Raw genomic sequence first — 72,089 nt, 5'->3', positions numbered from 1 at the left:
ATCAGGGACCCAGGCTGGTGACAAATCATATGCTTATCCCAGCCCTGGATCACATATAAGGCTTCTTTCCCCACCAGGCTCCTGTCTCCCAATAACCCTTCTGCCTTCTCTAGCCCATTACTTTTCTACTGCTCCAAAGATCATTAATAATTCATTATTCATATCCCACTTACTTCCAAAAGGAATTAAAATTGTATACAAGGCATTCACTTGACAAATATTTACCAGACGTCAAAAGTTTCCATGAAGGCCACCTGAGGATATACCTACCTATGCACAAACTTGTTCAAATAAAAGTTTAAGAGGCAACAAAATCCATCCAGAAGTGGAAGATTATTGGATTAGAGACAATGGGTGAGACAGTAATTAGAACTCTTTCTATATTTGCCTTTAAACTTCCTGGCAGTGAAACCAAAAAGTAAATTATAAAGTGTGGAACATTGGTCATGTTGCCAGAGGACATGAAGGACGCTGAGTCCTAGAGAATGCAATCATGTATTCATTAAATATGTACGGAGTACCCACTGTGTCCTAGGGATTGTTCTGTGTATCAGGATATAAAACAGAACAAAGAGACAAAAATCCCCGCCTGCCGGGAGCTTATATTCCTGTAGAGTTAGAAAATAAATAGAGAATGTGCCAGATAGTGGTAGCGCTATGGAGAAAATGAAGCCCAAACTACAGAGGGCTTGGAGAAGGTTTTAATAGGATGGCTAAGACTTTTCAGAAGTGTGAAGAGGGAGTGGTCATGGGGATTTCTTGGGAAGAGTCTTCCAGACAGAAAACAGCAAGAGCATTGACACAGCTGGGTGTGGTGGTGCACACCTGTAATCCCAGCAGCTCGGGAGACTGAGGCAGGAGGATCACGAGTTCAAAGCCAGCCTCAGCAAAAGTGAGGCACTAAGCAACTCAGTGAAGCCCTGTCTCTAAATAAAATCCAAAATAGGGCTGGGGGTGTGGCTCAGTAGTCAAGTGCCCCTGAATTCAATCCCTAGAACCCACTTCCCCCAAAAAAAGCATTGACACATAAGACCAGAATGGTTCCAGAACACAATCAGGAGCAGATTGTGAGGACATCAAGTCAGGAGTGGGGCAGGAAGGGACACAAAGTGGAGGTTTTTCCTTCCTAAAGATGGAAAGCCACAGGAAGATTCTTGTTGGAGAAATATCATGACCTGACATGTTTCACAGGCTCATTCTGGCTGCTCTGTTAAGAGTAGATGCAGAGGAACAAAGGACAGAAGTAGACCAGTTAAGAGGCCAGTTAAGGACTGTGTGAAATTATCCAAGCAAGAGAAATTGATGAGCAATGGTCAGGTCTTGGGTGTGTGTCAAGGTAGAGGCAATAGTATTTGTTAGCAGATTGCATGTGAAGTGAGAGAGAAAGAGAGGATCAAGATGGGCCTGGCACCGTGGGGAAAGAGCCGGAGTGTGGTTCGAGCCATGTTAGATGGGACATACCTAATGGACATACCCAGAAATGTCAAGTCGAGCAGGTGGTCAGATAGGAGTCTGGGGTTCTTGAGAGTCCTTACAAAAGGACATGGAATGGTAAAGTGGACAATGTCTTTAATAGATATTTATGCCAAAATACAGAAACATGTGTTTTATAGCCATTCTCCTATCAGCCTGCAATAAAAATCAAGGTTTATTTTTCAATCATAACTAAGTGAGGTCCTTTCCGGAGGCATTCAGATAGTGTAGCAACTGTCCTAAGATGCTGCCTTCAGGAACATAACTTAAGGAGAGAGTGTACTGAACCCAGAGGAATGGGCAATTCGTGCAGATCTTGGCCTGCCTCTCATCACTATGATTTCGAGCTTGCCTTGGGCAAGAGTGAGTGCTTTGATTGGACTTATTCTCTGGAGCTGATGGTCAGGCAGCAGAGCTGACACTTTGCTATGAAAGGAAGAGAGTCTGATAAATTCTCACCCAGATCAAAGCCTGTCTCACCCTTACTTGAAGGCTGGTCACTGGGATACCCGAAAGACATAGCTGCATTTTCCTTTAAAAAGATCCATGAACTTATAAAAAATTGGCAGATGAATCTAAAACCGAAAACCCAGAATGAAAAGCCAGTGCTCAGCAACAATCTGGAATTATCCAGATTGGGTAAATCTTTTCTGGCAAAAGTTGGGATCTCAGCCAGTGATTAGCATAGACAGATATAAGTTCATTCCTTCTCCAGACAGTAACTGAAGAGTCCAAACCACACCAGTCTAGAGGGAAAAAAGAAGTGTGCAATTGTCAGAAATATAACAGAACTATCAAGAGTACATATCAGTAACATAAACTGGGAAACATATCCATGTTTGGTTTTGCCTCTGAGAGTGTAAAAATCACATTTTTAAAATAACTTGAAACCAGGGATTTAATTTGTCTTGCTAAGTCTGTATCCCCAACATCTCCCAGAAAAAGATTAGCATATAGTAGGTGTTCAATAAAACATTGGCAGAGGTGTTGGAAACAGGGCTCCAACAAACGCACCGGGGAGAGCGCGGCGGAGGAGCGTGCCTGGCTCTGGTAAGGGCTGCGGACCTCGCTCCCTGCGCTCCTGGGGAGACCCGCCCCGGTGCCTCCAATCAACATAAACTTCTAAAAAAACAAAACCTGCGAGCGCCATCTTGTGGAAAGCAACATGACAACATCCCAGATTCCAGTCACCAGGCTGGGAGTGGACACTGGCACTTACTTATGTGACAAAGTGCTAAAAGGCCAGGAACTGCTGGAAGTGGAAGGCTAAGAAACTTGTCTTGAAACTGTATTTGCATACCAAGTACCAAGTTTGTCTTGGATTTGGGTGAAGTCCATGGAGATTGTAGGGGGCAATCTAATCTCCCACAAGTCAGCTCTTGACACTGCCCCCTGAGTATAATTGAGAAGTGTCCATCTCAGAAAATGTCTTTAACCAGTTCTCCATTCTGCTCCCAGCAGTTTGTAATAACCTAACCTTGCATTCTTCCTGGGTGCTTCAAGAGACCCCTTGGATGTGGTCCAAAGAGCTCTCTGGACGCTTCAGAGCATCTTCTGACTTCTGGCTGCTCCTCCACTCAGCCCTGCACCCATAGGCTGGTTTAAATTTACCTCTCTTCTGATTTCCCCCATACAAGTGTGGGGAGGGGCAGGAATAGTCATCTGATCATCATCTACTTGCTGATCTCAGGAGACCCCCAAACACAGCACCCTTGAGTTCTGTGTGTCCTCTCTGTCCCACTGGGCTTCTCTCTTGTGTCATGCCCACCCCATTCCCAGGAGCCAGGCACAGGCCACCAAAGGAGGATGTGAAAAATCCAGTAACACTCATGGTACACCCGAGTTCTTTAGGTTTTGTGGCTAAATTGGAACTTTGGTGGAACCTCTTCAAAAGAGTAAAGAATAGTAATTACAAATTTAGGTTCAAACTTGATTATTTATTTAGACTGGAAAATCACAGCAAATTACAGGCACTTCAAAGATGCAGCTCCTTTTCCTCTGAATTAGTTATTTGACAACTGACCAGAAATGCCTAGGTAGTAATGGATGGCAGGCTGGCACCCTCTTCCGCGGAGGGTCAGTCTGCAATTTCAGCAAGTCCATTCACAGTGGCCAGAGCATGTGAACGTCACTGGATTCCCCCAGCCATGAACCCACATGTGTGAACTCTGTCCCCTTCAGGGCAGTTCCCTGCCCACCTGGAACAGTGCTCAAGAGGATGAAAGGGGAGGTCATCCGGGCAGCTTAGGGGTCTTTGTCCTGGGGAGCAGCATAGATGCTTAGGATGCTTTGGGAGCCACGTGTCCCAACTCTTCAATTTAGCAGCCACCCACAGACTCGGCGCTGGGCCTCGAGATTCTGGAAGGATGTGTACAGTCCCCACAATCCACAGGGCTGCAACTTCCACCTGACACAAGCAATGACGAAATCTTCCTGGCCAGTCCCCTCCGCTAGGAGATGGGCTGGGAAAAGGAGGTCAAGGCAGGTGCAGGGTCTTAGAACCCCGGCGACCGCGCAGGTGGGGTGAGGGGCGGGGCGCTGTCTCCATGGAAACAGGGCTCCAACAAACGCACCGGGGAGAGCGCGGCGGAGGAGCGCGCGCCTGGCTCGGGTAAGGGCTGCGGACCTCTCTCCCTGCGCTGCTGGGGAGACCCGCCCCGGTGCCTCCAGCCTTCCAGGCTTGGCAGATCCCGAAGGAGGAAGGAAGGAGCACTGTGGAGGGTCGGGGTAACAAAGAAGCGTCAACTCGACAGACTCCTTTGTTTCTCTCTCCCCTCTCTGCGCCTCCTCCGCCTTGCCCTCTGTCTTCCTCTCACCCCATCTCTCACCTTTATGAAGGGCAGTGTTCAGTTTTGATACTTGTACAAATAAAGGAAGACCCGGTCCCTTGCACTCCAGAACACTGGCCTTGAGTTGAAAGGAAAAGTGTAGATGCCGGTGGTGGTGCATCTTCCTTACCTGCAAAGCCCTGAGGATCCACCAGGAAAAAATCCCAGACCTGAAATCCCAGGCTTGCCCAGCCCTACTCCTGTCACCCAAGGCAAGTCACTCAGTTTCCCCGTGTTCCTTCCTCCCAACCTCTGTAAACAGGGAGGGAAACAGCGGTCCTAACTAGCCTTCCAGGCACATGGTGAGCATTGGTGTTTTACCAGTATTCTATGCCATGTGTGGGCTCCAAGTCTCTCTGCTTGAAAGTTCAAACTTGAATACATTTATATATATATATATATATATATATATATATATATATATATATATATATATATATAAAATCTCCCTAGGAAGTTACGTTTTAATGAGAGCACTGGGTGTCTATACTACTAACAACTGCAGTGATTGGTCCAAGGGGTTCAACAGAACTTTTTGACTTCCATGTTTGCCCCTCCCCATGTTTTAATGTGGATCCAGATCAGCCCAGGCATGGCACAATGGAACTTTCACAATAGGTCATCCTTGTTCCCCCGCAAGAGGGAAAGCAGCTGCTTTCATAGAGAATCCTGGCAGTAAGTTAAAGGGCTTAGTAACAGCCACAGAAGATAACAGCAACAAGCATGGCTTGCTTTGCAGAGCACTTGTAGGGTTCCCTGGGATCCTTTACAGAAATGAGATTCCTCTCCTTGCTCCAACTAGGATTTCTAAACATTTGCTGGAAGAACCCCAGTGTCACCCAAGAGCCCCATGACCCACCCCGTTCTCTTCTCTAGCTCCTCTTTGCTGTCTGAGTCCACCCAGCACTTGTCCCTTGGGTTTTCCCAATGAAGGAGGGTAGGTTAAACACATGGGAACTGAAATATCCAAGACAGAAATCTGATTTGCAGTTAGTCTCCTGTGGATCATCCATTTGGTCTCCTGAAATCCCCCTATGTGCCAGGCATTGTAGTAGGCTACCATCTTATGGATGAAGCAGACATAGAAGCAAATGAGTGGACCAGTGGCAGCGCAAAGAGAGCTGAGGGAGGAGACAGACTTTTTCTGCAAGATCCTGCATGTCTTCCCAGTAGAAGTGAATTTGACTTGAGTTTTGAAGAATAAATAGAGTTGCTGCTTTAAAGTGATAGGAAATTCAAAAGCAAGGCTGGGACTCCAAAAGAAATCCCACTGTGGAAGAGTCAGCAGAAATAACATTTGCACCCTCCAGAAAACAAGCAAGATGATGAATATTTGGGAGCAGAAAAGTGAGAGCCTGGAAACCCCAGTGTTAAGGATGTGCAGGCAGGGCGACTACTGCACTGGCTCCAGAGACACAGGCGCCCATACCATCCAAGCTAAGGCACCACCAGCCCAAAGGCCTGGCCTCTTTCTAGGCTGACTCTTAATGTTTCAAAATGTAACATTGTTAATAGGTACATCAAGAACTGACAGGAAGTGGGCATGGTGGCATACACACTTAATCCCAGCAGCTGGGGAGGCTGAGACAGGAGGATTGCAAGTTCAAAATTAGCCTCAGCAATTTAGCAAGGCCCTAAGCAATTCAGTGAGAACCTGTATATAAATAAAATATTTTAAAAATGGCTAGGGATGTGGCTCAGTGGTTTAAGCACCCCCTGGTAAAATCCCCAGTACAAACAAACAAACAAACAAAAAAGACTGACATGAAAGATACATGCAGAGTTTTGAATAAACTGATCTGTCCTACAACCAAATCTCTCCAGTCTCCTCTTGGAAGTTCCCCCCACTACTCTCCACCAAAGCCAGAGGCTTGTCTTGCACCATGAGACAGGGTGTGAAGCCCTGCCCTCCCATTTCTCCTGATGGAGACAGAGTCATTGTGTCCTGTTAAGAAGGGAACTCAGCTGAAGATTCCCCACCCTCCCCAGAACTTAGCCAGTGATCTGCATTCATGCATCCTCAGCCCACCCCTGCTGATCTTCTTGATCTTGCTGTTTTATTTGGCCTTTTCACTATCAGGTCATGCAGCTCAGAATCTTTCAGCCTAGAAGCATCTGCCTAGATTCTTTCTGTTACACCAAAAAAAGAGATGCTGGCTTAAGAATGGAGTTTACTCCATTTAATCCCACTGTGGTGGTTAATTTGGGTCATCACCTTGCCTGGATTTGAGGATGCCTAGAAAACTGAACTGGTAAATAGGCTGTGTCTGTGAGGATATTTCCAGAGAAAACTGGCATGGGCGACAGTGAGCTGAGTGGGGAAGACCATCCTATAGATTAGAGGTCCGGAATGAAAAGGCAGAAGAGAGAAGCTAGTCCTGCTCCTGCTCTCCCTTTATGAAAGGTTTGCTTTCCTGCTGCTGATGCCCATGGACATCAGACTCTAGGTTCTTCAGCCTTTGAACAGGATATACAGCCACTCTCCAGGGAGACCTTTGGGACTTTAGCCTCTGACGGAATCAGTCAGGTCTACACCTTCTTCCCCCGCCCCCCCACCACCACCTCTTTCTCATCCTGAGGCTCCACCTTCCTGGACTGAGCAACTACTGGTCTCCTCAGCTCTTCAGCCTACAGATGGCCATTGTGGGACTATTCAGCCTCTAATTGTGTGAGCCAATCTAATAAATCCCCTCTTAGAATTACATATATTCTATTGGTTCTGTTTCTCTGGAGAACACTAATACAGCCTGTACGCTCTAAATGTGGAACCAAGAATCTGGGCCCCACTATGATGCTTTAGCCTTTTGGAGAAAGGGATGCGTAGGCAGCCTAGCCCAAGTCCTGAGCTGTTTCTCAACTCCAGGATGAGCTTTTCAGTCCTGTCCTGATGGGGGTTGTGACACACTTCAGCTTTATGCTGGTTCGCAGCTTCTAGCCATGCTTTCAGAGCTGATGTGTGTGTTCCCATGGCTGGGAACTTATTGCCCCAGGAGCAAAGCCTGAGTGGTTCATGGACACAACCTAAGGAAACAAACACCAGTACTTCCCACCCGGGGCTGAGCTCTCACTTTTCTGAACTCCTGAAAACAGGCAGAGCTCAGCAGCTCTCAGCAAATCAGTCTGTGAAACCAGTTTTCCATAGGGTCTCAGGGATCCTAGGAAGCACTGGGGAGAGATTCAGGGACAGCACCCAGTGATATGAGGCACGCCCAGAAGCCACTAGATCCCAGAACTCTGGAGCCTCTTGGCTGCAGACATTTGTTTCTTTAGAAAGGACTTACTGCCACAAGGCTGTCCCTCAATGAATAAGGATATGGGTCAAATGGGTTAATAGGTCTAGCAAGGTCACCCATTCTCTATTCTCAAAATTCCTAACTTCTGGAAAATTGCAGGCTGCTAACACCATCTTGGGCCCTATGGCATGTGCAAACTAACCATCTCATCTGGACTTCGGAGATTTCCAGTCTTCACAATTTCATAATTGACCTGGGTAATTAGGCTTGGGTATTTACCTGCTCTGGTTTTGGGCAATCATACCCCCCCCCCAAAAAAAGTCCCCTTTTACTTGATCCTACAGCCTTCCCAAAAACCATGGAGGCATTTTCAGGTCGTAAAAGATACCTTCCTCTCCTGATCTCTTGATTCGGTCCTCTCAAGTCCATTGTGTGGAAACCCTCCAGCCAATGCTGCTGCCCTTAATTATTTATGCAGGTGGAGGAACAGCCTATATACCACTATGGGAGGTGGGGGAGAGGCTATGACACTGGGCAGTAACAGCAGAGCCTCTTCCCATAAATAAGCTCCACTGGAACTGCCCCTGGCTAGCTTTTAATTAAGTGGGGACTGTCCAGCCCCTTCACAGGCTCAGTGTTCCAGGAGCACTGAGTTTCCTACACTGGTTTCCTACAGGTCCCCCATTACCTCCTCTTACAGATAATTACTCTTCCAACTCATGTTAAAACTCTCCTCTTTTTTCATTCATTACATAATCACTCTATATTGTATTTTTATTTCTCTCTGCTTAAGCAAGACACTTTCTTGAAACGCTTAGGTATGCTTTCTGTAAACTGCCACCCAGTGCCTGACATAGCATCTGGCACATAAAAATGTCTGCAAGAAATGTTTATGGAAAGAAAGAGAAAGGAAGCAAAGAAAAAAGAATAGAAGGTTTATCATTTTCAGAAGGACTTTCATTGCTGTCTGGTTAATACACTGAATGATAAAAATCAGGATTCACAAATCTTTGAGCAGCCTCGGAGGGTGAGACAAAACTAGCAATGTAATGGCAATCTATGTAAATACCAGTTTTAGGTTCAAAAAAGTAAACGCAAATTTAGCAGAGAAAGAAAACACACATAAAGGACACGAAAGCTGCCTTCAAATGTTTGCAGCTCACTGTGGAGCAAATCTGTTGTGTGTAACTTCAAAGAGCAGACCCAGGAAGGCTGGCTGGAAGCCCAAGGAAAGAAGATAGTAGTAGAAGTTCTTCCCATTTGTTATCATGTGCTAAGTACAGTGCCTGGCACATAGAAATTGCATCTTAGTTATCACTATTATTACCAGCGTCATAGTCATTATTGTTTGTTAGAGCTGCCCAACTGTCTTCCTCAGTTGGAAATCCAAGGTTATCCCCCTGAAGTGACCTCTCTGGGCTATTTGCAGACCTGATCCCTAACCCACTTGTGGCTACCCTTTTTGCATAACCCTGAGATTCTAGGAACAACACCCTCTATGTCCCTGTAGTAAAAACCACAGATGCAAATCCTGCCTGAGGAACCCATTTTCCCACTCCCAGCATTCCTTGCAGTGTCCCTCCTACCAACTCCTCTGCAGCATCTCTTTGAGGTTGGAAAATAAAACTGCTTTGAGTGAAAGCTCTTTCAATCTCATATAGATACAAATGCCTTGTATCTTTGGGGATATGCCAAACTGCTCTTAGTATTTCAGAATTAATCTTATTAGAGAAAGCTCTGTTTAATCCCTACTGCTGTTTACCAGAGAGGTTCAATAATTCTGCACCTGTTCCTACGGCTGCTTTACCACAGACCCTTCTCTGATTCACTACTGGGAGGAAAATGCATCTGCAAACCTGGACAATGGGAATCTCGCCTTTGGTTTAATGACAGTGGTGTATACAGTGGCGTTTAAGTCTTTATCTCAATCTCTTAGAAAAAGAAAGAAAAGTAAAGGGCAAGGGGAGCGTGCCAATTGTGAATCATAACCAACGATATAATGAAGTCGCTTCATGAACTATCCAACTCAATATGATTATTTATGATAACTATCAGTATTGCTCAGAAAAAATGGAGTCCACTAGAGTATCTGCTGTGTCTTCCCAAAGAATACAGGAAACTCCTGTCCTTGACCAGATTACCTAGTTCATAAAATATATTTTGTATATAAATAAATATGTGTGTGTGTGTGTGTGTGTGTTTTCAAATGAAATTGCTGGTTCTCTCACTCCCAATACACTTCTGGACCTTGTCCATTTGGAACCATCCATGAATCATCCAAACAACCAACCATACAAGATACTCGTTCATTCTTTTTGACAAATATTTTTGGAGCTCCTACTAGGCGCCAGGCACTATTCTAGGTAGTATAAACACAACGGTGAACAAGAAAGCAAAGTTTCTATTCCTAAATACACAGAACCATGGACCTGATTCATTAAGGACTGACAAAGTCAGGAGGAAAATGAAACAATGTGAGGAGATTTATGGTGGCCAGCTGGAGAGGGGGCAGATGAGATCAACAGCCCAGGGAGGCCTCAGTGGGCAGGAGACATTTGAGCTGGAACTTGAGGAGCAGGAGTCAAGTGTTTGAAGATATTCAAACGGATGAAGACCTTTCCAGACAATGGGAAAGGCTAATGGAAGATGCCTCAGCTGGGAACAGGCGATATACAGCAAGCGGAGGAAGCAGGGCCAGTGTGGGTGACCTTGGGGGTCTTTCAAGGTGAAGTGCGGAGGTGGGTTTAAACAAAAGAGCAACACAATCTGTTGGATGCTTTCACAAGATCACCTCTGAAGAGTGGATTGTTAGAGCACAAGAGCCAAAGCAGAGGAACCATTATAGAAAAAATGGTGATTTTTACACAAGGATGATCACACAGTGGTGGAAAGAAAAATTAATTCAGGGTACTTTTGTAGGAGATGAACCAAGAGGACTTAAAAATTTAAAATATACTGTGGCATCCCTGTGAGTTCGCCATAGGGATGACTTATTCATGAATGTTTGGGAGGATGAAAGAGAAAAGGCTGCAGGTTTCTTCATTTTAGCATCGGGAGAATTATATAAGAGGTTCCTGAACTTTCTCAGTTCTTGGTATCTTTGGTTTCTGAGTTTTTCATGGTGCCAGAAGTCCAAAGGAAATCCCTAACCATTCCATTCTAAAAAGTTTACCCAAATAAATAAATATTTGTGGCTCATCCATATGTCACATTATTTTTTGGCAGTACCAGGGATGGAACCCAGGGGTGCTCTACCACTGAGCTGCATCCCCAGCTCTTTTTATTTTTTTATTTTGAGGCAAGGCCTCACTAAATCACCCATGCTGGCCTTGAACTTGCAATCCTTCTGCTTCAGTCTTTTGAGTCATGGGGATTATAGGCCTGTGCCACCATACCAACTTTTGGTCACATATTTATGTCCCAACTCAATATGTAGAAGATGAAGGAAGAATTAATGTTTTTATTTCATTCTTAAATAGCCACAATGACCTATAATGGAGAATGTGTACCCACTGAGAGGTGTGCAATCTCAGATCTTGGAATCACATGGGGCATGGCCAACCTCGTTTCCTCTTCCACACCAGTTTTTGCACATACTTGGCTTCTGATCTCAACAATTGCCAAAGACTCAGCTTTGCAAAATATGCCATCATCAAAAAGAATATAGCAAACCCTAAAGTTAGTAGTTCCCATGATGTGCAACAAATGTTGAGTATGTTTCATGTCCTTCAAAGATTTAGAATATCCTGTGGCATCCCTGTGAGTTCTCCACAGGGAAACTGGGTGCATAGATTGGTCATACTATTTAGTAGTGGAGAAGGAGGGCTGGCAAGGCAGAAACCGTAAGAGAGGGCTGCTTAGATCTGATTTGCTTGTTGGACATTCAAGGAGAGTTACTGACCAAGGGGTTAAGGAAGCATAGGCATTACAAAATAAATCTTTTCCAATGGTAGTATAGAAGAAGTATTTATTATCCATTTATTATTAGCAAGTACAATGTTCTCTGCCTAATTTTTTGGACAACTAACCAGAAAACTTTTTTCTTTCAGCTGTTGTTCTTGAGAAATCTCTTGGCTTGGACTCAGCTCATTCCCTGACATTGTAAGTACTGAACCCAAATAACATGATAATGACCTCAAATAATTCTTAAATTGTTCTCACTGTGAGTCACACTATGATCCCAGAGACAGCAGTGTCGGAATGCATCTCCATGAAGTAGATTTTATGTTCCTGCAGAAAAAGCATTTTCAATGCATCACATTTCCTGTTTTTTAATTGATTTAAAAAATAAGTGACAATGGAATGCATTACAATTCTTATTACACATATATACCACAATTTTTCATATCTCTGGTTGTATATAGAGTGTGTTGACACCCAATTCGGGTCTTCATACATGTACTTTGGATAATGATGTCTATCACATTCCACCATCCTTGCTAATCCCCTGCCCCTCCCTTTCCTTCCCACCCCTCTTCCCTATCTAGAATTCATCTATTCCTCCCATGCCCCCGCACCCTACCCCACTGTGAGTCAGCTTCCTTATATCAAAGAAAACATTCGGCATTTGTTTTTTGGGGGGCGGATTGGCTAACTTAGTTTAAATGCATCACATTTCCCATGGAGTCTGCAACACTGGGTAAATCTTGCATGCTCCCACCAACAAGGCATCCAAGGCAATGTTCCTACAGGATTCTAAGCCCTGATCTGCAAATTTTGAAATCCAAAAAGGTCTTAGGGCTGAAAACTTTTTTGATGAATTGGTGGCCAATTTATTTGGCCCTAAATCCTAACTCACCTGTTTCAACACTGACATCTTAGTCCACTGGTATTGTGGATAGGGTGTACCCCCAAAACAACTGACTCAGAGCTCAACTGGAAGGGTAATAGAGGAAAGAGGGCCAGTGTGGATGGTCCCTGGAGGGCTTTCAAAGTGAAGTGGAAACCATCAGGGGACTTTAACCAACTAAACCTATGTGGGACTCTTTGAAGTTTTTCTTTATCCCATTTACTGTGAAATTGTACATATTTGCTGCATAAACACTATGAATATTCATCATGGCATGTTTCTCTGTAGGGTTGTTCTATATCTACAATATATCTGGTGTATTTGAATTCCACAACACAACTGGCCCTGAGGATTTTGAATAAAGTTAGTCTTAGAAACCTAGGGTAGGAAGGGACCTAGAGATCATCTAAGTCAATCTATTAATATTATAAATGAGAAAAGAAACCTATAGACTTATATGTCAAAAGGGAATGTGTTCAAAATCATGTACTGGGTTTGGAACAGAGCCAAGACAGCTGCCCCCAACTCCTTGAGGTGGCCTATACAATTACTTGCACCTGTTCCAACACTGACATCTTAGTCCACTGGTGTTGTGAATGGGGTGCACCCCCCAAAACAACCCTCTAGTGAAATAAGAAATCAAACTGTCTAAAACCAAATATGCCAATTCCCAAAAATCCAAAGTCTGAATGTTCTATGCTGTTCTGATTTAATAGTTATCAGTAATCCTGCCTTGTTGACAATACATTTGAATATTTGAAGGAGGTTAATTAAAAAGCTCTCTGTAGAACCTTGAAAATCAGTGCAGTAAACTTTTAACTAAAGATGTCTTTTCATCTAAATGAATTTCCTTTTAGCAAGTAGGAACTCTGAATATTATTTCTGTGTTCTTTTAAATAATTGCCATGAAAGCCTCTAAATATTTGAAAGAATCTCTAAGATGCTGAATTGTAAAGATTAGAAAAAAGATATAGTTTGCTTATCTCCTCTTGCAGAGTGGTTGATTTAGACTAATCAGACATACCTAGTTTGAAATCCCAGCTATGGTGCTTAGTAGCTATGGCCTAAGGCCAGTTACCTAACATCAGTGAGCCCTGGTTTTCTTAGTTGGCTAATAGGATAATCACACTTTACCAGATTGCTGTGAATCTTTAAATAAAAAGGAACCCCCCCCCCCCAAATCAAAATACTTTATTCTGTCCTAGGCACACAGAAAGTGCTCAGTAAAGGACAGAACCTTAACTGCTCCCTCCTCTCCTCTTCTTATCCTCTGTACTTTCTTCATCAAGGAGGATTACTGTTTAGCTAGAGCATGTAGAATAGGCTTTGGGACAACAAAGTCCAGCAACCAGGAGGGAGCCCTAAAGAGGACCCCTAAGTGCCTTCCCCCACCTCTCTCAGCCTCCATGAGAGCAGACCTGGGTCCACACCCTAATGGGGCCATTTGTGACTTGTCTACCCTTGGAGAAGTCATTTGACTTTTCTGAATCTTACTGCGGTCACTGTAAAATGGAGATGATAGCGTTTCCTGCACAAGGCTACCATGATGACGAGAGGGCAGGTAAAAGCCCGGCAGCTCAGAACACTACACAAATACTTGCAGCATGGCGGAGCACGGCAGCAGCGCCCGGATGGGGAAACATCAGAGCCCAGTCAGTTTGTACTGATGCTGGACAGAATTCAAGGACATTTTAGGGTGGCGGCCTGGGAGCGGTTGAGAAAGGTAGCAGCAGGGATTCCTGAACAGTAAGTCACTTGGGACTGGACATCCCTGACCACCTCTTCAAGAAAGGGGAAACCTTGAAGGGCAGGAGTCTTCAGGAGTAGAAGGGGAGAGGCCTGGGGCACCCAAGAGGAAGGGTTAAAAGGGTGGAGAGAGAGGGGCCTCAGAGATTCTGAGAGGAGTCAAGGCAGTCACCGGAGCCCTAGAGGTTCTAGGGGGAGGGACCTCAGGGGGCCAGGAGGTGGGGTCTCAGGGGTGAGGGGGTCAAGGGTAGGAGCTTACAATTTTGATTCAGCCCCCTGGTTTTAGAACTGTGTTCATCAAGACTTTTTTTTTTTTCCTTTAAGCACAAAGTATTTATAGTAAAATCCTCTTCCTCCCCACTTTGATTCACTTTTGATGCTCAGGATGAAATCAATATTTTTCCTCAGATGACTTTTTTGACATCTGTAAAATCTGGGCTCCATTTCTCATCTGTCAAATGGGAATACATAGCCTACATCAAGACTTGCTGTGAAGGTTAAAGAGCCCATACTGTGGCCCACGCCATGGAAAGGTCAGACCCTTCCCACAGCCTCTCCTGACTGCCGACAGTCAGCAACTTGGGGGTCTAGAGCCAGGGTCTTCAGAGAGCTGACATTTGTGTGGATGAAATAGTTGGATGAGGACACAGATGTGTTGAAGATGGAAGGACAGAAAATGGCTGGCAGACCAACAAAAAGTTCTTTGGACAAGCTGGAGAGAATGAACTGCCTCAATCAGAGGGGAAAGGAACACAGTTGCCCTTTTGGAGTGGGCTCTGTGAGCTCAGTAACTAAGTTGGCAGGGTCCGCTATTCCCGGACCACCACAGGGTATGGAACACAACACAGTGTCATCTCATCTCTGCACAGTTGCCTGGGCCTACGCTTTTGTTCTGGTCCTGGCTGCTTCTATTAGGAAGCCCTTGACCCAGTACAATGCCCCCAGAGGGCAGTCAAAACGTGGGGAAGGCCCTGGAAAGTCCACCATCTACTGAAGAGTAGAGGAACTGCAAAGGGGAGGAATCACAGTCCACACATTCACCCAGTAACTATCACCCGCTTTGTGCTGGGAAGGGTTCCAGGCACTCGGGTCACATCAGTGAATGAAACAAAGACCCCTGCCCTCAGGGAACTTACCTTTTAAAGGAGGAGACAGAAGACACACACCGAAAATGAATAACATCCTTGGTACATTCAAGACATGCTCTGAGAAGAAAGCAGGATGGGTTAAGGAGGATCCGATGTGCACAGCAGAGCAGGTGACAGGGAACAGGGCATCAAGGACACCTTTCATTAAGATGGCAGAGTGAAGGAGGTGTGGAAGTGAGCCAGGCAGAGATCTGGGGGAAGGGGCCCTGGGGACAGTAGAGCAAAGGCAGAGCATGGTAGTGAGAAAGAGCCACCTCTTTATTCCAACAAAACATGGTTCAAATGAAGTCCTTGGGCTGCTTCCCCAGAAGAACATAGGTTCTTGTGATCAGGAAGGTAGAAGAGACCCAGGGGACGCATGAGAGAAAGACAGTTATGTCGACCAGGCCAGCAACCACATCCCTGTCTGTCTCACTGTTCCTCTTAGCCCAGGACAAGCGCCTAAGGACCACCTGAGTTGCTCAGAGGATACCTGCTCATCCTTAGGGTGCAGTCTGCTCTCTTGCCTCTTTCCCTCACCCCAAAGACCTTGTTCTCACCCAGCTTCATTTGGTTTCTGAAGCATGATTCCTTTCAGTAGGGCCATAGCTCCTGGGAGAGATAGAAGAACTGAGGACAGCACTGCCCTCCATTCACAGAAACCAGAGGAGAGAGACAGGCCCTGGTAGCTCCTTTGCCTTGATAACCACAACCAGAACATGGAGTCCTTCTGTAGGCTACTCAGCTGGAACCTATTACCCTTCCTCTTCTCATTTGCAGAGGGAGCGTTCTGTTTTGTTTGTTTACTTGTCATCTACTTCTGTCTTCCTCATTTATTTCAACTAAGCATGTTCACCTTAGAATAAAAAATGAGATCTAGAAATAAACCTCACCTTGTAGAAATCTGTCAGCCTCTCATTTACTATGCAGTGTGGAAGGTTTCTGGAAGTATGTTGACCTTGACATAAAGCTTTACCCACTTCACTAAATAAGCATATACACATCATCAGTAAGTAAGCTTGGCAAAGCCCAAAGCACATGATTAATACTCTCTTTATTTGTTCATTTATTCTTTGGGCAGATTTTAATGAGAACCTGTTACATACCCAGCACTATACTACTGAGAGCAGGAAATAGAAACGCGTTAGGCAGACAGGGTTAAGGGCCCCTCCTTAGGTGGCATTTTGCTTCCGCACTTCTGCCATTGACCACAAATGGAGTAGACAGCTCATGGCCAGTGACTCCATCGGAGCCTGAACATATGTGCCAAAACCCTGAGGTGAAGTGGCATGAAATCAACATCCTGATTGGACAGGAGGTGCATAAACACCGGGTACCCTGGTGTGACTGGACTTAAAGACCCACTTCTTTAAAAATCTCTAAGCCTGTGGTCTTCAAGGTCACCTAACTCCCCTCCAAGGTTATCAATATAAGCCCCTAGATGATAGACACCCAGTCCTCTTGGGACCCCTCCCCCTATGGGAGCCCTGTTTTCTTGCTGTTACTTTGCTCTCACCCTTCATGTCCATGGATTTCATTCTCCAAGTTCACAACAAAGAACCTGCACGTCTTCGTGTCTCACAGTGACCATGGGTAGGTATTTGGTGGTGAGCTCTGTGAACATGGCACTTACCACCACCAAACCAACAGCCTAGAGCAAAGGTCCCACCTCCCGACAGGGGCCAGAAAGAGAAGCCAATGCATGAGTAAGTAAAGGGAAAAAAAGAATCCGACCTCTTCATGTGTCTTTTGTTTCCTCACCTTTGATAGAGATTTGGGAACAGAGAACTATTGCTCTACCATAAGAAACACAACAGGACTGTGTGATAACAAGCCTGCCTGCTAACTGACCAACCAAGACCGTGGCAGGACAGAGGCAGAAATGGAAAGAGCACACACCATTCATTTCATCCCTATGGGAAACTCAGCCCAGAGTTGATGCTGTCTCCAAGAGAAGCCACGACCTCAAGACTTCGTGAATGCTTCCAATTTTTAGAAAAGCATTATTTAAACTGAATAAAAATGTCTGCCAGCCTGATTGGATGGAGGCGGCCGTCTTGGGAAGCTGGTCAAAAAAAAATGAAACATAAAGTTGCTTTTCCGGTTGTAACCACAGAAATTAACCTGCAATCTGTCAGAAACTATGATCAAAATGGATCAAGATCTGAATCACAAGTCAGAGCTAATGTTTGCCTCAGACACTGGGTATCTGGTTGCTCTTACTATTTATTTCTGCCTATAGGCTTTTTGTAGAAATTTCTAGAAGAATTAAAGGGAAGGTGTCTAGAAGGGAGTTTGTTTTCTGATCTTTGATATGAGAATGAAGCTGACTAGATCCTCTTTTACAAGGCCTGAGGAGAATATGGAAAGAAAAGGCTTCTAACCCTGAATGACGGTATGCTGTTGACAGGCAATCTGGGCTGTCTAGAAGAACAGCTGATTCTGATCTCTTAAGCAACTAAAATATCTGAAAAGTGGGAAGCCCTGAAGTGTAAGCCTTTGATGGAATGGAGGTGCCTACGCATGATCCTCTCACATCCCAGAGTGTGGCCTTCAAAGAAAACCAAACTGAACAGCTACTAAAGCAGTAAATATCCACTCAGAACTGCTGCAGTAGGAGAAAGGAGACCTCAGTACAGAACTGGACTCAGCTCTAAATGCAGCAAGAGCGAGTAGGAATTTATAGCCAAGGAGCTGAGTGGGACCCCTAAGTAAAAATGTACATCAAGATGCCAGGAGAATTGGGGCTGGGGCTGGGGCTGGGGCTTAGCAGTAGAGCTCGCCTTGCATGTGTGAGATCCTGGGTTCCATCCTCAGCACCACATAAAAATAAATAAACAAAATAAAGATATTGTGTCCATGTATAACTTAAAAAAATTAAAAAAAAAAAAAGATGCCAGGAGAATGGATGGAAGATTAAGAAGGAGCATCAAGAGAGGGAATTCTGGTTAAACTTATCTGACAGCATTTTTCTTCCTTTCCTTCCTTCCTTCTTTTTTTTTTTTTTTTTTTTAATCATACTAGGGCTTGAACTCATGGCTGTTTTACCACTGAGCTACATCCCAGCCCTTTTTTAATTTTTATTTTGAGAGGGGGTTTCCATATATTACCCAGGCTGGCCTCAAACTTGCCATCCTCCTGCCTCAGCCTCCAGAGTAGCTTGGATTACAGACAGATGCCACTGCATGCAGTTCTGACAGCATTCTCATTAAAGACAAACCAGGGAGGTCAGACGTCACCTGGGGGATAGTGGGAGATGAGGAACCTGATCAGATTATCATCAAGGGTGATTGCATATAGATAAGGAGGGGCGGAGTTCTTGCTAAACTGACTTAGCAGTGTTCTTGGTACAACTGGTTTTTATAAGGAAGTGCACAGATGGGCCTGCCTGGGAGCAGGTTCAAGAGCCTGATAAAAGTGTGGTCAAGCAAAGAATCCTTGTCACCCCTTTCAACTCCTCGCATCATCCCAGCGCTGGCTTGTGGGGAAGGCATGGAGACTGAGGGTAAGTTAGACGTGAATGGCAATAATAGATGGTGTGTTTAAGTTTTAAGTGAAAATAAGACTAGAGCAGCTTCCCTTAAAGTGGAAAAGGTTCTAGAGCCGCTGGTCACAGGGCAGATTCTCTAGAAATAGACTGTAAGGTGCAAATAGGGGAGATACAACCTGTTGAGATGCAAAACATTTCTCAACCCCTGAGAAAGGAAGCAGCAGCAGGACTGGGCCCAGGGATGGTCCCTGTGGTGCAGACTTGATAAGCTTCTGCCAGCCTGCTGGGCAGCTCTAGGTGAGTTCTGCCTCTCAGGCATCCCACCTGGGCTGACTGGGCTTTCATATCCACCTTCCTCAGTCATGACGTGAGACGGGCCATCCAAGAAGGACCAGTCTTCTAGCAAGAGACACGGTAGCCAAGGCACACCCTGCAGGAGCTGTCTGCTGACCATACTCCCCACAGCTGGGCAGCAAATCCTTCTTTGAAAAGAGGTCTGAGTAGAGCACCTTTGTGTTCACCACACCAGCTGATCCCAGCAGAATCTGTCCAAGGGCTCTAACAACACTGTGGGTGGACAGATGTGCCCACTGGCCTATGATAAATGCCCTGGCCCATTGCATCCTCATCTTGAACATCACACTGCTTATGTTAGAAGTGATCCTGGAGATGTCCTCTGAATGATTCCCTAGAACAGAACTTCCCAACTGGCCAGGAAAAGTAGGCCAAGACACCTATCTGTTCAGAACTCTTGCCTCCACAAGGAACAGTCTTGTTAGCTTAATCCCACTGTGAAAAATAAAGGTTATTTTTAAAACTTTGTGATGCACTGCTCTGGACCACATGATGGCCCTTCCTTCAGTCACTGGCCATAGAGTTACTGGACTTCTATTATACACCAGGCTCCAGGCTAACAACCACAGGAAGTAGAGAGGAGAACAAGTTATACAAGTTCACTGTCATTGAGACACAGACACATGCCTAGTGAAAGAGAGGTCGAATAAGTCAACATAGAGATAGATACATAATTAGACAAGTGACAAGTGCTGCAGGTGAGAATTTCGGACAGGGCAGGGAGGAAGGTTTGGAAGACAAGAGGTCAGAGACACAGGAAGGCCCTACAAGGCATGGGATGGCTTTCATTATATTCTAAGCACAACAGAGAGCTGCTGTGTGTGTGTGGTGGGGGGGGGGTCTGGAAGGCTAAGCAAGGGAAGGCCTGGTATGGTTTGTATTTCTACAAGACTTTCCATGGAGAACAACTAGCAAGGTGGTGGCAGTGGTCTCAGGAAGCTCAGTAATCCAGACTAGAAATGCTCTGGTCACTGTGGAGAGTCACAGTAGAGATGGGGAGGCAGAGGGGAATGCAAAATGCATTTTTGAAAAAGAATCAGCCCTTCCTGCTTTTGAGAAGTTCCCACTGCTGGAAAAACAAAATGATTACTTCAATAAAAATAAAGGCCCAGGTGGATGGGCATAGGGTGGATCCTGGAAGGCTTCCTGGAGGAGTCAAGATGTGGGGGACGAAACTTAAGTTTTTGCCCAGTGAGACGGGAGAGGGGACTTCTAGCAGAGATGACAGCATATATAGGAGCTGTGAAAATGAGCCTTGCTGACCTCCAACCACAGAGACCTAAATGACCAGGGGCCCCACCCACAGTGTCTACTCCAGCCTGCTGGTGCTGGTCACTTTGGGTTTAGACGTCTGTTCTCACGACTCTTTTTCCTCTCAAAATTCAAGCTCCTGAGAGTCTGTCTTATCTATTGTGACAATAAATATTTCTTGACTAATAAATATTCATATTCTCTAATAGTCACACTGCCCAACTCTAAAGTGCCCATCACTTCTTCACTTTCTGGTCCTCCTTGTTGACGTCATATGATGCAGTATTTGCAAAGTCTTTGCCTCCACACGTGGCCTCCCCATCAGCTCGTTGAGGGTAAAGGCTCTGGAAGTTCTATTTTTGTCCCTTCTCAAGAGTCACGATATTTAAAGACTCCCAAATGAAATGAGAGAACAAGTGGATTAAATCTCTGTATAGTTAGCTATTACCAACTAATGGGATTCTGTTCCTTTCTTTGTTCCCAGGGTGGTAAAGTGACTTCACCTGCTGCTTCTCCAACATGTCTTCTGAAAACAATTCAGTGTCAGGAGACTTGTCTCCTCCCTCTCCCACAACGTCTGGATTTCCCACACAGAACTTCCCTTCAGCAAAAGAAGATGCCAAGGTAGAGTTAGATAGGGAGAGTTTGAGGGATAAATCTACTCCTGGTAAAACTAAAAAGTCTCTGAAAGGGAAACATTACCCAGGAAAGGAAGAGTATCTGGAGAAGAGAGAGCATTCAAGGCAGGAAGACTATCTGGAGGAGGAAGACGCTCTGGAGGAATATGAGTCCACAGAGGAGGAAGAGTATCTAGAGGAAGACAAGTTTATAAACATAACAGACTACGTGTTTAAAGGAGAGAATCTGAGAAAAGCACATCCATTTCAAAAGCATCTGGGGCAGGGTGAGTATCCAGAGGGGAGGGAATATCTAGAGGAGGAAAAACGTCTAGAAGGGAAACAGTATCTAACAGTATCTTTATAAAGAAGAGCATCTAGAAGTGGGTAAGTATCTGGAGGCAGCCCTCTCAAAAGATGGTCACTCCTGGAAGAAAGAACAAGCCCCAGAGGCAACCAAGCCCAAATTATTAACTCTGTCCATGGTGCTGACAGGTAGGAAGACTCTTATAGGCAAAGTTCTCACAACTCCAACAGCCATGCCCCAAGCACTGTGCCCAAGACGGGGAGACCTCATGAAATAAAGTGCCTGTTTAAAAAAAAAAAAGATAATTTTTATCTTTTCCTTATTGTACCCATTCATTGTGGGTGTTTTAGATACTGAATATAGTATAAATTTTAAAAGAAAGGAAAGAAAGAGAGAAAGAAATTACCATTGATCAGAGATGATAATCACTTTTCACACTTTGGTTCTACCTCCTCAGTATAATTTACTGACTAGTGATATTTTATTCCTTTCTCAGTTACCAGGTTAATAAAGGTGGAGATATATATATAAACATATGTATGTATATGGATCAGAGGGGGGTTTTTTGTACCAGGGATTGAACCCAGGGGCACTCAACCACTGAGCCATATCCTCTGCCCCACTTTTTTAATATTTATTTTGAGACAAGGCCTTGCTAAGTTGCTGAGGCTGGCTTTGAGCTCATAATCTTCCTGCCTCAGCTTCCTGAGCCAATGGGAATACAGGCATGAGCCACCAAGCCCAGCTGCATCAAACTTTATTATAGTGTTTTAACCAGTTTTTAACGTTCCTTTGTTTATATACTAATATGCTGTGGTCATAAATAAATAGTATGTATTTATATGAATATAATTTTATATTTTAAATTTTTAGTATTATTTAGCTTACTTTTCTTTTTTAATCTTTATTTTTAATTAACTCAATAATTGTACATAATTATGGAGTACAACGTGACAGTTCAATGCATGTATTCAATGTGTAGTGATCAGATCGAGGTGATTGGCGAATGTGTCAGCTCTGACATTTGTCCCATCTTTGTGTTGAGAGCCTTCAAAATCCTCTCTATTAATTACTTTTAAATATTCAGTGAATTGTTGTCGAACATAGTTAACCTACTGTGCTATGGAACATTAAAAGTTATTCTTCCTATCCAAAGGACCTCTGTACCCAATAACCATCCTTCTCCACCTCTTCTCCCCCACTTCCTTCCAGACTAAGTCACAATATTTCCAATTGATCCCCTATTATCGACCACTCATTGTTTCTGATCTTATTGTTACTTTTGTAAAACAGCATTTTGGTGAACATATAACTAAGTTTTTTCAATGGTCTCTAATTATTTCCTAGAAGATTTTCCTACCATCTGATAATAGATCAAAAGACCCTGATAAAGACCCTACTATGCTTCTCAGGGTGCCCATTCAAACCCCCAGAAAGAATAGTCTTTCGATGCAGCTGAATATTTGACTTTGGAGTGATGCCTCTTATCCCAGGGCTGTCTCTGCAATTGGCACTACTTCCTTGAGTAGAATTTCACCATTTGGCAACTTCCCCCTTGTGCTGTTCACCAGCAGTGGTTAATGGGATTCACAGAGGTGCATGGGGTGTCTCACCTTGATGTCGTGACTACATGGCCATATCCAACAAGGTACAGAAGCTTTAGTTCCAGGCCATCTGTATCAGCTTAAGTCAAACTAGAAGTAAAACTAAACTATTCTTCTGCATCAGTTCCGCTACCTACTGCAAACATCCCAAGCAGCTTGAATAGTTAGTCCTAAAAATCTGATTCCACACACACAAAAAGCTGGGCGTTCTCAGCAGATATTTTACCTTTATCCTTTTTTGTCTAATCATATGTATCATTCTCCATTCCTACTATCTTCATGAAAGTTGAGTTGTTGTATTGGAGAGGTAATTGCTCTATTGCTGGGAAATTCTTTTCGGTGTGCCTCTACAACTAAGCTCCCTCTTGGGATCCTAATATCCCCACTGTTCAAGTACCAAGTGCAATTCTAATACTGAAAAATAGCATTCAGGGTTTTTCTCTTGCACAGTATGAATCAAGCATTCTTAACATGTCCTTTCTATGTGCTGAATCTTTGTAAATATATTACCCACTAGAGCAGGACAAATACAATGCTGTCAAGTGAATGGAACTGTGTATAAAGCAAAAGCTTTGAAAATAAATGGCCTGCTAGCAAAAATTGGAAAGGCACTGAAAAAAAAAACTGTAGGGGAATGCTAAAATGGATTTAAAGGTACATGGAAGAATGCCTTGGTCTATGCAAACCCAAAGTACCAAGCCAGATTGTACAAAACAGGTTAAGAAGGGGCTTACAAGAGAATTCACTCTTTGAAAGAATTTATAGCAAGGTTTCTTTTTTTAAAAAAAATGTTTTTGTTTTTGTTTTAGTTGTTGATAGACCTTTATTTTATTTATATGCAGTGCTAACAATCGAACCCAATGCCTCACACATGCCAGGCAAGTGTGCTACCGCTGAGCCCCAGTCCCAGCCCCAGCAAGGTTTCTCTCTCTTTTTTTTATTTTTTAGTTTTAGGTGGACACAATATCTTTATTTTACATTTATGTGGTGCTGAGGATCGAACCTATTGCCTCATGCATGCTAGGCCAGCACTCTACCACTAAGCCACAACCCCAGCCCCTCCAGCAAGGTTTCTTTATGTAGAATATTCTTCTAATATCTTTAAGATATAACTTTGTTTTTCCCTTGTTTTGCATCTCAGTGCCCAACAAGAGCACCTTCGTGACCCATAGCAGATGTTCCATACATGCAAATTGAATCAAATTATCAAATTCATTTTATAAGGCCACACATGAGCATACAGAGAGACATTTATTTTAAAAAATATATATGGCTGGGCACAATGGTGCATACCTATAATCCCAGCTACTCAAGTGGCTGATGCAGGTTGATTGCAATTTCAAGGCTGACCTGTGCAACTTAGCAAGACCCTGCCTCAAAATAAAAAGGCTGGGGATGTAGCTCAGTAGTAGAGTACTTATGTAGCATGTGCAAAGCCATGGATTCAATGCTCCATACTGCATGAATTAATTGGCATTTATAGTATGTTCCCTAGAGAAGACAAATAGGCTCCTATCCCTCATTATGATTGGCTGGTTTCCAGATATTAGTGGTGGATCACTATGTTGAGAAGGATTGTGAGGCTCCATCTGGGCTCAGCAGGAAAGAGTGCTGTGCTTGACTAGCAATGTCTGCCACAGGATCAGCCAGTGAAGGGGGAGCATCATTGCCCTTTATTTGCTTACTTAGTGGCAGATGGGAGTCTGCCACATGGGCACATTTTTCTTTCTATCTCTGGAGTTTGACTGCTTAGGTTTGAATGCCTGCTCTCTCCCTCTTTCAAGTTGCATGAAGTTGGACAAGTCACTTACTCTCTCTGTATCTTGGTTTTCTTCACTGAAATTAGCAATAGCAATAGACCTACCTTATTGGATGTATATGAATATTAATGGGGTCAAGTTATCTACAGCATTATGAGCTATGCCAGGTACTTAGCATTTTAAGCCTATGTAAATGTTAGCTATTATTAGTATCATTCCCCTGCTGTTGTCTTTGAATAGCCACACTCCCTGGCAACATTTCCCTACCCTGTGAAATGGACATAACCCAAAGACAAGACAAGAAATAGTGTAGAGGGTATGAGAGGGATCTGCACCCTCCACCCTCTACTCAGTGGCAGGTCAATTCTAGTCATTCCATTACTCTGCACAAATCCAGTTGTCAGACCAACAACCCCCACCCGTCTCTTTCCTAAAGACATGATTTCTTCCATGGCTGTGGAAAAATCCAACAAAATTAGATGTGCAACTAAAATATAAATACAGCATCAATTGCCACTGAATAATCTATAGTCACATTTATCTGACGTCCCCAGGGGGTTACAAATACTGGATGTGGCACGTGAGCGCAAGCCCTGTGGCACCAGCACCAGAAGACCCAGCACATGGTGGGGTTTATGACCTGGGCATGTCCTTTCCTTTCTCAGGGTTTCAGTTTCTCCATGCACAAAAACATCTTTCTTCACAAGGTAATTGGGATGATTAAATAAAATAATATACCTGAAAATGCTCTGTTATCTCCCACACCACATAAAATTGTAAGGTGTGAAAATACTCTTCTGATCTCACGAGAAGGAAGGTGCCAGAAGGAAGGAGTAAACCTACCTGCTGCCACAGAACATGCTGTCAAGAGGAAGGACCCCATGAGGAGGACCCCCACACACACACACACACTTTTTTTTAAACCCCAAGAACTTCCTAATGAGAAATCTGCTCCTTGGCAAGAGACCTCACAGTATGTTGATTTTGATTCATGAAGGTTTTGCCTAATAGTACTTTGAAACATAAAATACGCTGGATTTGGTTTTCTTTGCCTTTGCTAGCTCCTCCTGGAGCCTCTGACTGCTGTTTGTCCTAAATGCTATGACACGATTGTCAATCCAGTTGAGAGTTGATGTCCAGACTGCTATTCCCAGGAGGAAATCTAGCTATTAAGAAAGATGCAAGAAATACTCATAAAGCTGGAGGCGGGGGGGGGGGGGCAGCTGAGTTCTGATGCAGGAAGGCTTCCCATTTGTAGATTTGAGTTGGCAACTGGTAGGGGGGATGCTGGTGACCCAGGGCTGGGCAAATCCAGCCTCCACTTTCTACAGATTCTTGCTGTGTATTCAGCATGTGACCCATCCCAAGGAAGGTCAGGCAACACAATCCAATGGCACAGGGTGTGTATGGTTCATTTCACAGATTCTATCTCCTTTGATGCTCCCAGCCATGATCCCCCATCCCTGCTTTACAAATGAGGACCTGGATTCAGAGGATATGTGACTAGTCCAAGACCACAGGAAATAACAAGACCCAAGACAGTCTCCCCAGCTCTCTCTCCTATCCCAATCACTTCTTTCTCTTCTCCTTTTCATCCTCCTTTCATCCTTTGTTTCTATTTAATAAGCTATGTGCTTATCTTAATTTTCAAAGAAATAATCTATTCTTGCTCATCTCTTTAAAAAGATGAACTGGACACAATGACCCACGCCTGTAACCCCAGTGGCTAGGGAGGTTGAGGCAGGAGGATCGTGAGTTCAAAGCCAGCCTCAGCAAAAGCGAGGCACTAAGCAATTCAGTGAGACCCTGTCACCAAATAAAATACTAAATAGAGCTGGAGATGTGGTTCAGTGGCCGAGTGCCCCTGAGTTCAATCTCCTAAACCAAAACAAAACAAAAAAAAAAGGAAATTTGAAAAAAGTAGAAATACCTCACCCTATCTGCTAACATCCAAATACAGCTAAAGCAAATTCACATTTTAGTGCTTTGTATTCTGTCTCCTACCCTTATCATCTGCATATGTGACAGTGATGGTTGTCATTTTGTGGTAGTGTCTTGTTTTTAACCATCTTAAACATATTATATACCCAGCTCGTATTCTACTTTTATAACTGAGTATTACAGTTTCACCATTTGCCCATGTTGCTTAATTTTTGTAGACATCACACTTTCATAGGCAAGTCATTTCCTGAATCCCATTCTGTCCCATGAGTAAACTCTGGGTAAGTATAATTGTTAAACATTTAAGTTTCAAGTTGAACTGTTTTCATTCTCATTTCCTGACTGCTTCCACTTTGCCATTCTCTATTCATTGAATTCTTGGCATATTTTATCCCAATGTACGTGAAATTCTTGATGTCATACCATCAAGGCAATCAATCAAGTAGTTAAATGATATGAGCAATTTCTTTAAAGTTAAAAATAATTCTTAATATTTTTATATCCTCTGTACCTTGGTCATCTCTGGTAGACAAAGGTCTTTTGTCCCTGAAGAGGGAGGAATTTGTAAACCCCTAAGAGATTAGCAAAAGAAACTCAAATTTCCAAAATCCACAGTTTCTTGAAAATTCTGTTCTTGAATTCTGTCTCGTTTTATAAAGTTCAATCTCATAATGTATAAGACAGAGGTAAAGTGAAACTAGAAAACTGCTATAATTCAAGCCTCAATTTCAGTATCAGGGATTTTAAGAAAAAAAATTAAATACAAAGAAAAATAGTTTTTTTTTTCCTATTCCTGCCAATATTGTCTTTCTGTTATTCTGTTCTTTTTTCCAATAGACTTCAAATCGGTTTATTCATCATTGATCTTATCTCGTCTTAATGCAAGGTAAGAGTCTTTGCGATGGTGTGGGGATGGGTAAGTGAGGTGAAAACTCACACTTAGGAATTCTGTTTGAACCTTTGGAGGACCAAAGATGAGGAGGGATGTGGTACGGCTCCGGAGCAGGTCTCCTGAGAAAGAGGTAGTTGAGCAAGGGGCTTCTGCTCACCCCTGCCACAGAGTTGCTCACAGGGGTGGGTTCCAAGATCAGGGTCCTAGTGCCCAGAACTACCAGAGATAGAAGGGCAGGGCATCCGAGTCTGGAGATAAGAGCTCAACCCACCAGAGACAGCAGAGGGCTCATGGGCAGTGTCTTTGTGTGAGCAGAGAGTGGACAGCCAAAAGGAAGGCGCAGTCTATCCAGGGAAAGAAAAAGGCTGGGCTTGTTTCCAAGGTCAACTATCATTCAGGGAATATTGATTAAATTTCTGTGACAGGACTTGACACACCCTAGACACTCATTATGGAAGACATGAATAAATGCTTTCTATGTGCCCAGCTCTGAAGAAACCAGTATGGGAGCATCCCCAAGCCTTCTGATCCACAGTCCTGGTCCTCGTGTCTCATTCCCTACAATACCTCCCCAAAGCCCCCAAAGACGATCGTGGTGGCAGAGGTGGGCAGTCAAGTGTCTCCACTGGTCAACTGGGTTGACATGAGATTTAAAAAGTGCACAAGGCCAGTTTGGTTTTGGTGAGAAGCAAGAGTTAAATCCCAACTTTGTTGAGTAGGAAAGCCCCAAGGTCAGCTTGAGGGGACTGGGCCTCCTGTTGGCCCGGCAAGGTGGCATCCTGCTCCTGCTCTGCACCACCTCTCTGGTCCACACTTCAGGCCTCCAGAGGCTCAGCCAGGTAGATCTGATTGATGCTAACCACCCCTCAAAGGCCTTGCACATAAAGGGAATAGCTTTTGAAGACCCCTTCACTTCACTTCCTGGCACCCAAAAGCAAGTTCAGTGATATGGCGGTGAAGGGGCCTAACAGTAAAGTGATTGCTTTAAGGTGTCTGTGAACAGGGACTCTGGAGCCACACTGCCTGGGTTTGAGTCTCAGCTCTGGGTTTGAGTCTCTGCATAGCTTAGCTAGCAGTACGTTATAGGGCAGCCACTCCATCTCCTTGTACCTATTTCTCCACCTGTATAATGGAAGAAGAAGAGAGTTCGCCTCATGCGTTGTGAGACAGAGTTGTAACGTGCGGCTAGCACACAGGACAGCCTCTGCCTGTTATTCTCTATTCTGCTCCCACACTTGCCTCGAGCCACTTAGCACATCTAGAACACAAATCATGGTTCCAAGTCAGCTGTATTCCAAGTGATGTATCTATCCAGTCCTTTATTCATATTTCACGGGGAATATTTTCTGTTCCTAAGAGCTCTGAGGATCAGGGAGGACCTGAGGGACCTTCCTAGTGTCCGTATGCTCTATGGCTAGGTCTCTGGGGATAATGTCCTGGTTTTTCCTCACACAAGATAGCTGAGAGACTGAATCCTCCCCGAACCCATTCGGGCAAGAAGTGTTAACATGGGTGTTAAGGCAGGCATTGGGAAGGGGAGCAGCGACAGAGCAAGCATCCTTATAAACAGGAAGGCCACCTGCCACCCCAGACCTGAAGGAGCTCCTCCTTCCATTTCCCCACGACTGCCCAAGTTCCCCCAGGCAAGAGCAGCCCCCTTTCCTGCTCTGTAGCAGCTGAGGAAGCAGGCCTTGAGCAGTCTAAGCTCCCCAGGGGCTGGAATATGATGAGTGCTCCTTGTTCTCTCTCCCGTGTGGATGGAACATGGAGCTCTGTTCAGTCCAAATAGGCCGGGACCATGGTTCTGCTTCCTGAGAACTGAGGCTGCAGCAGAACCCTGGCAGGCACCACAGAGGCCCTGCCATGTCCCAGCCCAGGCAACTATACAGAGAGGGTGTTAGGGAAATGTCCACCAAGATGGCAATAACCAGAGTTCCCTACCTCTCCTCAAGCATAACCCGCTCTGTTTGTTCAACAGCTTTTCAAAGTCCTTTCATGGGGACTGGCATTACCTCTTTGGGTCCCAATGCACACTGGGTGAGTGAGGCAGGACAGACATTATCTTGCTACAAAGGTAAAGAAAAGTCTCTGGTGGCCTGGAGGAGTGACCTGACCTGGCCTTGAGGCCTGGAGCAAAGCAAGAGGTGACACTTGCCTAAGGACGTCACCTGTGTCTGCTTGTTCTTGACCCCTATGGTCACCTAACATAGGACCCAAGCAGCTTGCCCCTAAACCCAGGGCGCCTTTCCAATATTGTGCCCTGAGAATGTAGTGATCTGTGGCCACAGATCAAGGCCCTCCTACTGTCCCTGAGCAGGTGCCTGAAAGACCTGCCTGTACCTGCTACAGACGTGGAAGGGAAAACCCCATCCCACAGTCCCCACCACTAGGACAAGCAGCCTCCTCCTCTCACTCCAAGCCTCAGAGTCCAGCCCTCACCCACTCCTCTGTTCCTGCATCAAGAAATCTGTCCCAGATCAGGAGAGGTCCCACCTGACTTCCCCTATATGAACAATAGCAGATAAGTAACTTAGCGGTTACTCCACTAGTGTGCAAAAGCCGACATGTAAGTTCAGGTCATCTGACACCAAAGTCTGTTTTTTCCACCATCCATAGTCAGTTCTCCTGTATATACTGGACATTTTCCCAAGGGCCTGTTTCTGCCACCTGGGCCAGTAACACATGAAATGATTTCAGGGTCAAATTGCCCCCAAAAAACTCCTCTCAATTCCTTACAATTATAGTTCTTGGGTCCCAGTTAAAAGCCAGAGATTCCTGAGAAAGGACAGAGTATGGATCAGTGTTTGGGGGTTGTCTGTCTTTGATTCTAAGCGTCCAGAGAGGAGGGCTTGTGCCTCATACCCAATGCCCGCCCCGCTCGGGCCCTTCAGAAAACTCTCCTGATGGTGGAGGTGCTCATGGTAGTTCTACTGCAGGAACAAACCTCGGTGCTTGATTTAAACTGCTGTAACACCTTCAGTGGTTTTCCACTCTGCCTTGAGCAACAGTGAGGAAGAAAGGGCAAATGGAATGAACAGGGTTGTGAACCAGGAAGAAGGGGGAATGTTCTAGAATGTTCTGCTGTCAGTGATGGCAGTCCAACCCCGTGGTATTTGAAGGTACCTGGAGAACCTTTCATTTTGTAGTAAGGCGGAAGTTGGCCCCACACGGCCTGTGCTACCCAGAGTGGCACGCAGGCCCAGCGAGTCCTGTCTAATCCTATGGCCTCCATCATCTGTGACTGGCAGAAGTCTGAAAAGCAGCCACCTCCTCCCCAGTCTCCCAGCATGCCATGGACCTGAGTCCTAACCTGGTGTCTGACTAGAAACTGACCACCCCTGTGTTCCCCTCTGACAGGAGCCCAATTGCCAGCACCTCTCAGGCTACCTTTTATTATGGTGTCCCACGTTCTGCCACTATCTCTGCCGACTCGGAACAAGCCGAGGTTTCCATAAGACACCAGGCCAGTCAGACGAAATGGGCCTACGAAAGCAAGTTGGGTAAGGAAGGCTGCACCCTGCTGGGGTCCCATCACCAGGCTCCCTGAGGCTCAGGAAAGAATGGGCTCACAGTGTTTCCTGTGCCTGGGGGACTATGTCCCATGCTAATGGTGTGACACTGCTCCCCGGGTCATCCCACGTCATATATGCAAAAGAAGTTAATTTCTGCATGAGCACTGCCACCCCTTCCACCCGTTCCAGACTCCCTCTGCGCTGAAACAGATGCCCTCCCTCAATCTCCTCCCTTGTAGCTCATCAGTCTTCCTGTCCTTGTTCTACGTGAAACAGGAAATCTTTCCCTCCAGGACACAGGCCATTTCCTTCCCAGATTAGAGACAGGTTCCCTGGTGCGATAGGCCATATCCAGATAATCATGAGAACAGCGAAAGCGACTGAAGTCACCTCAGACTCTGTCTCAGCGTGCGGTCGAAGCCAGCCCTGACTCTGAACCAGGCAAAACCATCTGTACAATGAACTTCCATAGCTACAACTGGGAGAGACACAGGAGAGGGTTCAGCAAGATTGCACTGGGGGTCTTAATTCTCCATCCAATTAAGCCCAAAGGCCCTCCACTCTAGGGTCCTGGGGATGGAAGACTGAACAGCATTTCTCACCATTATTAATCATTTAAGTCTGGCCTTAGTGGGATCGATCCATCACTGATTCACAGATTTATTTCACATCTGTAGTCATGGCAGCAATAAATTAGATTCCCTGGTTGCCTCACCTCCCTGCCCCCAACTGTGCCTGCTAAATTTTGTAGCTCAAATATGGTTAAATGAAATTAGGAGCCAGAAACCCTTTAAGGAAGAACGGAGAGGCCGAGGACAGCCCAAATGAGCCGGTGCATGACCAGGAGTGTTTTACAGGCTAAATGGTTTCAGTTGGAACTTGTGTCAGCATGTGTGCCCTGGTGAAGCCCAAGAACTGGAATCATTTCAAAATCAGGAAGCATGACAGCTGGGGGAAATCTGAGCATTCATCTAGAAATTCGTAAGCAGGACTCTGAAAATCATTTCCTGAGTAATTGCCTATGAAGTGCCAATGCTAAGCTTGAAAGGATGTGAGAGAGGAGAGAGGGGGAAGAATGAGGCTGGATGTGGGAAGGAAAGACTCAGGCCTGTACCTCCCACTGTGAACCCACCCCAGAGAGACCCTGCTGAGACCATTGCTTTATGTGTTGTGTTCACTCATGACCCTTTTGTATTTAAGCCTAATTTGTATAGCTTGTCCTGTCTGTATTTAATTTAGGTTGTAAGTACCACATGTATTTGATCTGGACAGGAAAGTTTCACAGCTGTCTGTCCTACCAAAACTGAGTCCCTTTACAATTCATTGTCTATTCTGCAGACCCCAAGGACTTTGTCCCAGGCCACAGTGTTTCTCCAAGCCCACTGGGTACCCCTAGAAACAATATACCCCTAGAAACAGTTTCCTCTTGAAACTGTCTACATTCCCCATCTGCCCCTCTATGGAAACGGGGGTATACAAGTTTCTGAATCGTGGGCTGGGGGTCACATGTTCTCCTCTGTGCATGAGAAGTTTGTGTCTCTTTTCTCTTTGGTGTGTCTATAGTCACTTCATTACTGTGAACCTTCAGAGGGTGAGGGAAAACCTTGCCTTTTGCTCTTACAATCATTACAGCAGAAATCAAAATTAAGGAAAAGCAAGTCCCTAAAACTCATGGAAATTCCTTTCCCTTCCTGCTTGTGGCTTACAATTCATCTTTCTGGAGAGATTTGGTGGTAATAGGTTCGTGATTATGTCTAGTCTGTGGAATGGAACCAGTATGATGGAATGACAAGGCACAGGTATATTTAGCAGCTCTCAGAGCCTGGGTCACTGCCTCAAAGGCAGGAGTTTATGGGCTAGCAAGCCAAGCTGGTTGAATAATGCCATGGGAAGGAATAGACCATCTCCAGCCTCCCAGCCTCCTGGGTCAGGGACCCCAGACCTGTGATCCAGGCTCAAAGACAGGGAAGGCTGCAGGCGAGCCAGCCAGCTGAACTTCCTGCCGAGTTGCTCTGCATACCAATTTCAAAACGGTTCCAGGTCTCACCTCCATCAGAGTATGTATCCAGGGAGCACTGAGGAGGAACATCCACCTTCCAGCTAGTGGTACAAACACAGGTTGGCTTCAGGCTGGAGGAAGAAATGAAGCAGTATGAGACTTCGACATGAGGTGATGTAGGAAGGGCAGGGGATGCAGCCAAGAAGCATGGGGTCCCAGGAAGGTCGAGGGCCTCAAAGTCAAGAAGAGGGGAGGAAAAGGGCCCTCTGTCAGTGTATTAAGGAATCCTAAGAGTAGCAGACACAAGAAGGAATCTGCTTTAAGCCCAGGGCAGAACGTACCCATGTACTTGTTGGAAAAACACAGGAGACCATGACCAAAAAGCAACCTAAAGAGCTGGTAGTGCAAGGCCACAGCAGCAAGAGACTGCTGCTCCAGGAGGCCTGGGTCTGCACAGCCACACCACGAGATGCTTGCAAAGACGGCCACCCAGCCTTTATCAGAATCCCTGCCTGCAACGACTTGAAATCTTCCTTCTTAACAATATCTCCAGAGAATTCTGGGGAACCTGATAGAGAACTGAGAACTCTAGCTTAAGGTGAATTTTGTGGGTGTCAGTCTCGTGTTTCCATAGCATTTTTCATTATGGGATTGCTCAACCCCAATGGGTCAGAAACAGTGTTTTACATGGCACAACAGGACTGTGAACTCAATATGGAGCAAAATCTACCCAGATAAATCCTTGAAAGCTATTACTCCAGAGGGTGGCAGGTCTGATGGGGAAAGAATGCTAAAGGTACAGGAAATACCTTGTGATCCATATGAGGAGGCCTTCGGGAGGACCAGAAGGACTATTTATGGCCCCATGTGTCCATCTATCTAGATACAGAGCAGGATCATAAACAAAGGAGAACAGGAATTACAACACCAAGCATTATATCCATGCTCACAGAAATCCTCCAGATTTAGTGCCTGGCTCATAGGAAGCACCTATAAATATTTGTTAAATACTTTTTAAATTGTTGTTGAACTCCTCCTCTGATTCAAGATTGGATAATGGATATAAAAAGGTATATCCTGTCCAAATAAATAGTCTTGGTAGAAAAGGGGCTAGAGTCAGAGACACTATATGTATAGAAAAGTAGGTAAGGCTAAATGAAAGTGGGGGGCAAGTGATCCTTCAAGCCACCTGGCAAGACAGAGAAGAGGGTTGGAAAGCTCCCCAAAGTGCAGAGTGTGGTAGCACAGATTTTCCTTTAGAGAACTTGGATCTGAAAGATCAAGTGAAGAAGTTACAACAAAGACCATATTCCTGACAAAGAATTGTAGAAAAATGATTCTGAACTTTTAGTGTCAGGAAAGCTGAATCCCAGGATAAACATTCTTACGAAAAATAATAATTATAATACTAAAGAGAATACAGGAGGCAACAAAAGACCCTTTGAAAATGTGATTGGACCAAAAAGGTTAAGGCAGAGCTGCCATTGACACAGCATGGATGAGTGATGCAGAGAAAGTCAAGTTCTTCAATGGCTGTTGAATTTTGTCTTCACTGTGAAAGTAAATTATCTTCAGATTGGAAAGAATGCAACAAAATCAGGTAGGAAGTTTCAGAAACCAAGGATTGATGGGAAAATCAGAAGAGAATAGTTAACCCTAGATAAAATATGCTGCAGATTATAGAGTGAAAATAATTGAATCATGTTTCTGGGTTTTGAGGCATTGTAAGAAATTAGACAAATGAAAATGAAAGTTCACTTTCACTTTTTTTGTTGGGACCTGCTTCTCTATTACTCCTAAGAATGAAATGTAGGGTGTATGTGTGTGCGTGTGTGTGCGTGTATGTGTGTGTATGTGTGTGTGTGTGTGTGTGTATGTGTACACCCATGTGTCCACATGTGTTTGGGAGTGCGAAGAGGAGGTGGGATGGGGCAAAGGATAAAAGGAGCTAGGATCACAAAATTACGGAAGACACAGAACAAGGATAACCAAGAACTTACAAAAGTTTTTTTTAAAAAAACACAGTAGCCTCCCAGGGCTAACTCGACCAATTGATATCAGTCAGTCCCCACTACCATGTTTCCCAGCCAGCCCCCATTATGCACCTCTGAGAAAGCTCTTGGCAAAGAATGCCAGAGATGCCCACTTGCTACCATGATAGGTCACACCCTACTGTGTGTCCCCATGGTCTTGGTGCCAGCTGACTCCATAGCAGGAAGGGTATTTCTAAGGTTGCCCCCAACCCCAGCCATCCTAGAGACCCTGGGGACCCAGACTAGCCCCACAGTGACCATAGGGGAAAGCCAGAGAGAGGTTACCTTTTCCACCACTGATTTATTGCAGTCCTTATTCCCAGAGACAAAGAGGGGCAGAGGGAGTACCCAATCCATGCCCATGGAGCCCATCAGTCCTGGTTCTTCCCCTTCCTTGATGAGCCCGGAGAGAACCTCAGATCCCACATGTCCAACATGAACCCATTGGAAAGCATGATTAAAATTGTAATGCTCCATCTTCTTCTGTTTTTTTTCCTTTTATCAGTTTTTATGAAGCCTGAATTAAAACCAGATGATGACATCTCCATGAGCTCTTATTCAGAAGGTATAATTTGTAATGGTTTTGATGACCTGTAGTATTTGTTACTTATCCATGCGCAAGAAGATGAGAAGAACAGAGTTAGCATGCTCCCAGCCAAGCAGAACCTGCTTGATCATGGCAGACTGAGGCAGCCTTGATCAAGGCCAATGGCCAAGGCACTATCTTTGGAACTTAGTGTCAAGATCAAGGCTCAGATAAGACATTGAACCAAAGAGGCAATTGCTATGGCATTTTGAAAAGGAAGGAAACAACATTTATGACTGGAGTTAGGAGGGAAAATAATGAACTATCCATATGCAGTTCATTCAATGACATTAACTGTACACCTACTATATACTGGGCAGGATATAAAAATGGAGAAAAACATCTCACACTCTCAGAATTTAAACTCGAGTGGTCAAGAAATAGCAACCAAGGGACTATTTAGTGAGCATAGGCCACAGGCCTTGACCTGCTCAAGATCAAGGAAGTCTCTTATTCCAAATCATGTGATCTCCACTCTGTTCCCCCAGCTATTTAGGAGGTGACTTTAAAATTGATTCTCTTGGGGATTAAAGGGTCCCATTTAGTTCACCATACCATACATCCTGTTAATAATGTTGCCCATTTTTTTTCAGTGAATGTTGTCTCTGGATTGCAGCCAGTGGATATAGCTTGTAAGTGTCCATCAAAATATATCTTCCTGCAGAGTCTCCTAGGCTGGGGAAAGTGTCCCTGGTGAATGGTTCCCTTGCTGTTTGTCCTGCTGTCCTGCTTGTTAAGTCCTGGAAGGACTGCGGACATTCTGGGCACACAGCCTCAGAACCCCAAAACAAGAAATGAGGGAGACAGAATGATGGGACAGGCCCTGAAGCTCATCTTCCTACCCAAAAGCTCTGGAACAAGAGCCTCTACATTAAAAGATGGTTCAGGCTATTGTTGGGTCCCCTGAGGTCTAGAAAGCAGGACTTGACTGTGGTGTGTGCACCCTCAGATAGACTCATCCAGTGGCACCTTGGTAGCAAATAACTTAGAACTCCTAAAAATTTTTTAAAGATTTATTAAAGCTTTATTAAATGTTATTAAGGCGGGTCTGGTAATTCTAGATGGGGAAGGACAGGGGAGAATCCTTATGGTGCAGAATTCCAACTTGCACAGCACCACCACAAAACAAAAGCCCACATGAACCAGACCCATCCTCATAAGGAAACAGTTTAAGAACTATTACCTGTTGTCCTGGAGCATGAAACTTAGGGGTATTCTTACACACACACACACACACACACACACACACACACACACACACATCATTCTACCCCCTGTCCCCATGACTTATCAAACAGACTCAAATTATGGACTATGCATGCCACCCACATCTCTGCAACCCCAGAAGGTACTTCTGGATACAGTTTTCTCTGTCTTGTTCCATTTCCAAGGGTGTTCTAGAGAGGTGCTGCTAAATTGTTAATGCACAGTGCAGTCCCCTGGAGACCTTGTGTGAATGTAGATTCTGAGTTGGTAAGTCTGATATTCTTCCTCTCTAAGCAGCTCCCAGAAGCTACTGCTAATCCACCAATCACATTTTGGGTAGCCAGACTTTAGAACAGTTTAAGGATTTGTGCATGTCGCAATGGGCAGCCCAACTGATGTCCCACCTGCCTAGGTCAACAAGGTCACATGAAGGGTGCATGGGGTGAAAAGAGTATTGAGTTTCACTTGGGTGCTTGTTAATCTGTGCTGATTGCTCATTTCTCAGAGCTGGCCCTTGGGCTAGTCACTTTACTTCTCTCCTCCTTTTCTTCATCTATTGTCAAAGAGAAAAATCATTTAATGGCATTTGTTAAAGCATGAGACAGGCCAAAGTAATCAGACATCACTGGGAGCTGGAAGAGCTGAGGAACGTGATCAGATACCTAAAATGGTCAGATCTTGAGGGTAGGGGGTTCCTACTAAAGTGGTTTAGCAGGGTTTTTGCTAAAACTGGATTTTACGAGGAAGTGCACAGACAGGCCTAGCAGACTCAGGAGCCTTTGGTCAAGCAAAGAATTTTTGTCATTGTAACATGGGGACTATTGTTATCAGGGCAAATACAAATGGCTCAAACGTTTATCCTAAATTCAGGAAGTGCCATTGTGTTAAGTAAGCTTAATGAGGATGCAAAATCACTCTTAGAGAAGAGGCACTTTGAGTGAGGAAGAACTAAGATTTGTTCATAATCAGACCAGGAAAAAGACTCCATTCAGCACAGAGTGTGTGCCAGGCATTGACCTACATTAGCATTGATACTCTGAGCTACCCTAAAGATGAGTCTTACTGTCCCCATTGCACAGATGAGGAGCTAGGATGCAAGAAGGATGTGTGGTATGTCAGAGGTGGCTCAGGTCTCATAAGACAGAGCTACCACTTGAACCTAATCTGACACCTCCCCAATGTTCTGTGGGGCCACTTCAGGAAGATATTGATCTCACCAGAGCAGAAGTAGTTGGGGGGATCCCCAAAGGGTCAGTAAATTAGAAATAGTTTTCTTCTCATTCAATTCCAGTCATAGCTATGCTACTGCTTATTTACCATGCTTAACTTGCCATGTTGACAAAGCCCATTGATGTTAATAAGCTTAATTATTACATTGAATCGAAGGCTTCTGAGCACTACTGTTCAGTATTCAGAAATGCCAATTTCACCTTCTTCCTGGATAAACACCTACTTTTCCTTCCTCATATTAACTGGGCATTATTCAATAAAGCCTATTAAAATATAGCCCTCACAAATGATGGGGCTCTGGCTGAGCTGTGAGGGCCAGAGCCAGGCTCACTCTGGGGCAGTCACACAGAAGGCAGCTGCCCTTGCAGCTCAAAGCACCTTACACTTGTGGCTTGCACCTTGGTCTCTTAGACCCCTGTTTTCCCTGTTCATTCACGTCACTCCTCTGGTGCCACTCACAGGGAGCTTCCCCGATGCTTGCTTGAATTCCTGTGGGTCCTTGTTGGATTTTCCTAAACTTTTGAAAACTTCCCATGCTCCTCTCCACGGCAGACATCGCCACTGTCACATTAAGTACCCTCGTGGCGGAGATGTGTGTGACATGTGTGGCCGCTGGGGTATTGTCAGATGTGGCAAGTGGATAGAATCCAGTGCAAACCGAGGCTGCAGTGGGAGGTTTGCAGACAGACAGGCCCCTGGGCCTTGTGTCGCTGCACTCAGTGGAACTCTCTGTCCCATCCCATCAGGAGCCCAAAAGAGTCAGGGCTTTTATTACTCAATCAAACAGGGAAGCAGGGCAAAATTAATGAGGGTGGGGATCACGAAGAATGTCCCCTCTCTGCCCACAAAGACATAATGAGGATGCAAAATCAAACGAAGTCAGTCAGCCCTGTGCCAACCTGGTGGGTTTTCAAGGCTCTCTGGATGTCCCAGCTTGAAGGTATCATCCAGAAGCTGAGGCAATAGGCCACTGTCATTTCTCTGGGGACCCAATTATCTTGTGAGAGCCACTTCCCCCAAGCCCTCACCTCAGAAGCCACACCTTCCAGGGAGTAGGGAAGAGAGATTCAAGTTGTAATTATCAATCCCACAATTCAATTTGCACCCCACTGCCCTGGAGGCTTTGAGCAGCTCTCCTGGCCCAGAGAGCCACCTGCCACAGCTGACCTTGAAGAATAAAAGACGTTTGCTATCTCTGGTAGACTTTAACTGACTCGCTTGGGGAGTCCTCTCTTCTGCTTTGACCAGCGATTGTAAACCATAGGCCATTCCAGAAATAGGCGATAGATGACAAAACTGGTGGAAGACAGATACATTCTGTGAGAGTTCCAAGAAAAAAAAAATCATCTCCCTTTAGTTCCTCCCACCGCCTTCCAAGCCCTCTGAGGGCTGGCCTTGACTCTCTGTGTGCTCTCTAACTCCCCTTCTGCCCTCCTTCATGTTCGGCTCCAGGCAGACTGTGCTTTTTGTGGCAGTCTGCCTGTGAGTCTAACCACTCACCCCAGGGCCTTGCCCAGCCATCTGCCTGCTCCCTGCCTGACTTCATCTGGGACTCCCTCAAATATCACTTGATCGGACTGACATTCACTGGACACAAGAAACACACCACACTTGCTTCCTTAAGTCAGCCATGGAAACTGACCTTTATATTCCTATTTTATGAGTACTTCCAAGTTGGACTTTAGGTAATTTAATGGATTTATTTAGTCTCGTGGATGACTTAGGCATGTTTTTTAAAGGACAAGGGTAAATGTCATAAATCCATTTCTTTCCTATTTTGCTTTCCATTCCAATGACCTTCCTTTCGATGTGCCTTCCAAATTGAAAGCCTTGGATGAATGGGCCAGCATCATAGATGAGGCTGTGGACAAGGAGCTTAAGAACTACAGTGATAATGTAAGTTGGGTGAAGATTTGAGAGCACCTTCCTCCAAATATTAAAACAGGTGACACTCACAGGCTAGGCACATCCTCTGCATGGCTGCACCAGCCTCTGAAAGAGCAGGGCCCATTTAGGAGCCTTCCAGAATGTTCCATGAGACAAAGAGACTGAACAAGAGGACTCCCCTTGCCAGCACCTTCACATCACAGGGCTTTGACACTAGAGGACGTTAGTTAGACAGGGATGTCGCACTACCAGATTTGTGTTTATTTTTTTTGCTTTGATATTTTGATTCAACCTAGCATTTGAATCTCAAATCAAGTGTGCATGATTTTTAAATATTGAAATGGTAAAGAAGCTGTAAAATAAGTGTTTCAAGTCCCTACCTCCCAGAAATAGCTACTGTGTTTTGCTCTTCATGTAGCCATCTGGAAATTTTAATGCACATAAACAATATAAATCATACATATCCATAAATTAGATAGTAATATACATTCTATCCTATAGCTTGCTTTTCCATTTATTCCATTTTTAGAAATCTGTGGTGTTCTGTTATATCTTACACCAAAATTTAACCAGCACCCTACCAATAGATGTTTATTTCCAGTATATGTACTTATATGCATATACATATGTAGAGAGGGAGAAGAAATAAATTAAATATATATGTTATTACCTGTGCAAGAATATCTAAAGAATAAATCCCTTGCAGTTGAATGCCAAATCCAGTGTTACCTGCATCCTTAACTCGAATGGCACTGACAAATTTCTGCCCATATGTATTGTGCCACTTTCCTTTCCCCAAGAGGTCACACACCCTCACCCACCAAGGGGCATCATTTGGTCCATCCAACAGGGTGAAAATAATGTCTCCTGGGCCTATTTTTCAATACAAAAGGTGCAGGGCATGTTCACATTTGTCGGTCATATTGTGTCCCTTTCTGTGAAACGGCCAGCTTGTATGTTTTGTCTCCTCTTCTATTGTGTTACTTCTTTCTCGTTTCTTCTGATTTGTAAAAACTCTTTATATATTGAAGAGCTTAATCCTTTTTTTTTTTTTTTTTGGCATCTAGGTTGTAAACATTTTTTTTTCAGTTTTTTTATTCCAAATTTCTTCATGGTATTTTCCATGACATGGTCAATTTTCATGTTTAGGAAGGTTCATGGAACAGTTTTTTTTTTTTCTTATGACTACTGGGTATTTTTTTAGATTTAGAAAGGTCTTTTGGCTCTCAAAAAAAATTATAATTTATTTATTTTTCTAGCTCTCTAAGAGATCTTTAATATATATAAAAAAATTTGAAATGTATTTGGGGAAACAGCATGGCATAGGGGATCCGGCCGAAGTTCCCAACAGTATTAATTGAGTTCCTTCACGACTGACAGGATCAATTTTGCATTTTTAAAGGGCCACTCTGGTGGCTCTGTGGATTAGAGTGGGGAGACTGAGGACAGGAAGAAGAATAGTTCTACAATATCAGTACACATGAACAAAGGATAAAATCTGGTTGCTTAGGGCTATGTCCAATCACCTGCCGTGACATAGGACATACTTATCCTCTGTGGCCTGGGAAGCTGAAGAGGAGAAGAAGGGCTGGCATATATGTTGGGTAGAGTAGAAAGCTCCATTTGGGCACACTGAGTAAGTACCTGTAATACATCCAAATGACGTCAAGTTGAAAACCAGGAACAGTCCATCTAAATTCTAGGAGAATGTTCTTGGCTAAAGGCTTCGATTTGGAATCTGTATTAGTTTGCTAAGGCCACAGTAATAAAGTGTCACAAATGAAGTGGCTTAAACAACAGAAGCATATTGACTCCCAATTCTGGAGACTAAAAACCCCAAATCAGGACACTGGCAGGCTTGGTTCCCCCTGAGGACTGTGTGGGGAGAATCTGGTCCATACTTCCCTCCTTGGCTTGTAGATGACATCTTCCCCCACCTCGTATCACTTCCTGTTGTCTTACCTCTATGTTTCCCATTGTTATAAGGACACGAGTCATATAGGATGAGGGATCACCCCAATGGCACCATTTTAATTTGGTAACCTCTGTGAAGACCCTATATCCAAACAAGGTCACTAAGTTACAAAGAATAGAACTTCAATATACGAATCTGTGGGAGAATTCTTAGCATATAGCATTTAGCATATAGTTGCAACCTGGGAAATAGAGGTGATTATAGGGCATAATTATTATTGTTATTTTTTTTTTTACTATCACAGATAGACAGTACCTCCTTTCCCCCAAACACATAAAAACATGCCAGTGTTAGTTTGTTTTCCTACGTGAGCCTATGAGCTTTTGGTCAGCATTTAGAAGGGCTTTTAATAAATGAAGTGGAATCCAGGAAAAAAAAAGGGGTTAGAGGGGATGGTACCACATATGTTTCTTATCCAAATTCTATAGACGGTGACTGAGCCCCTGTGGTTAGAGTATAAAAGCCAGTCATGGATGGAAACCAGTTATGAAGCACATTGCAAAAGTCTGGACATGAGCCATGCTGCTCTAGAGTCAATGTGACAAAACTTGGCACCAAGTTTGGGGATTCTTTCCTCTCTGATTTCTGTACCATTCAAGGATTGGGGCATGGGCACCAACATTATCACCCAACATAATGTATTAGTCAGCTCCACGTCACTGTAACAAAATACCTGATATTGGCTACTTGTAAAGTAAAGACTTTATTTTGGCTCACAGTTCTGGAGTTTTATGTCCAAGATCAGGCAACCCCCATGGGTTTGGGCCTCTGGCAAGGGCAGCACACCATGGCAGGAGCCTGTGTCAGAGCAAGAAGTCACATCTTAAGCCAGGAAGTAGAACAAGGGAGAAGAGGAAATAGATACACACAATCCCTAGAAGGTGCTCCTCTAGTAACCCAAGCAATTCCCACGAAGCCCCACCTTTTGCAGGTTCTGCCATTTCCTAATAACGTACCCTGCGACCATGCCCTTAACAGGCGGGCCTTTGGTAGACATTCAATATCCAAACCATAGCAGTCAATAACATGGCTTAGCGACGCAAAACTTCTCCAAACAACTTGGTAGGCAACAAGTAGAACCAGAGCAAGAAAGGAAGAACGGAATGAATGCCACTTGGTGCCTGCAAGGCTTATTTTTGTGAACATACAAGTCCACACAAGTTCAAATTGCAAGGACCCATCTATGGGTCAGTCGTGATAAGAAGCACAGACCTGAGACAGAGGATCAAATTTACACAGTACAAAGGCTTTACACAGTGTAAAGCCCTTACCTGGGAAGAATCTTTCAATGCAGAGCTGTCCAGTACAATGATGCTCTACTGCTCCACGGCTTCCCTCAAAGACTTCAGCCTTGATATTGAATAAACAAGCCACCCCTAGGAGATTGGCCATTTGGGGATCAGAGAACCCGCTACACTCTTAAAATGTGAAATCACTTTTACATTTTATAGCCATTTTCAGAATTGAAAAAAAGAGGATATTATATCTCAAAAGAGTTCTTGAGATACTGATATTACAAACAATTCGTAAGGCAATCGGGTGGGGGGACAAGAAGAGAATATAATGAATTCTATAAAAGAATTCTTGCTAGCCACCCTACTGCTCCCCAACTTTGTGTCTTTTGAATCACATGATGAAATGTCACCTGGCACGTTTGGGAGTCCGAAGAAGGGATTAACTAATGAATCATTAATTTTCATTTTCTGGGGATTTCATTTGTGATCCTTTTTTTAGTTTTTTAGAAGATCCTATCAGGCAGTATTTAAGAGAATAGTCAGAGAAATGTATGCTGCCAATGAACTGGAAGACCATCTTAACATCCCCCTGACTCTGATGCTGGAAACTGAAAACAGAAGGAAGCTGGGAATGCTGTGAGTAACTGGAGAGGTGGGATTAGTGGTCTGTGGGTTTGGGGAGAGAGGAGGTGACAGCAGGCAAAGTTGTAAATGGAACCGCCAGGGGAGAGAGCAGAGCCTGGCAAGTCCCCTTGCAGGGAAAGCAGGCCCAGGCCAGGTACAAGAGCAACAGTGATACCCAGGGGTCAGACAGACACAGCGATCATCCAGCTGCCAGACTAAACTGAAAACCCAAGAGCAAGGAAATCACAAACATGGGAGGCACGGGATAGGAGCAAAGCCAGGGGCAGAGGTTGGAAATCCAGAGCAAGAAGGGTCGTTTAAGGAAAATGAACTTGAACAAGAGTCTAGGGAATGAGACTCAGATTCCTTTTAAAAGAGGGGGCAAGAGTTGTCAAGATGCTGAGCATCTCCCCCAACAAATTCCCTGGCTTCATCCTAGGCTGGCCGATGCTTTGCTTTGCTTTCTCAAGGAGGGAAAGCTATGAGCATCACTGAACTAGGGGTCACAGCCAGAGCCTCAGACCATGACGTGGGGAATGAGAGGGTTATTGCAAACCTGTTGCTGGGACCAGCTCTTTCTTGCTGGCAAGGCTCCAGTTCCCAAATATTCCAGAATCTCATGTATACATCCAGCCTGTGATGCGATATGTCCTCTCAGCATAGACACCTGGGTTTACTCTTATCCACTGTCAAATATCTGGAGGAGCAAGGTGTGTGTGTGTGTGTGTGTGTGTGTGTGTGTGTCGGTGGGTAATGGGGATGGAGGACCCATGGGTTTGTGGCTGACTCTCCAGCAGTGGTACCAAACACAAGCTGAGGAAACAAGTCCCCTCCATAATCACTGTAGCAAGTTCCATCATTGACCAATCAGGAAGAAACTGACTGCCAGCAACTTCCGTTTGGGGCTCAGTAGTCATGGGCAACAGATCCTCAAGACTTCTCCAGAAAAGGGGAAGGCAAAGGAACAGAGCAAAACACAAAGATCTCCCAAGAGCAAAACACAAAGCTCTCCCAAGCTCTCAGATCAGCAAAAGCAAATACCAAATAGCATCCGGGTAAATCAACCTGCCGCCTGGGTTCCATCTCTTCCCCTTTCTTCCCACTGTAGCCTATAAGAGAAGCTCATTTCAACCTGACTGTGCTCAACAAATATTTCCCCTGGGCTATGGGGATACAGTCATGTGTACCTCACAGCCTCACATTTGGGGGGATTCCACTTACTTGCAAAATACCAAGGGAGGCACATCCAGCCATTACAGAAAGGGCCTTGGAGCCTCTGGCTGGATCCCTTCACTAGAGTTTAACACTTGTCTGCATTTGGCATCCTGCTCACAGGCTTCCACCTCGCCACACGCTGTGGTCCTTATTTTTTTCCACAGGTGCCAGTTGGCAGAAATTGCTTTGATTCCGATTAGAGAGCTTACAAGTCAAACCGATAACATTCTGTACAAATGGGCCACCAAAATGCCATTCTTTGTTCCCCCACTGCTGCTTGTGTATAAATAGTAACCCTCTGCTCTCTGCTAGGTGACATAGTGTGACCCTTGCCATCAACTGAGGTTGCTCTGGGTTTAATTTTTATTTCTCTTCAGGGACTTAAAACCTGTCAGGTCAATGGCCTCCTTTTCAGTTCCATTTAAGCTTGGGAACCTCATTCTTTCTGACACCTTTCCTTTCAAACGAACTCAGATCTGAGAACTAGGAAACCCAGCTGCCCTGGAGACCACCTTATTTGGGGGCCCTTTTTAAAAATATATATATATATTTTATTTAGAGACAAAGTCTTGCTAAGTTGTTTGGGCCTCACTAAGTTGCTGAGGCTGGCTTTCAACTTGCGATCCTCCTGCCTCTGCCTCCCAAGTTGTGCCACCATGCTCAGCTTCAAGATAATTCTTGTTGAATTCTTTTTCAAGGGTTTGGGGGTCAGCCCATGTGCCCAGGATGAAAATCAGTAAGCCACCAGGCGGGAAGAACAGAATGGAGGCCAAAGGCCAACCTTTTATTCCTGACCATGGACTGGAAGGAAAGCTGGGTCAGACAGCAGAACCAGTGGCTCAACTTCCCCCACCCCCACCCCCACCCTGATATAAAAGATTCCACAGGCTCTAGCCCTGCCAGCTCTGTGCATCATGACATGTACATTCAGTCACGGTTTTCAAAGAGGATTCATGTTCCTTTTAGGTTGAAGGCAAATTTTGAAGCATTGGAAGACCCAATCGTATGGCTTATGAAGAGACATGAAGGTAAGCACCAGACTACCAGTCACTCCCCGTGTCTAGTCTCTGACAATCAAGTTGCCTTGTAAAGGAGGCAGAAATGCTTGTTTACTCAAGTACCGACTGGGCTAGCAAAGTCTGAGCTGCAGGGAACAAAATATCAAGCAAGATAGACACAGTCTAGGACCGGTGGACCGCCTGATCCCTTGAAGGAAGGGGACAGACAAGCAAGTGGTGAATATAATGGTTAAGTCCTATGATGGGTAGGGATGCTCTGAAGCACAGGGAGGGGCATCTAACCCAGATTTGGGGGAAAGGGTCTCCACTTGTGGGACCCAGCTATTAAGACATGGCTGATCATGGAGGTTACCAGGTTTGTGGGTTGAATCATGCAAAATTTGGGTCAGACTGCTTAACTGAGGAACTTCAAACCACAATATGGAGTATCTTTCAGAAAACCAGAGAAAGCTAACACAGAAAGGGTGGTGGTACCCATGAGAGAGACAGCCAATCAGCCATGGTCCTCTTCTCCCCTGAGACATGTCACACCCTCAGATTCCCTCTCAAGAGAGTGCTGTATCCCCCTAATAGTAGCATGTGTCCCAAATCTTAAGGAATAACCCCTGTGGGCTAAGTACTTGCATATGCAATGTCTGATTCAAAGTTATCTTCATAACCATGTGAAGAAGGATTAAGAAACTAAGGCTCAGAGAGATTAAGTGATTTTCCCAAGAACACCAGTCATTGAATGGAAAAGCCACACTGTTTTTTTTTTTTTTTTTCACTATTTCTCAGGCCAAACCTAGGACTCATCTCCTGGGCACGCTCAGGCCAGTGTGTCTAGAGAAGAAAAAGGGATGGGAACTGTCTAAGCCTAAGTCTCATGTCCTCATTGGAGTTAGAGGGTAGGGAAAAGGAGAAATTGTTACCTCCAGTTACTGAGGTGAGAGAACCTGCCCCCCACCAAGGCTCACACAATGGGGTACCCCCAAAACAAGGACAGGAGTTCACCTTCTCAGTCGCCAGGAACACAGAAAATGTCTATTACACTTACTGTTTTACATCTGTCTGCTACTTATGTTTCTTTTACCCTGTGGCTGTAGACACTTATGTCTTTATTTTCTTGGCACCTTAGCAAGGCATATAATAGGCACTCAATCAATGTTTCTTGAATGGATGCATGCATGCATGAATTTTTGCTCCTTTGAGGGAATAAAAGCCTTTCAGGATAATCTACTGTCCCATGTCCAGAGAAGGGCTTCTAATTGGAGAATGAAATTTGATATAATACAAATGACCGGATTCCTCCTGATGTCATCTCTGCCCACTCCCTGCTTGTTCCGATAACTGACCCCTAAAAGATGTGAGCTTATTACACAGAAATGTAATATTTGTGATTGTGTTAGTTAGCTTTTCATCATTGTGACCAAAAGACCTGACAGGAACAACTTAGAGGAGGAAAAGTTAATTTTGGCTCAGAGCATCAGAGGCTCAGTCCACAGATGGTCAACTCCATTACTCTGGGCCTGAGGTGAAGCAGAACATCATGGTGGAAAGGCTTGGTGTAGAGGAAAGCTATCCAGCTCACAACATCAAGGAAGTGAGAGCGAGGTGCTAGGGACAAAATACCAACCCCAAAGTGACCTACTTGCTCCAGCCACACCCCACCGGCCTTCAGTTACCACCCAGTAGAGTAGTCCTTGCAAATTTTTAATCCATCAAGTGAATGAATCCACTGATCAGGTTACAGCTCTTATAACCTAATCTTAATGCTCATCTTTGAAAATTCCTGTATTGTTTCACACATGAGCTTTCAGGGACACCTTAGATCCAAACCAGAACGCTAGTTGATGAAAGACGTCCACTTCAGGCTCCTGTTGTAGCTAGTCCCCAAGAAGCTAGAGAACTAGCTGCCCTTGAGAGGCAAACTCACTCACTGCCAGGGTCCTGCTTGGGTTTTTTTGTTTGTTTGGTAGGGTTTTTTTTTTTTTTTTTTTTTTTTTTTGTACTGGGGATTGAACCCAGGGGTACTTAAACACTGAGCCACATCCCTAGCCCTTTTTTATGTTTTGTTTAGAGACAGGGTCTCACTGATTTGCTCAGGGTCTTGCTGCTGAGGCTGGCTTTGAACTCACGATCCCCCTGCCTCAGCCTCCTGAGCTGCTGGGATTGCAGGTGTGCACCACCATGCCCACCTACTCTTTATTGTTAGTACACAGCCCAGGACTCTGAACACTTGAATTGCCAAACCAGGGCCAACTTCCCACGCAGTTGGGCGGGGCTCCGCACAGAGAGGGACCCTGTGCTTTGGTTAAAGCTTTCCTGTCACTGTCCTGAAATTCTTAATAATTTTGGAAAAGGATCCTGCATCTTCATTTCTCTCTGGGATTCTCAGTTGAAATGGTCTTTCCTGTTCAGAACCGTCTAGTCTGGAGTAATCTTGAAAACTCTCATTGGGTCTCTATGGCCTCCAAGAAAATGTCCCTATTCCTCATGTGACTTGCAAGGCTCTCAGCTTTTCCTCTTCAGACATACTGTTGTTGTTGCTGTTTTCCTCATTTATCAAATGGGCCTAGTGTCTCCTGCCACAGGGACTGTTCTTGCTGCTCTTTCTGCATAGAATGCTCCTGGTTCTGATATATGGCTCTGTCCCTCTCTTCAGAGGGAATGTTACCTTCTCAGAAGTACTTTCCTTGGCTACCTTTGACCATCCAGTACTCACCTGGTGGCATGTACCCATGGTCCTAGCTACTCAAGAAGGATCACTTGAGTTCAGGAATTTGAGGCCAGCCTGCTCAACATCCCATCTCAAAAAAAAAAATTATAGACCAGTGTGTTCACACACACACACACACACACACACACACACACACACACACAATATATACATGCACACCATCACTTTCCATCCTGCTTGCCCTATTTCTTCATAGCACTAGTAACCACCTGGCACATTACACTATTATCTGTTCACTTATTTAGCATCAGTCTCCCCTGAGATAGCAGGGACTGTAGCATCCTTGATACCCAGGGCAGCTCTTGGCACACAGGTACACAATAAGCATTTATTAAGTGAGCAAATGAACCCATGATTGAGTCCTATTTGCCTCTCTGGAATCGTCGGTCACCACTAGTTCTTTCTCCTTGGAGCCTTTGACCTTGTGCTAGGACACCCTCTTGACTGATGGACACTTACCTTCCACCAAAATTTGCTTCAGTTTCAGAGCCTGGTTAAGTTCCTTCCTGTGAGTTCTCATGGAACCCTGTTTTGGCCCCAATGGTGGGACACCCAGGGCTCTCTTCGCTGGCTCCCCAAACCCAGTTCCCAAGACAGTCATGCTCCTCCCTCCCACCAAGAGCATCCCGGCCTTGACCTCAGAGAGAACTCTTCTCCCCAGCTCCCTTCACTGCAGCTCCTGTATCACATTCAACACCCTCCAGAAGGCACTTGGAGCAGAGCTTCACTTGTCCTTACTAGTTTAGTTCCAAATTCAATTGTTATAAAAATGGATGAATATAAAAATAAACTTTTTGCTATGAAAACCAGTTGATGCTTTTTAAAAAGCTCAATAAGAAGATATTTTTTTTAAAAATTATTTTGGGTTAGTTGTGAACCAAATGTACATAAAAAATTGGGTAATGTGTAGAAATTGTTTTGTTTTTTTTTAAGATTGTACCATTCTGCACTCAGTCTATTAGAAACTGCCAAACCTGAAGGTGATAAGTAGTAAATTATGGGTGTGGTTTGAGCACAGAGCCCCAGTGATCAGATCTCAAAGGAAAGACTTTGCTCTATATTTTAATGACATATTCATATACATTTAGGCTTTAGGTGAAAGTAACATGTTTAAGGTGTGTTTCCCTTTCTTTAGTCTGTTTTTTCATTTAGCAGCCACAACTTTTGTCTGAGAACATGTCACTCATTGCTCCACACTTTGCATATGGCTGTCTCCTTCTCTAGTGCCCATGTCTGGACGGGGTGGCCTTCACCATCGTGTCTATTATTCTGCCCTTGACTGCTACACATTAAGCCCTTAGAAATATGTGTTCAGTGAATGATTGAATAAACAGAGAGAGCTGGAATTTCAGCCCCAGCCTTGCTAGCTTCAGAAACCTTGCTCTTCCTAGGACCCGGCCTCCTTCCTTATTTGGACAATGGCTGAATCTCCAAACCCTGAAACCCTCCCTGGCTCGTTGAGAGGGTCATCTCCATTTCCTTTCCCTTTCCTACAAAAACCTTACTCAATCCAGTCGCTGGACTGAATGCAAACATCATTCACTCACTGAATGGCAGGTCTAAAGTCGTCTGAGACTCTCACATTTCATCTCCCGAGTATGATGGAGCCTGAGCCAGAAGGCAAGAAGCGGGTTGGTGGTAAGAAGAAAGTGGAACTAGATACAGAATGGATACAGGAGGTGAAGGTAAGGATGGCGCGGTGTTGAAGCTCTCACTTTGGGTAGTTGTTGTTGTTGGGGTTTTTTTGGGGGGTGGGGGGCTGGTTTGGGGGTTTGGAGTTTTTGGCTCAGATGAGGCACATACACCATCAGAGCTGGCAGGACCACACACAACGTGAACACAAACAAGAAAAATGTGGATACTACCTGGAAGTTCACCAGACTGGGAGTGTTATTGGCAGCTCCAATAGGGTTTTTATTAGGATTTATTGAGATTCTTTGGCCTGCTGGGCCTGTAATGGACAACTGGATGTAAAGGAGGAGAATAAAGAAAATATATGATATAGGTCCCTCTCCTAAATAAATTAGAATCTATATCAAAAATCAATTACACAGTGAATGGACACATCCATACAGTGGAATATTATTCAACACTAAAAAGAAATGATCTATCAAGCTGTGAAAAGACACAGACAAAACTTAAATGCATAACACTATGTTAAAGAAACTAACCTACAAAGGCTACACACTATATGATCCCAGCTCTATGACATTCTATGAAAAGTGAATAACCAGGGACAGTACAAATATCAGTGGCTTCTATGTGTTAGGCAGAATGAAAAGAGAAATAGGCAGAGAGAAAGGATTTTTAAGACAGTGAAACTATTCTGTAGGAGACTACTACAATGGCAGATGCATGTCATTACACATCTGTCCAAACCTACAGAATCTATGACACCAAGAGTGAAGCCTGATGTAAACTACGGCCTTGGAATTAGAGAAATGCAAATCAAAACTACTCTAAGATATCATCTCACTCCAGTCAGAATGGCAGCTATTATGAAGACAAACAACAATAAGTGTTGGTGAGGATGTGGGGAAAAGGTACACTCATACACTGCTGGTGGGACTGTGAATTGGTGCAGCCAATATGGAAAGCAGTATGGAGATTCCTTGGAAATCTGGGAAGGAACCACCATTTGACCCAGCTATCCCTCTCCTTGGTCTATACCCAAAGGACTTAAAAACAGCATACTACAGGGGCACATCCACATCAATGTTTATAGCAGCACAATTCACAATAGCTAAACTGTGGAGCCAACCTAGATGCCCTTCAGAAGATGAATGGATAAAAAAAAATGTGGCATATATACACAATGGAATATTACTCAGCAATAAAAGAGAATAAAATCATGGCATTTGCAGGTAAATGGATGGCATTGGAGAAGATAATGCTAAGTGAAGTTAGCCAATCCCCCCAAAAAAACAAATGCTAAATGTTTTCTCTGATATAAGGAGGCTGATTCATAGTGGGATAAGGAGAGGGAGCATGGGAGGAATAGATGCACTCTAGATAGGGCAGGGGGTGGGAGGAGAAGGGAGGGGGCAGGGAGTTAGCAAGGATGGTGGAATGTGATGGACATCCTTATCCAAATTACATGTATGAAGACATGAAAAAAAAAACTATGACCTTGGGGTGTGTCAGTACATCATCCATCAATTGGGATATGTGTACCACTCTGTTGGAGGATGTTGATGGTAGGGAATGTGAGGGTGGACATTGGGGGTGTATGGAAATCTCTGTATTTCCACTTAGTTTTGCTGTGACCTGCTCTAAAATGTGAAGTTTGTTTTTAAAAACCAATCATGTGGTATATTTACAAAGAATGATACTATGAAGTCACAAGTGTAAACAGGTCTCAGAATGTTAGAATCATTAATCATGAACTAATAATTATGACCCAAGTTCAAAAAATAGACATTAGAGTGGAGATGGGAAAGATGCAGTAGACCTGGTGCCTTCAGTAAATATGTGCTGAGAACATACAATGAATGTCCCAGGTCCTGGAGACACAGGGGCAGACAAAACAACGTCTTTGCTCCCAGGGAGCTTATGTTCCAGTCAAAGAGAGAGTCCGAGTCCAAAACCACTATTCAATGCCACAGCAGCTATTATTGCATGGCACAAGGAGAAAGCAGCATGAGGACTCTCCAGCTGCTGGGCTGAGAGAGGAGTTGCTCCCATACCCACAGGGCATTTGGGGAAGGCCTGTGGGGCCAAGTGCCACTTGAGCCTGAGCCATGAAGATACCGAGGGGAAGGACATCCCAGGCAGAGCCAGGAAAGGCCCTGAAAACTTCACCTCAAGGACAACTGTGAGCAAGTGGCAGAGGGATGGGGAATGGGTACCTTAGGTCCCGAGATGTGTTAGTCAACTTTCCATTGCTGTGACAAAATACCTGAGACAATTCATTAAAAAGGAGAAAGATTTATTTTGGTTTGCAGTCTATGGTCACTTGGTCTTGACCCTTTGGGCCTGTGGAGAGGAGAAACATCACAGTGGAAAATGTATGGTGGCGCCCGGGAAGCAGAAGAAAGAAAGGGAAGGGTTGGGATCTTCATATCTCCTTGAAGGGCACACCCCCAATGTCCTACTTCCTCCAAGTAGAACTTACCTCCTGAAGTTTCCGCCATCTCCCAGCAGGGCTATCAGCTGGGGACCAAGCCTTCAAAACATGAGCAAAAAGGGGACATTTAAGAAGTTAACTATAGCTGGGTGCCATGGCACACACCTGTAATCCCAGCAATTCGAGAGGCTGAGGTAGGAGGATCATGAGTTCAAAGCCAGCCTCAGGAAAAGGAGGTCCTAAGCAACTCAATGAGACCCTGTTTCTAAATGAAATACAAAATAGGTCTGGGGATGTGGCCCGGTGGTCAAGTGCCCCTGAATTCAATCCCCAGTACCCAAAAAAATAAAGATAAAAAGAAGTTAACCATAACACCAGCTCACTGGGTTGAGCCACTGTCTCAAGGACACAAAGCCTGTATTAGTCAGGACAATGATCATCACCTGCTGAAATTAACAGTCTTTCCCAAAGCTCAGAGGCTTAATAAGCAGATGTGTATACCTTGCTTACTTCATATCTTATTTTCAGTCTTATTAGCTCTTTGAGTGACATTTCTCCAAAGTGGGTCTCAGGAATCTGGGCCTTTCATCAGGGGTCACCACTATCTTGGAGGTTTTTTTGTTTTGTTTTTGTTTTTGTTTTTATGTCCAGTTTCCTGGACGGATAGTAAAGCCAGAGTCCAGGCTTAAGTTCCATGACCGAAACAAGTCACACGACCCCCACCTAGCTGCACAGGAGCTGGGAAATATTCTTCCTGCTGCACCGAGAGGAAAAGCAATCAGCCACCCTCACTCAGCCACCTTTATGTAATGAGGTGGCCTCCATGTGTCAGAGTGGAAGAGAACAGGAAACGGACACTGTGTACCAAGGGGCAGACTCTTCAGGCCTCCTGTCAGGGAACGGGCTGCTCAGTACTCTTTATCTCCTGGGCCTGCCTGTAGGGAGGAAGTCCATAAAACAGTCCAAACTCTCCAGGTTGTAAGGGACAATGGGAAGGATATTGGGAGCCCTGACATAAAGTCTTCAGCTTCCTCATCTAATGAATTAAAGAAAACTGACTTGCTCTCTTACTCCAGCTAGCCTAGCTCACTCCATATTCTTCCTACACTCCAATGGAGGACACACATCCTTCCCAACAGTCGATCACACACAAAGCAAACCTCAGCAGACACTAAAGAGCTGATACCACATCACAGACTCTCTCCCTAATGCATTTTAATTAGTAATGCTAACAATGTAAACAAAGGCACTCTATACATTGGCAAATGTAGTACCACTCATAAGTAACTTGTGTACAAAGGAACAACTCATATTGAAAGAAAAAAATAAATGAATTTTAAAAAAATAATATTGGAAATTTGAAAATATTATGAATGGAGTAAAAATGAAAGGTAGATATCTCCACTCCTGGGAAACAGTTAACACAGTATTTTGAGAGGAACCTCGTAGTCCCATCTGCTTATGTAAATAAGGAGGATGGTTATAAAGAAAAAGAAAGATGAAGATCAATATGTTCAGCATCCAATTCAAGGAATTAGAGAAATAAAATAGAATAACCTAGAAGACCAGCAAAAAGTTCTTATTGGTAACAAGAACAGAAATTGTTTATTCTGTTCAGTAGAACAATTAAATAAACAATTCAATAGAATAATATAGTAAACAATATGTTTTAGTCAGCTTTTTCACTGCTGTGACTAAAAGACCCAACCAGAACAATTGTAGAGGAGGAAAAGTTCATTTGAGGGCTCAGGGTTTCAGAGGTCTTAGTCCATAGAAGGCTGGCTCCATTCCTTGGGGCTCAAGATGAGGCAGAACATCGTGGAGGAAGAGTGTGGCAGAGGGAAGCAGCTCACAGGGTGATTAGAAAGCAAAGAGAGAGAGAGACTCCACTTGCCAGATACAAATATGTACCCCATAGCCAGGCCTCCACTGAACCACTTCCTCCAGCCACACCCCACCTGCCCCCAGTTACCACCCAGTTAATTCCATCAGGGATTAATTCACTGATTAGGTTAAGGCTAGAACCCAATCATTTCTCCTCCAAATCTTCTTGCATCATCTCATACGTGAGCTTCTGGGGGACACCTCACACCCAAACCATAAAATAAAATAAACCATACACTTGTTCTTTGAAAATATTATTTATAAAATAGGCAAAGTTCCTAACAAGTTTGATACAGAAAAAAAAATAAAGAGAAGGCATAAATAATATAAGGAATGAAGGAGAGGATATAACAGAGGCAGTGGAATATTTTTAAAAAACAGTATATGACAAAATTTTAATGAAAAAAAATTTGCATAAAATGAACAATCTCCTAAAAAATATAATTTACTAAGACTAAGAAGAAAATTGTAAAAACCTGAATGGACCAACATTATGGGTTGAATTGTCCCCCTCCCCCTCCCCCCAAAAGACAGGTTGAAATCCTAACCTCCAGCACCTCAGCATGTGGCTGTATCTGGAAATGGAGTCTTTGTGGGTGTAATTAATGACATTAAACGAGGTCATGCTATAGTAGGGTGTGCCCCAGCTTCAACACCACTGGTGCCCTCCCAAGAAGACACAGTGAAGATGCAGGGATGGGGTGATGTACAGACAAGCCACAAAAGGTCAAGTCGCCATCGATTCCTAAGAGTCGAAGGTGGGGAAGAGGATCTTCCTACCAGCCTCCAGGAGGAAGCAACCCTGTGGACACCACGATGTCACACTTCTGGCCTCCAAGGTGGTGAGGGAATATATTTCTGTTACATCAGCTGCCCAGCTGGTCGGACTTGGTTCCACGCTGCTAGGAAATAAAAAGGACCAATAAGCGCTGGGGTGAGTGAAGTGAGCACTTCAGTCTGTATGGGTGTGCATGGGTGTGTGCATGCACGTGCGTGTGCATGCAATCAGAGCAGCACGTGGTCACACAAAGAGCAAGCAGATGCAGGGTCTGAGTTCTTTAGTGACCTCCGAAGCAGGACAGTCAGCACCTGCGTGCTTTTCACAGACATCTTTTCTTTCCCAGGTGCGTAAAGGTGATGGAAAATTAATTCTCTACCCCAATGAGAACATCTTCCAAGTTCTCTTTCCTGATGGGACAGGACAGATACAGTATCCACTGGAGCAGAGACATGCTCATATGGACACATACAATGTCTGATTTGGGGCTGGGGTAGGGTTTGAGGACTGTGTCCTCCAGGGGGTCCCAAGGGACTGCTTGTGCCTTAACCAACGCCCAGCTATCCATCAGGAAGGCTCGCTCTGCTCATCTCCTGCACAGATGGTGAAGAGTTCACATACATCATTCTGGAAGACAGTCTAGAGGCTAGCATCCGGGCCCTCGTCAATAACTCTGGCCATGCCACCTTCAATGATGAAAATGGATTTATCTGGTAAGCTTGAGTCATGTGTCCCCAGTACCCTGCCCGCAGGGTAGTAGTGCCGTGGAAGTTTGATCTCAGTCTGCACCACCCTCCTAACTCCCTGTCTCTAAACTCCTGTGTGCTGGGAACAGGACAAAGGTAACACGGGGGATGAATACAATAGGTCCTGCCCTCAGAGAAGGAGCAAGGTCCTGGTGGCACCATGGCCTCCTGGCAAGGGGTGGGGGTAATGTTAAAAGCAATCACAGACTTAGTTTCATGTCCTAAACGCCTCTTAAGAGTTGAGCCTTCTATGAATTACCTCTGATGATTCAGGGGTGCCGGGGCGGGGGGACAGGGGGCGGGGGGGGGGTGGCAGGTCCAGGAGCTGCTGACAGCTTTGGAGATATTGTGTTGCATACAGAATCCACAGTGAAAAAGTCAACTTCTAAATATTTCATTAGAATCAAACTTAGTTCTTGAAGTTCCCAGTTCTGGTGATGGTTGTATCTGGCAGTGTGCAGCTGGGCCTCTTCTCCCTAACAGCATGCATTTGGAGGACCAGAAGAGAACTTGGAGAAATCTAGCAACTACTTTTATTATATTAATGAAGAAACTTAGTGCTGGGGCTATAGCTCCATGGCAAAGCACGTGCCTAGCATGTGTGAGGTACTGGTTTTGATCCTTAGCACTGCATAAAAATAAATAAATAAAATAATTGTTTAACAAATAAAAAAGAAACTTGGGTTCAGAAAATGATAAGTCACTTGTCCCATGTCATACATAAAACTATAGGCAAGAAGTTTTATGGCATTTTGACTCAACCTTTAAAAAGCATTTTTTTAAAGTCATCAAATTAGGTATAAAAGAGAGATCACATCTCTATCTCTGAACCTCAAAGCCCATCAAAACCCAAGGGGACAGATGATATTCAGAGCTGGGTCAGGACAGGTCCTCTCCCCAAGATTCTGGTTCTGTGGGTCTGGAGTGGGACCTGGGAGTCTGCACTCTCTAAGTGCTTCCAGATGATTCTGGGGCTTAGATGAGTATGGTTGCCAAGGTCTCAACTTCGTGGGGGAACAGCAGCAGCCAGTGCTTTAAAGTCCCTCCTTCTCCAGAGGAGCCTGGTTCCGAAGTCTCAGGCCCTGGCCTCATAGCCAGTCCACCACCCAGCCATCCCTAACTCCTCATCTCCCATCTCTCTCCTTGGGACCTGCTTCCTGTTTGCTCTTTAAAGATCTTCGAAACCCAGGCTAACCCGCACTCAAGTGCTACCAAGAGCTGGAGAAATCCCAGCAGCTTCCCCTTCTGACTCTGTGCTCCTCCTCAAAGGAGAAAATAGGGCAGCTAAGAACTGGGAGGCTTCCTGGCATTCAAAGCTAACTGGTCAGAGTAGGAATGGGCTTCGCACTCACTGGCAAATGGCGCTTGCAGTGTCTAGGCCATGGGGCCACAGGCCAGGATCCAGCACACCCAGCAAGCCCTTGACTCTTGCCTGGTTCCTCTGCCTGCTCGCCGGTAGCTCCTGCCTCTCCCTTCTTTCTCCTGGCTGTCCTACACGAGGAGAAGCCCCTCAGTGTTGTTCCTGGTACTGTTCTTGCCCTTTGTCTTGGTGGTGGACGGATCACTAAGCCCCTCAGCAGGCCTCCAGATGAGAGACAGACTCTCTATTCCCCACCCACTCATCACCCCAAAAAGACACACCACAGGGCCAGACCCTCTTCCCAAATGGGTCCCTCCACCCTCTAAGCTGGTTTCTTTCCTGGGCACAATCAGGAGCCACTTGTCAAAAGAAACTAACTTTATTTTTAGAACAAAACACGCCAAACAAACAGCCTCTCAGGAAAAAACCCCTCAGAGCCTCAACTGCCACCATCGGCTTTCCACAAGCCTCTCTCTCCCCCCAAGCTTCTCTCCACCTCCCACAATCCTCCTGCTCTTGAGGCCGATTGGCTGGGTCACGTGGGCAGAGCCAAAAAGTCCCCCAATGAGCAGCTCCGTGGTCTGAAAGGGCAGGGAAACAGTCCAATGAGCATCACCGCAGAGGAGCCAATCAGCTAGATGTTGCTGGGGCCGCTGTGAGCCAATCATCAGCCGGCAGCTGGATTGCTGGCAGCTGGAAGTTTGCTGGGGCCCCTTCGGCTGTGGCTCTCAACATCTCCCCCTCTCTGTTTAAACAACAAGCATGTGGCTTAGGGACCGTGCCTGTTAGGCAGTCCAATTCAACATATGGTCCTTACCCGTCATCGGATGAACTGACCTCTAGGCGTCAGCCTCCTGTCTTAGGTTGGTACCACTGCAATTGGATCATACCCGTCACTGACTACCGGTCCAGCATACAGCTATACTTGTGGATAGGCCTTTGCACCAGTGGGGGGGTGAGGTTCTTTGCCTCACCTCTGTTGGCCCCCAAATTTTAGACCATCACTAGTAGAGGAGGATGCAAAATGCCATGACATTAAGCCAATTGAGGGCTCCTTTGAAAAATTGTACCACCGGTGACATCATCAGCAAAAATACCCCAACACTACCACAAGTCGCTGCACCAACAGATAGTTCAAAATGCATACAGGTGAGCTCACAATGTGTCCAGGCAAGTTCTGCAAGCAGTTCAGTGATGGCTATTGTAGAAGGTGTAGATTGGTTTTATCTTTGACTTCACCAGCACTGGGATGAAGATAGGAATTCTGGCAATAATGGCTAAAGAAAAAATTATGTAACATTACAGAAGGCACTAAAAGAAAACAATTTTCTTAACAATTTACATTGTCTTCACCGGCACTGGGATGAAGATAGGAATTCTGGCAATAATGGCTAAAGAAAAAATTATGTAACATTACAGAAGGCACTAAAAGAAAACAATTTTCTTAACAATTTACATTGTCTTTAAGAGAATTATTAAATATAATGAAAAGGAAAGGTGAAAGTAAACAAACAGATCTGTTAACCTTCTTTTTTGTTTACATATTAAAACAATCCTCAACAGTTGTTTACCCAATTTAAATTAAACCATATAAATCACGTGAAAAAAAAAATATTTGGATCCATTTTATCATGAGCGCTCATCATATATGATATATGGACATTCAAACATATAACACAAAACACAAGTGTGCACACATAACATAATACATACAACACATAACATTATAGTAAAGGCCTTATAACTTTTTACAGGTGAAATCTCCATTGCAATGTTTAAAAACTCTATAGTCAAAAAATAGAACTGATCAGCAAAACATTAACCTAGGTCTGTATGAGCTCAAAAAACAAAATAGAACTTCATGATATGGCAAAGGGCAATAATAAAATAGATATTGAAAAAAGCATCCTGGTTCTGTTGCAGATGTAAGAATAGCCAAACTGGAGTTTTGGATATCAGTTGTTATGGATTTGAGCCAAATCATCTTCTTTTTGGTCTGTAGAAATCGCTTTAGTCAATCTTTCTGGAATCCAAATCGGCTGCTGTTCTCCCTGTGGAAACACATAAACAGACCCCCGACTCCAGACAATCACTGGGTCAGGACTTTGGTTAATCTCTCTGGAATCCAAATCGGCTGCTGTTCTCCCTGTGGAAACACACAAACAGACCCCCGACTCCAGACAATTACTGGGTCAGGACCTTTCCATTGTCCTGTTAGAATATCCTTCCAAAGTACCTTGGGCTTATGTACATTTTTTGGACACATATGCCTTTCCGCAGCACTAAGTCCTGATGAATCCAAATTTAAAAAGTTTAGAGTAAAAAGGGTTATTTTAAGTTTATCTTTGGGGAATATATACCCCTTCCCAATTCCTTCTTTTTGCTTTAATAAGTACATTTTAATAGTTTGATGAGCTCTTTCAACTATGCCTTGTCCCTGTGGATTGTATGGGATTCCTGTTATATGAGTAATGCCAAATGTTGAGCAAAATTGTTTAAAAGAGGTAGAAGTATAACCAGGGGCATTATCTGTTTTTAACTGTTTTGGAACACCCACAGTGGCAAAATTTTGTAAGCAATGAGCTATAACATCTTTAGTTTTTTCTCCGGCATGAAGGGAGCCCATCAAAAATCCAGAAGAAGTATCAACTGTAACATGCAAATATTTTAATTTTCCAAATTCTGGCAAGTGTGTGACGTCCATCTGCCAAATATGGTTAGGTATCAATCCTCTAGGATTGACTCCAAGATTAACTTGTGGTAAAAAGGTCACACAATTTTGACATTGTTTTATTATTTGTCTAGCTTGTTCCTTAGTTATTTTAAAACGCTTTTGTAAAGTATTAGCATTGACATGGAACTTTTTATGAAAATTTATAGCTTCTTCTAGTGTAGAGAAAATATGTATGTCATGTGTAGTTTTATCTGCTAAATCATTGCCCAAACTAAGGGCTCCAGGCAATCCTGTATGTGCCCTGATATGTCCTATAAAGAATGGATCTTTTCTGTCCCAGATTAGACTTTGTATAGTGGAAAGCAAAGAGAAAACAGTAGAAGAAGGGGAAATCCTACCAGCATCTTCAAGAGATACTATAGCATTAACTACATACTGACTATCAGAAAATAAATTAAATACAGAATCTTTAAACATCACAAAAGCTTGTAAAACTGCATTAAGCTCTACCTTTTGAGCTGATTGTTTGGGTACTAAAAATGTAAAAGTTTGATCAGGGGTAACTACTGCTGCTGTACCATTATTTGACCCATCAGTGAATATATTTGGAGCATTCATGATAGGTGTTTTTCTTGTCATTTTTGGAAAAATTACAGGATGCAATGACCAAAAAGACAATAAAGGATTAGATGGTAAGTGGTTATCAAATGAAACATTAGATTTGCACATGATTATTGCCCAAGTATTTAACTCATTAGCTAACTCATCAATTTGATTCATAGTATATGGAGTAATAATTTTATTGGGAGAAATTCCAAACACTCCCTTTGCTGCTTTTATTCCTTTGAGTATTAATTGTCCTACAGCCTCAGGATACCTAGTAAGAATAGTGTTAGGAGAATAAGATAAATGTATCCATAATAATGGACCTTCTTGCCAAAATACTCCTGTAGGAATATTTTTTGTTGGTAGTACAATAAATAATAAAGGCAAACTTATATCAATTCTATCCAAATGCATATTTTCCATATATGTTTCAATGATTTTTAATGCCTTTCTTGCTTCAGGCGTTAACATTCGGGGTGAATTTGGATCTGATGGACCTTTTAGGATATCAAATAAAGGTCCCAACTCTCCTGTTGGTATACCTAAATAAGGCCTTATCCAATTTATGTCTCCTAATAACTTTTGAAAGTCATTAAGTGATTTGAGTTGATCTACTCGTATTTGAATTTTTGGTGGACGGACCATGGTTGAGGATAATAGAACTCCTAAATAATTAATTGGAAAATTTAATTGTACTTTATCTATTGCTATCTCTAGATTATAATTTTTTAATAAGTTTGTAAGTGTGGCATAACATTCTAGCAATGTGTTTTTATCTTTGTGTGCTAATAATACATCATCCATATAGTGAAATATTTGTAGTTCAGAATTTTGATTTCTAAGTGGCTGGATTGCTTTGTTAACATAAATTTGACACATAGTTGGGCTGTTAGCCATCCCTTGAGGGAGTACTTTCCATTCATATCTCTGATCAGGACCTTCATGATTCAGTGCAGGGATAGTAAATGCAAAACGTGGACTATCCTCAGGATGAATTGGAATTGAAAAAAAACAATCTTTAATATCTATAACTAAAACATACCAGGTTTTTGGCAAAGCAGACAACTGAGGAATCCCTGATTGAGCAGGTCCCATAATAACCATCTCATTATTAATGGCTCTTAAATCTTGCAATAATCTCCATTTACCAGATTTCTTTTTGATGACAAAAATGGGAGTATTATGGGGAGATACAGAAGGTTGTATATGTCCTTCTGCTAATTGTTGTTTGACCAGGTCATGGGCTGCTTGTATCTTTTCTTTAGTCAGGGGCCACTGAGGAACCCATACTGGTCTTTCTGATTTCCAAGTAATTTTTATTGTCTCAGTGGCCCTTTCTGAAAATCCAACCCATGTCTGTCTGTTCCTTGATCTATTTGTATTGGTGCTGCTATACCTTGTTCTTGTTTTTCTAATCTTTTTCCTTTCCTAAAACCTTGTCTAGTCATAATAGTGGGTGCATTTTGGTTGATGTTATTTGTTAATGTCAAACCTAATTGATCTAGGACATCTCGTCCCCATAAATTTACGGGAAGATGATCCAATACATATGGCTGTATAGTTCCTTCACATCCTTCAGGATCCTTCCAATCTAATACCATTGCACTTCTATGGGGATTAGTCGCCACTCCTAGGCCTCGAAGCGTTTGAGTGGCTTGTTGTAATGGCCAATGTTTTGGCCATTCTTGACGAGAGATGATGCTAAGGTCTGCACCTGTATCCAGTAGCCCATTAAATTCATGTCCTTGAATATTTAGTTTTAGCATGGGGCGAGAATCTAAATTTAAAGAAAGCATAGCCCAATCTACACCTGTGGAACCTAATCCCTTGGAACCTCTTTCTACAGTATGACTGGAAAATTTATCATGTAGGCTGGGTATTATTAGTAACTGTGCTATTCTATCTCCTGGTGAAATTACTGATATACCCTTTGGAGAACTGGCTATAATTTTTATTTCACCTTCATAATCGGGATCAATTACCCCAGGACTTATCATAAGTCCTTTTAGAGTAGAAGAGCTGCGTCCCAATAATAAGCCTACTGTTCCTTTGGGAAGAGGTCCTTTCACCCCTGTGGGAATGATTTGAACTCCCATCTCTGGAGTTAGTACTGCTCTGGCGGAGGCGCAGATGTCCAACCCTGCGCTCCCTCTGGTTTGTCTGATGAGGGATCTGATGGACAATGTGTCCTGGGCACTACCCTGATGGGGTTGCTGGGTTCCTCCAGTGCTCCGTATATTTGTGGTTTTGGGCCCCGGAGCATTGGGCCCCCTTGTCCATTTTTTGGCAATGGAGCCTGATGCCTTTCTCCACGATATCGTGGATAAACACCTGGTCCTTGTTCGTTTTTTGATAATGGAGTACCCTCTATGGTGGTTTGAGAACGGCATTCATTAGCCCAATGTCTCCCTCTACGGCATCGTGGGCAAATACCTGGTATTCTACTCCTTGGATACCTAGTTTTGTTAAACCCTCCTCCAATGGGGCAATTCCTTTTAAAATGTCCTGTTTGTTCACAATTGTAGCATGTTCTTGGCCTGGCATCTAAAGCCTGTTTTACTGCAGCTGCCACAATTTGCCCTTGTTCATTAATGTCTCTGGCATCTAAAGCCTGTTTTACTGCAGCTGCCACGACTTGCTCTTGTTCATTAATGTCTCTACATAATTTAATATATGTGTTTAAATCTTCATGTTTCCATGGTCTAATGATATCTCTGCACCAACGATTCGCTTGCTCATAAGCCAGGTGTTTTAGTAATGGCATTGCTTGTTCTGTATTCCCAAAAACTCTGGTAGCTGTTTGAATAAGCCTATCTACAAATTCAGCATAAGGTTCATTAGCTCCTTGTATTACCTTAGATAATTGACCTTGTAAACCTCCATGTCCTTGTAAAGTCTTCCATGCCTTAATTGCATCTGCAGCGATTTGTGCGTATACGCCAGGATCATATGCCATTTGTTGCTGCTGATCCTCATAAGGTCCCTTTCCTAACAACATATCTAGATTTCTCTGAGGATAACCAGCTGCTGCATTTCGCCTAGCCGTCTCCTTGCAAAATTCCTCATTGGCAACCTTCCATAACAGGTATTGTCCTCCATTTAGCACAGCTTTACACATATTAGCCCAATCTGCTGGTGTCATGTTCAAGTTGTTAATGGATTCGACCAAGCTTACAGTGAAGGGTGCTTGAGGACCATAGGTTGTTACAGCCTCTTTTAGCTGCTTCACTGTTTTGAAATTTAAAACTTGGTAAAATCGCTGCCCTCCTGCCTCAAATACAGGGCATGTTAATATTTGAGATCTTGTCTCAGGATCCCAACTATCAACTGCGGGGGTTGGGGACCTCCCAGCATATGGAGGTGGCCTTGTTAGTTGGACACTTACGTCCTCTGGTGATAGAAAGGTGTTAGTAGCAGTCTCCTGTAGAGGTGGTGCTGTTGGTTGGACACTTACACCCTCTGGTGATAGAAAGGTGTTAGTAGCAATCTCCTGTTGTAACTTTCCCCCTGATGGCTTTTTCTGTTTTACACTTTCTTTCTCTGTCTGACTAACTTGAGAGGCCTTCTCTTTTACTTGAATCTTTTCCTCTGTCTGACTAACTTGAGAGACCTTCTTTTTTACTTGAATCTTTTCCTCTGTCTGACTAACTTGAGAGACCTTCTCTTTTACTTGAATCATTATGTCTTCTCCTTCCTCTACCATTGTCTGAACTGAAGGCTTTGGACTAAGCAAACAAGATACGAACGTCCACAATGGCAATGTGCCAACTGGCAGAGTCCCTGGGCTTTTCTTTTCTATTCTTTTTAAATCTTCACCATGATGGTTCCATTGTGATATATTTAACAACTCCTCCTTAAAAAGCCATGGGCTACATTTTTGTATTGTATCAACGTATGCCCTGACTGCTATTGATTTTACTGGGATGCCTCCTTCCTCTAACAATTTACTTAACACTCTTTCAGTTTGTTTTTTACTAATTTCTGATCCCGTATTTCTACTATAATACAACCCAACAAGATGACGCCAAACAAAACCGAGACAGAATGAAATAAAAAGGGAACAACAAAAAGTCATTATAGCCTTTCTATCCTCCTGACATGTGCATCCGTCCTTTCTCCCTATCTGTTCCTCAGACGTAAATAGTTTTTCCTCAGATGTGAGCGGTTTTTCTTCCGTCTCACTCATCTCCAGGGACAGGCAACTTAAAACAAAAGTGAAACAAAATAACAAAAGAAGAATCTTAAAATGGCTACCCATCCTCTCGCCCTGCCCTCAGGGGCGAGCAGTTTCACTTACCCTCAGTCGCTCCCCGTGCGAGCCACCAAATGCCGCAGTCTGGCTGGGCACAATCAGGAGCCACTTGTCAAAAGAAACTAACTTTATTTTTAGAACACACACACACTGCACCACACAGCTCTTCAGGAAAACCCCCTCAGAGCCTCAACTGCCACCATCGGCTTTCCACAAGCCTCTCTCTCCCCCCAAGCTTCTCTCCACCTCCCACAATCCTCCTGCTCTTGAGGCCGATTGGCTGGGTCACGTGGGCAGAGCCAAAAAGTCCCCCAATGAGCAGCTCCGTGGTCTGAAAGGGCAGGGAAACAGTCCAATGAGCATCACCGCAGAGGAGCCAATCAGCTAGATGTTGCTGGGGCCGCTGTGAGCCAATCATCAGCCGGCAGCTGGATTGCTGGCAGCTGGAAGTTTGCTGGGGCCCCTTCGGCTGTGGCTCTCAACACCTAGGGACATCTGCACCACAGAAAAACGTGGCCCATAGCGAGTCGGTCCAGCCCCTGAGAGAATTCTTCAGCAGGACTGTGTCCCATGGTCACAAGGAGATTTTGAGCAAGATCTTCTGACTTTTGTACATCTCTGTAGCCTTTACACTGGAAGGAAACTTCTTGTGGTGCCTCGGACACAGGGCAGGATCTAGAGCTGAGCTGTTTGAGGACTGAGTACTTCTTGAGTCATTTTTTGATTTCCATTTCCTCAGGGAGGGTAGAAGAAATGAGCTGTGATTTGCCAAGTGTGTGGAAACTAAAACCCAGCCCCATCCCCAACGTGGTCCCCAGTCTCAGACCAGGCTTCCCCCAGGCTTCAGGGTTCCCAAACAGCAAAGGGACAGACCCACCTAAACTCAGGGTCCATGTGGGCATAGTCTGCCTTCTCCATGGTACAGGGCCTCCACTTCAGGAGCATCCAAATTCTGACCACCTCTGGCTGTTCTAGATCTGTCTCTGGAAGTCTTAGCCTAAAGTCGCTAACCCTAGAGCTTTGGGGAGCCCCTTAAAAGATTAAAGGGCACTGGGCACGGTAGGTAGAGCACACCTGTAATTCCAGCAGCTTGGGAGGCTGAGGCAGGAGGATTCCCAAGTGCAAAGCCAGCCTCAGCAAATTAGTGAGGTCCTAAGCAACTCAGCCAGACCCTGTCTCTAAATAAAAAACATAAAGAGGGCTGGAGATTTGGCTCGGTGGTTAAGTACCCCTGGATTCAATCCCTGGTCCTAAAAATAAAACAAACGAACAAAAAATCTACCTTCTCCTAACTTGGGTCTTGGCATTACTTTCCCACTTCCTTCCATTCCTCGGAGATATTGCAGCCCCAATGGCATTGATTCCAGGGACAGCCCTGGTGAGGTTCAAAAAGCAAAAGGCAGAACAAGAAGAATATTGGAGGAGGAGGGAGGTTAGGCTGAAAGGTCAAGAAAGGATGGTTTGAAAGTTAGGCAGTCCCTAGAGAGTAAGGATGGGTGAGGGGGAACCCACCTCCAACCCACCCTCCAACGCAACATCCACTCATTTGACACCTATCCATGTATGTGCTTGCATAGGGCTGGGCAGTGAGAATTCAGCAGGGTCCCCACCCTTCAGGAGGTTACATTTACTATTTGTGGCAGTTTGGGTCCATAAAGTCACTAAGTACTGAATTAGCCAATAGACCCTATCGTTCCTTGGGACAATATGTGCTTATACACACGTCACATGGTCAAGGACATGCAGAGCTGCAGAAAATTTGAGTTGCTGAATGTGCACGTTCTCAGCTAAAGTGAGTGGGTGGGTGGGGGTCACTCTGCCTCCTCGTCTCAGTTTTCACCCAGAAATGACCAGAGGACACAGAAAATGGGAGCAGGGCAGCACAACGGTCCAGGAACCTCCAGCTCCCGGGCCAGTGGCCAGGGTGTGGCTCAGCTCTGACCCTAGTTAGTGGAGTGGCCTCAGACAAATCACTTGACGTTTCCCAGCCTTGTTTTCTTTTAGTAAAATAAAGAAAACAGAATTTTGCAGGATGGGTTGTTTTTAGGATCTACGATATCATGTTTTGTGAGGGGGGTGTGTACAGTAGAGCCCCCTTCTCTGCAGTTTCGCTTTCTGCAGTTGCAGTCAACCATGGAGGAGAAGAGGGTGAGTATAGTATAATATGATATTTTGAGAGAGAGAGAGAGAGAGAGATCACATTCACATAACTTATTACAATAAGTTGTCTTAATTGTACTATTTTATTATTAGTTTTTGTTGTTAATCTCTTACTATACCTAATTTATAAATTAAAATTGATCCTCAGTAAATACGTATAGGAAAAAAATGTGCACAAGGCTCAGGAGCCACCTGCATTTCCAGGCGTCCCCCGGGATCTCAGCATGTGTCCCCTGTAGATACGTGGGTGTCTACTTGTGTACAGCACAGTCTTCCTGAGGGGCTATGGGTCCAGTATTTCCTAAATCAGTGACTTTACAGAACATAACTACCATGAACAGTGAGAACAGAAACTATGCAGGAAACTGACAAGGGGTGGGCCTGGAGAGTCCTGGAGAGAACCAGAGGGGCTGGTCCAGCTGAGACTTAGTGAGCAATGCCAGCTGTGTCGTGTAAGGTGGGAGAGCTTTCCGGAGAGAAGAGTGTGGAAGGAGATAAAGGGTGCAGGGGGCCCTGGAAGAAATGTCGGTCACCATTGTCCAAAGGCAGGGGGCAAGAGCCACCAAGCAAGGCTGAGCAGAGGGTATGCGGGGGCTGATGGCAGCTCCTGCTCTTGGGTCTTTATTTGTTGGAACCTCTCCTGCCCACCAAGACCCTGTGGGCATTTCTGTGGCCCAGGAAGAAAGGGAAAAGGCAGGAGAGAGAGGAAGAGAGGGGCCAAGCCCTGCTCTCGCACAGGGGGGCCATTCCCCAGTCTGCAGGGCTTGGCTGCAGCTCCTGATGCACCTTCTCCTCTAGGTCAAGCCTGAGCAGCAGCCTGGGCTACTACTTCCCCAAGGGCAAAAACCAGAAGGCCTGGAACTGGTGGAATCTGCAGGTCCACGTCCACGTGCCCCCTTTCCAGCCCATCTCCTTGAAAATCAACAGCTACATCCAGGTGCACATAAGAAGCCAGGACAAGATCATCTTCAGCTTTCTCCACCGACAGAAGCAGTTTCGTTTAAACCTGGGCACCAAGTTCAAGGTAAGTTCTCCACTGCCCCCACCCTCTGTTGGGTGGTTTTTCTACCTGCACACAGGCTGCAGCTGGCTTGGCCCGGCCGTGCCATGGGCCTCAGGGCCACCTCTGTGTCACACTAACCCCTAGAAAGACACAGCCACCCTCACTCACCTGGTGCTTACCCATATGCACACGCTTCTCTGATAATTTTCCAGCACCATGAGCGTGAGAAGGGCGGAAACCAACCTCTCAAGAACCCACTGAGAAAACAAGATGTCAGGAGGCATCACCTCACTCGACGCTCCCAGCAGCCCAGTCAGATGGCAGGGCCAGAGACAAGGGGGGTCTGTTCTCTCCTCCCCCAACACACTCGCCCCAAAACAAATGGTCACCTGAAAGTCTGTCGCGCCCTCGCAGGCCAGGCAGGAAAGCAGCGGTGGTTTACTCTCTCCCAGAGCTGCTGGATGAGTGACACAAATTGGGAAACTTAAAACTCCAAAAGCTTATTTCTCTCAGTTCTGGGGGATAAAAGTGGAACATGAGGATGTCAGTGGGGGCACCAATGTCCAAAGGCTTTGATGGAGGATGCTCTTGTGTTTCTCTAGCTGCTGGGGACTCCTGGTGTTCACTTGTGGCTGCATCCTCTGACTCCATCCTCACCCGCCATCCCCTCTGTGTGTCTGTGTGAAAAGATCTCTTCTCCTTTCTCTTATGTGGACAGCAGTCATTGCAATTAGGACCCATCCTAAATCCAGGAAAATCCCACCCCAAGATCCTTAATTACTCAGGATATAATAGTAAAATACAGTATTTCTAAACAAGGCTACATTCACAGGTGTGGGAGCAAGGGATTAGGTCTTGGGCGGATCTTTTGGGATGATGTAATTAAGCCCCCCATAAATGGTGAGTCTAGTCCCCTGGATTTCTAACTGTAGAAGATGGGCTCTTGAGATCCTTTCTGAGGACTAGAGGCATCAGGGGAATAAGGGGGTCCTTAGTACCTCCAGTGAGATCTTAACAAGACCCTGTTCTTGCTCCAGCTCCCCTTCCCCATTCCACATGGAGGGCTCTGTTCACAGATCCCACCGGGGAGGCACACAGGCCTCCAGAAGTCCAATCACCAGGGAGATAGAGAGACAGACATGTCTCCTTGGAGGTGAAGCAGATGGAAAAGCAGCCCAACAGCAGACTGTAGCAAATTTAAACTGCCCAAATATAATTTGAGAGGAAAGGAGGGAACATGGTAGGTTTAGGGTGACCAGTCACCCATTTGCCAGGACCAAGGAGTTTCCCAGGACATTAGACTTTGAGTGCTAAAACTGGCAAAGTTCCAAACAGGCCTGGCCAGCTGGTCACCCCGGTTCCCTTCCTGGCAGAGCCCGCCATTTTGCAGGCTAAGTAATGATGTCACAACATCCTTGCCTATTCTGGATTCCCCTGAGCAGCCTCCCCCCAAAAGAGGAGGCCAGCGCTGCTGTCCTGGGTCACCCACTCACATCCATTGCACAGTAGCTGCAAGCTGAAGAAGAGCCACCCCAGGCTGGAGAGGGCATGAAGGCCTTCAAATGGTGGTGGGTTTCCCTGAGGGAAGAGAGCCATGAAAGGAGGACTAACCAGAAAGGGTGGAGACTGGGAGGCCTAACAGGCCCAGGGAGCTGGGGTACCCTTGGGGAGCTGCCCCAGTGGAGGGGTGCAGAAGAAGCAAGTCAGCACAAATGTAACTTGTTAGAGCAAAAGGAAGGAGACAGAGCTGGGGCCCAAGTTGGGCAGCCAGGAGGCCCTAAGAAGAACTTGCCCTTCTACACCCACCTCTCTACTTCCTGGCTGATGTTAGCTTCTTGTCTGAGCCCACCGTCTTCTGAAGAGACGCAGGTTGTTATATGGCTTAAGTAAGACACTTTGCATGAAAACATTTCATCAGCCTCATAGAAGTAGAACATATTGGTGTTATTCTCCCTCCGGGAGTCTCTTTATCAGCTTTCGACAAGCCACAACCCAAGGCAGAAATGGACACTGAAGTGTCCTCACTGGGGCAAGGCCTCATTCCAACAAAACCCGGATACACTCCCAGTGAGCCTGTGGTGGAGTCGGGCTCACTGGCAGACACTGGCCCTGGAGAGTGCAGCCTTTGGAAGGCAGGCCAGTCCAGGGCACAGGAGCTGGTTTCTCTCTGGTTTGGGGTCAGGCTGACATGTGGTTGCCACCCGCATCACCATGGTCCAAGTGGCCATAGGCACAGGCCAAGTGAGTGTGTTTGGTGAACATCAGAAAGGCCACGGGTGGCAGTACTGGGGAGATAGATCAGTCCCGAGGGTGGAGGTTCCAAGGGGGTGGCAGGACTGCAGAGGCACTAATGTCACCTGGCCTTCTGTGAATCCCACAGTTCATAAACTCAGAGGTGCTGCAAGACCTGAAGGAGAAAACAATCCTGGAGGTAGATCCTGGCACAACAGCTCGGAAGGTCCAGATCCTTCTGGGAAAAATGATTAGGATCCTGAACTTGCTGACCATGTCTGATTTGAAAAACTTCACAGAGGCCTCCAAGATGTGTCTCATGGCTTTAGGAACCAAAAAGAAGAGATCTCGATTCTGTTTGTAGGGCAGTCACCAAATTCTCTCAGGCCTTATACATCATCCACTGAATGTCTTGGGAAGGGGGAATCCTGAAGAGCTTCAGGAAAGTCCCCAGATCGATCTATTATGTCTTTGAGAGTTGGTTTGTAATTTGGGACCTGTTACAGTTCCTTGGTAAGAGAAAAAAAAAAAAAAAAAACAAGAATGAAAGCAAGCTTTGAGGGACTGACAGTATGGGGCTGGGCACAGAGAAGATCTCCTAGTCAAAACCTGACAGCTTTGGGAGCACACTGTCATGTCAGTAAGCAACACATCCACACCCGCTCTGCATGCTCCTACCAGTCACTGCCATCCAGAAATTCTTTTGTAGTTCATTACCTGCCTTGACTCAGGATAGACTGTCCAGCTCTGCCCCTTATTGGCTGTGTGCCTTGGGTCAAGTAACTTTATGCCTCAGTTTCCACATCTGTTAAATGGACCTATAAACAGTATCTACCACTAGAGTGGGGAGTAGTGAAGAACTTATTGCATGTAGCAACCCTAGAATAGGGTCTGGCCATTAGACACCAGTCAGTGAGTGTCTCTAATTACTGTCACCGGGCCCTTCCCTTTATACCTGGGCAGTTCCAGGGAGGTATCTGTCCAGTATGCATCTCTTAGTAAGGTTGGGGGGTCTGCATTTCCCTTGGTCTACAGGGATAGCCCCACCCAGCCCCACCCATTCTGACCTCTTAAAGACTTAAGTTTTAAAGTATGTTTAAGTGTCCATTGTGAGTGTGTACTTGGAAATTTTCCTAGACTAATCTAATGTGCTAGTTTGTCTTTCTTGGGCCTTCCTGGTCATGACACTTACCACCATGGACCAAGCATGTAGCACGAAGGAGGTGGGTCCCTGGTGCTGAGCACTACACTTTTGCAAGTTCCATCCCACGTGGCTTGTGACAAAGAGTGTTTTCTTGATGACACTGGTGTTCACAGAGGTTAAATGACTTACCCAGGATCACACACTAGTAAGTGACAGTGAAGACTGGCATTCTGATCTACCTAGCTACAAAGTGACATCACTCTGGTGATAGCATTTTTTTTATTGGACTCCCCATTCCAGGCATCTCAATAACAACCAGGCCACTCCAGATACTACTACCCTTATTCTACTTTGTTGCAGGGTCTCTTCCTCCCCCTCTCCCTCAGGGAGCTTGGAGGCCAATCCCAGCCTCCCAGCTGCCTCAGCACAAAGCATGTACCCACCTCCAGGAGTCCAGCCACTCCTCCTGACTTAGGAGAATCTGGGTAATACCACGGAACACAGTGCCCTGGTCCTCAGCTGAAAGAGTGAA

The 72,089-nt window shown here is 44.7% G+C and overlaps 1 protein-coding gene across 1 annotated transcript; it reads left to right on the top strand.

The window, feature by feature from the left end:
- Positions 1-20,810: 20,810 nt before the first annotated feature.
- Erich6b (glutamate rich 6B) lies at positions 20,811-70,777 on the top strand. The gene is made up of 12 exons (XM_034635996.2): positions 20,811-21,195; positions 27,358-27,406; positions 30,770-30,912; positions 35,462-35,521; positions 39,807-39,874; positions 43,575-43,711; positions 45,881-45,942; positions 50,210-50,337; positions 55,727-55,812; positions 55,941-56,093; positions 67,977-68,202; positions 70,562-70,777. The coding sequence occupies exons 1-12, from the start codon at positions 20,811-20,813 to the stop codon at positions 70,775-70,777; spliced, it is 1,713 nt and encodes a 570-aa protein (XP_034491887.2).
- The last annotated feature ends 1,312 nt before the right edge of the window (positions 70,778-72,089 follow it).

Source organism: Marmota flaviventris, chromosome 4 (genome assembly GCF_047511675.1).
Source record: "Marmota flaviventris isolate mMarFla1 chromosome 4, mMarFla1.hap1, whole genome shotgun sequence".
NCBI lineage: Eukaryota > Metazoa > Chordata > Mammalia > Rodentia > Sciuridae > Marmota > Marmota flaviventris.
The sequence above is the reverse complement of the archived record's forward strand: the minus strand, read 5'-3'. Positions and strand labels throughout refer to the sequence as shown.

Coding starts and splice junctions, on each gene's coding strand:
- Erich6b (XM_034635996.2), top strand. CDS start 20,811: ATGTCTTCTGAAAACAATTCAGTGTCAGGAGACTTGTCTCCTCCCTCT. Junction 21,196..27,357: donor TCAAAAGCATCTGGGGCAGG/GTGAGTATCCAG, acceptor TTTTTCCAATAG/ACTTCAAATCGGTTTATTCA. Junction 56,094..67,976: donor GATGAAAATGGATTTATCTG/GTAAGCTTGAGT, acceptor CTTCTCCTCTAG/GTCAAGCCTGAGCAGCAGCC.